General features: G+C 40.9%; 5 protein-coding genes across 9 annotated transcripts; 1 reads left to right on the top strand and 4 right to left on the bottom strand.

Annotated features, from left to right (window-relative positions):
- Nucleotides 1-1,674: 1,674 nt before the first annotated feature.
- On the bottom strand, nucleotides 1,675-3,145 carry coxfa4l3 (cytochrome c oxidase associated subunit FA4L3). Its single transcript, XM_006793903.3, has 4 exons — nucleotides 2,886-3,145; nucleotides 2,694-2,782; nucleotides 2,482-2,542; nucleotides 1,675-2,175 (listed from the first exon to the last, which is right to left on the bottom strand). The coding sequence occupies exons 1-4, from the start codon at nucleotides 2,922-2,924 to the stop codon at nucleotides 2,107-2,109; spliced, it is 258 nt and encodes an 85-aa protein (XP_006793966.1). The 5' UTR covers nucleotides 2,925-3,145; the 3' UTR covers nucleotides 1,675-2,106.
- A 203-nt stretch (nucleotides 3,146-3,348) lies between these two features.
- Nucleotides 3,349-8,075, bottom strand: afg2b (AAA ATPase AFG2B). The gene is made up of 11 exons (XM_006793904.3): nucleotides 7,948-8,075; nucleotides 7,159-7,759; nucleotides 6,866-7,051; nucleotides 6,461-6,745; nucleotides 6,036-6,221; nucleotides 5,610-5,768; nucleotides 5,298-5,507; nucleotides 4,972-5,199; nucleotides 3,971-4,105; nucleotides 3,692-3,817; nucleotides 3,349-3,568 (listed from the first exon to the last, which is right to left on the bottom strand). The coding sequence occupies exons 2-11, from the start codon at nucleotides 7,750-7,752 to the stop codon at nucleotides 3,431-3,433; spliced, it is 2,247 nt and encodes a 748-aa protein (XP_006793967.2). The 5' UTR covers nucleotides 7,753-7,759; nucleotides 7,948-8,075; the 3' UTR covers nucleotides 3,349-3,430.
- A 1,367-nt stretch (nucleotides 8,076-9,442) lies between these two features.
- On the top strand, nucleotides 9,443-26,718 carry nnt2 (nicotinamide nucleotide transhydrogenase 2). Of its 2 annotated transcripts, none has more exons than XM_087840346.1 (22): nucleotides 9,443-9,565; nucleotides 10,237-10,400; nucleotides 11,140-11,369; nucleotides 12,123-12,322; nucleotides 12,405-12,492; nucleotides 12,635-12,723; nucleotides 12,810-12,997; nucleotides 13,555-13,688; nucleotides 13,809-14,000; nucleotides 14,511-14,661; nucleotides 16,622-16,783; nucleotides 16,875-16,985; nucleotides 17,095-17,240; nucleotides 19,632-19,827; nucleotides 20,580-20,813; nucleotides 21,337-21,497; nucleotides 21,688-21,867; nucleotides 21,946-22,105; nucleotides 25,528-25,609; nucleotides 25,721-25,839; nucleotides 26,175-26,290; nucleotides 26,391-26,718. In XM_087840346.1, exons 2-22 carry the CDS (start codon nucleotides 10,271-10,273, stop codon nucleotides 26,535-26,537), a joined length of 3,216 nt encoding a protein of 1,071 aa, XP_087696472.1. In that variant the 5' UTR covers nucleotides 9,443-9,565; nucleotides 10,237-10,270; the 3' UTR covers nucleotides 26,538-26,718. The 2 variants fall into 2 exon arrangements, with proteins under 2 accessions (XP_087696472.1, XP_087696469.1); XM_087840343.1 differs by lacking the exon at nucleotides 9,443-9,565 and adding an exon at nucleotides 9,779-10,136.
- On the bottom strand, nucleotides 26,638-32,318 carry dtwd1 (DTW motif tRNA-uridine aminocarboxypropyltransferase 1). 4 transcript variants are annotated; one of them, XM_006793907.3, is made up of 5 exons: nucleotides 32,164-32,318; nucleotides 29,362-29,663; nucleotides 29,045-29,182; nucleotides 27,241-27,517; nucleotides 26,638-27,118 (listed from the first exon to the last, which is right to left on the bottom strand). In XM_006793907.3, the coding sequence occupies exons 2-5, from the start codon at nucleotides 29,659-29,661 to the stop codon at nucleotides 26,889-26,891; spliced, it is 945 nt and encodes a 314-aa protein (XP_006793970.1). In that variant the 5' UTR covers nucleotides 29,662-29,663; nucleotides 32,164-32,318; the 3' UTR covers nucleotides 26,638-26,888. The 4 variants fall into 4 exon arrangements, with proteins under 4 accessions (XP_006793970.1, XP_006793969.1, XP_006793972.1 ...); XM_006793906.3 differs by having other exon boundaries at nucleotides 32,084-32,316; XM_006793909.3 differs by lacking the exon at nucleotides 32,164-32,318 and adding an exon at nucleotides 31,534-32,064.
- Nucleotides 32,319-37,975: 5,657 nt separating this feature from the next.
- fgf7 (fibroblast growth factor 7) lies at nucleotides 37,976-43,950 on the bottom strand. The gene is made up of 4 exons (XM_006793910.3): nucleotides 43,742-43,950; nucleotides 42,849-43,449; nucleotides 39,554-39,660; nucleotides 37,976-39,426 (listed from the first exon to the last, which is right to left on the bottom strand). The coding sequence occupies exons 2-4, from the start codon at nucleotides 43,132-43,134 to the stop codon at nucleotides 39,217-39,219; spliced, it is 603 nt and encodes a 200-aa protein (XP_006793973.1). The 5' UTR covers nucleotides 43,135-43,449; nucleotides 43,742-43,950; the 3' UTR covers nucleotides 37,976-39,216.
- Nucleotides 43,951-60,948: the final 16,998 nt, after the last annotated feature.

The following is a 60,948-nucleotide window of genomic DNA, read 5'->3' as shown; positions in this document are numbered from 1 at the left end:
GTATTGATGGAAACATGCAGTAGTTTAGTATTGGTTAAAATACTTATAAAGAAAGGTAGATTTCCAGTCATGATTTAACTGTTTTAATAAAAAGCAACTGTGCGAAAGAGGTGGAAAATCAACACCATAGCTCAACAGTGTTTCAATATCAGAATCTGACATTGTTTCAATGTCAGGTTTCAACATTGATTCAACATCAAAACCTGACGTTGTTTCAACATTAAAAGAGGGTGCAAGAGTGACGTTAGGTCAACGTCACACTTCAACGTTGGTTCAATGACGTCGCCTGATATTGACTCAACGTTGTTTCAATGTTTCCTTGCTATCTGGGGAAGCACCCCCAAAAATGGGCTAAAATCGCCCCTGAATACAGACATGTCTTCCTGCTCCGTGCTCACAAAGCACTACCATAGGGGCTTGTTTGCTTGAACAACAGCTGCTAAAAGAATGGTACCATGATGCTGGACACCTCTACATGCTCCAGCAGCATATGCAGTATAATATTATATTTATTTATTATAATATTATATTATACTATAATATATATATATATATATATATATGTGTGTGTGTATATATATATATATATATACACATATATATATATATATCGTTGTTTATTTGTTATTTCTTATTATTTTTTATAGATATGGAGATTATTAGCCTCTATCTCTATTTACTTTTCTGCTTGAGCATTGTTGGATTTTGTCTATAATGGTCATGTGACACCTGGGAAGCATTGGAATGGAGCTGCAAGGTTAAAGGTGAGGATGGAATGGGAAGGGGGGAGGATGGAAAATTGCATACATCTCCATTGGGACTCTGTTGCCATCCTTTTTTTCTGTTCTTAATTCATTACACACAGGCCTAAGAGGAGCTTTAAACCCCCCAAAATGAATGTTCCTTATATAACCAGTGTGCTGGAAAAAGATAACCAGCTTACGTGAAAGAGGCTGTGTGTAACAGTGATTCGTAGTATCTTAGTAAAGCTTTTAAAAATTCAACAGTGGATTTTGTGATCCAGCCTGGCTGTCCGGCTAATTTCTTGCTGCCTGTGCAGATCTGCTCCCGTGACCCATTTGCTTGCATCTCTAATTTTATAAATTACCTAATAGTTTTATTTTTTAAAACTCGAGCAGTGTGTTTATTTTGGAAAATGTCCCTCATCAGTTAAGAGGGAACTTCCTTTATTTTGATTGCCCTAAATTTCCTATGTTCACTTGAAAAAGTGTAAAGGTGAATTTTGAACCGTTTTTGGTGTTCTGCCTTTTTAATGAGATCTTTTACAGGACGTGTCACAGATAGCATGTGGACATCAGGTGCAAACACATTAGAATAATGAGACTGAATTCCATTCAGCCGCCTTTTAGCCCCGGGGTTCTCGTATTGCTGGTTAAGCTTATTAGTAACACCTGCACCCTCCCTGTTTTGATGAGTTGGCATGTTTGGTGTGAAAAACAGCAGTGTTGATGTCATGAAGCTGCTGTTAATAAGAAAAATGCACAAGAGCTTAAAACTAACCATGTGTGGCATCTCTTTTGGCTACATTTAACTTCATAATGGATTTCTAGGTCAAACATACTCTCAGAATTAAATGATGCTTATAGTTTTATAGCAGACAGCACATTTAAATACGTTAGTTTGAATAAAGCACAAAAGCAGCACTGGGACAGCAACATTTTAAAATAATTTATTATCACTGTACAGTACATTACAAAATAAATCAACATTCTGTGTCTTTTCCATTAAAACACTATCGTACATTCACATCTACAGCAAGAACACGTGGACCACCAACCTTGGCAAAATAAATTCAATGATATATACTTCTGTAATAATATATACTGACAGAGACCCAGAGAAAGATAACATTATCATCCTCGGACTCAAAGGCTGCACGGTCGTCAGTTACCATATTAGCCTATTGTGATGTGATGTGATGGATGTCCTTGAGAAAGGTCAGTACAGAGCAGGGTGAACCCCACCAGTTGAGCAGAAGCATTTCCGCACACTGAGTGTCAAAGCGTCCTAGTTTGTGCAGAAACGATTCTGTTAGACTAATGGGGGGGTGGGAGCGGAGGCGTGTCGGGAGAAACCCGGGCTCTTTCACTTTGTGAGGCTCTTCACGATCTCCAGCTCCTCCACGGGCTTCCACTGCTGATTGATGGTGATGAGCTGCAATGAAATGCCAGAAATTTAAAAGAAAAAACATAACGAGGCTTCGTCTGACCTATTTATAAGTGTTACACTGAACAGACTTAATGATGTGGCCGCACCGGGGCTGTGCCATTAGTTGTGGTAACTTATTTTCTCTCGATGACATTAATGACTGGCGTTAATGATAAAATTCTTTCCTCAATGACTCAGCAGATTGAAGCTGCAGGAGGAGAGTCTGCTTATATTTTGGTGCTGATAAGAACCGGAAGGCTTATTAGCCAGAATATAAACATTATTAAGTGCTCTGCAATGCAATTACATTACCTTCTGGGGCTTTGACGGGTCCAGCCTCTCCCATGGCTCTGGGTTGCTGGTCTTATTCAAACTATAAACAGTAAATTTAAATGCATTTTTAAGTATTTGTACACAACAGAGTTTAAGCAGGTGTGAAAGTAAGATAGAAGTGCAAATGAATCTAAAAAACACAAGACAAATGCATTATTTTAATAAAGGAGAAAGAGCTTTGTAACACTCACATAACGTCAGGTTTAGTAAGCAGAAAGTAGATCGATGCAGAGGTGGCTCCTGTTGCAGCAAAAGCCATAAACCCTATCAGAGGGATGAGCTACAGCACAAAAAACAATCCAACAAATTAAAACACACAATGCCCCACACACAGGATATAACTCAATGCAACAGAGTAATAATAATAATGATGATGATCTCACCTCCTTCCTTTTTCTCAACATTTGGAAAAATCCAGACATCTTTCTGATTGGTTTTAAGCACTCAAAGAGGAATTAAGTGTATTTCCACTCAACTGTGGTTATTCTAAGGCTTCAAGCATCCACTTGCCAAACTGAAGAGGAGCAGTCTCACACGCAGCTATGTTGTGACAGTTTACCTGCTGCTGGGAACTCCTTTTAAGTGCGACACGGTGTGAGCTCATGAGATGGAGGCGGGATGGGAGGTTGTACGAGGTGATAAGCACGTACACAGAGAGAATTTCCTGTACTGAAATGCACCACTGGAGGTTAACGCATCTATAGATGATGATCAATATATTTTCTAAGTCTGCAGCGCCCTCCCATGGCCATGTTGTAAAAGTGAATGTCAGTAACTGGTGGTTGGGTTTCGAGCCGATCTCAAAAAGGATGTTATTTGAAATGACTAAAAGAGAGAGAGAGTGTGTCAAATTTTAGAATTTATTTTTTATTTTAAAACAACATTTGAGTAATAATACAATTTTAAGATCAGTCAAATATTATGTGTGTCATCGGGGAGGAGTTTCATATTTGTGGATCTGCTGTGCAGTCAGAGAGGAGCTCATTTTGCTGAGGGATCGCAGGAAATGCGTGTGTTTGATGTCTGAGGCTTCCATGTTCCCGTCCAGCAATGCCAAAAGAGCAGCCTGAGGAAACAAAACCAAAAGCAAAACAAACAGATATTTTCAGTTATTTCAAATCCATCCGCCAAAAAAGGATTTTACATTTTACAAGTCTAAGAACTCCATTGTTTCATATGTTTATGTCACCTCTTTGCAAAGATTTTCCAGGTCAGCTCCAGAGAAAAGCTCGGTCTTTACTGCGAGATCCTCCAGCCGCACATCGGCACCCACAGGCATACACTTTGTGCACACCTTCAGGACAGCAAGTCGAGCCTAAATATTAGAAAGTGAGGGTCATTAAACAGAGATACGCTGACAGGAGAGGTGGTTACTTTATTTTAAATGACCTCTTCGTGTTGTAAGTCTTTCTTACAACATTGCTGGTAAATGTAATATATTTTTGTCCTGTTTTGAGAAGTCCTTTACCTCATGGTCTGGTGGTGGGACATAAATGATGTGATCAAGTCTGCCGGGCCTGAGGAGGGCGCTGTCTAAACAGTCAGGTCTGTTTGTGGCGGCTACAACCATTACATCTTTGTTGCACACTTCCTGGCAGTCCAACTGTCAAACAGTTAAAGCACATAAAGTGTTGATTAAATTATGAACAGATGGATGGTGTGTCACAATGAACTGCAGGATGGTATTATGTCCTCTTTCATAAAGGATGCTCCAGTGTGTCCTCCGCTAAAAGCTGTAATAAAGGAGCTTTTAGCGTATCTTTGTTACTTCCTTTAGTATCTGGAGAATTCAATAAGCTCTTATTATGGTAAATGGTAAATGGACTGGTTCTTATATAGCGCTTTTCTACTCATCTGAGCACTCAAAGCGCTTTACACAACTTGTGCATTCACCCATTCACACCCATTCGCACAAGCACATCTTCCTAAGTGCTTCATAGCTAACATTCACAGACATTCACACTCCGATGGATGCATCGGAGAGCAATTTGGGGTTAGTATCTTGCCCAAGGATATTTGGCATGTAGACTAGGGGAAGCCAGGAATCGAACCACCAACCTTCCGATCAGTGGATGACCTGCTCTACCACCTGAGCTACACCCACCCATTATGACTGCCACACATCTACCTCACTCATTAAGAAACCGACTGATAGTGTTGACTGATCTTCAGGGCAGTTACTTTGGAAAGCTGTAACAGCAAAAACCATTTATACAGAATCAGCTTTACGACTTTGCCCCAAAATAGGGTTAAAAAAACCCTTTTAAAAATTCAGCTGTTACAAGTAAATGTGGAAATTTTGGGGCCGATAGGAATAGGGTAAAGCCAAAGATCAATAGATGTCAACCCCAAACATCTGAAGTCTACCCCTGAAAAAATCTGTGCTATTTTTACATTCACCTGTGTGCCACGAAAACAAAATGAAACAAAACAAATTGGAAATTTAAGAGAAGAAACATAGAAGCTGACCTGCTCAGGTGTGTGACTCTCCTCGACTCCCTCTGCCTGGAGGATCTTCTCCGTCCCTCTCCTCTCATGAGTCTTCAGGCCGATCCCATCCATCTCGTTGAGGAGCACAGAGAGAAGACGAGTCTGTACGCTGTTTGGTGTTTGACTGTGTGACCGCGAGCCAATCAGTGAGTCAATCTCATCGAGGAACAGGATGCTTGGAGCGCAGGCCCGGGCCTGATGAAACAGCTGCATGTGGACAGACAGACGCAGGGCTTAGTGGACGAAACACAAGGGAGGACACAATCATTAATGCTCATCTGTTCGAGATTATAAAGAGGAAGAACCTGAGCTAAAGCCTTCTCTGAATCTCCGACGTAGGGAGAGTAGAGGTCAGCGCCACTGACAGACAGGAAGGCGCAGTTGGAGGAAGTAGCGGCAGCCTTGACGAGCGTCGTCTTTGCGCATCCCGGAGGCCCGTACAGCAGCACACCTCGAGGTCGACACAGACCCAGACGAACGAAGGCCTCAGGGTGCGCCATCGGCCACTCGATGCTCTTTGACGTGGAGACAATGAGGGAAAATAAACCTCCAGTAATAAGGTTTTTTCTCCGAATACATAAATGTGCATTTTTGAGCAAAGCCACTCAATTAGCTACCTGTCTTAGTTTGAGTTTGACGTCATCCAGGCCTCCAATTTGCTCCCAGGTCACCGGAGAGAGCTCCGTCCTGCCCATGCTGCTCCTAAGGCAGGAGGGACGCACCGACTTCAAAGCCTCATGGAAGTGCTTCATACTCACCAGCTGCTCCCCTGAACACTGCAGACAGTGTGACAGAAACAGCAACAGGTTTTTACAGCTGTCATCCACTCAGTCTCCCTATTATTTCCTATGTAATCTTTCACACAAGAACACATTCTCTGTGAACCTTTTGAGATGAATTTCTAAATGTGATTCTTATTCAGGCTTCAACTTTGACTTTACAATTACAACACAGCTGCACAATTTGCAATAAAGTGTGTCGTTCCTGTGGCAAAAAAGCAAAAACTAGTGTTTTGTTTCGCTGCGACAGGTCGCTGTGGTTACTTTGGAGTCTTCCCGTATAGCGTGCATGGCGGCCTCCCGGCACAGGGCACTGAGGTCTGCTCCCACGTAGCCTGTAGTTGTTTGTGCAAGCGCTGTCTGGTTCACACTGGGACACACAGGCATCCTCTCACACAGGACAGACAAGATGGCCTTTCTCTGCTGCAAGGTTGGAGCTCCGATTATAATCTGTGGGAAAGACGAACACTCAGAGACTAACGACTCACATACACGTGCCTGCACCAACTCACCGACCTGGACAGATATTTTATATAAAAGTAAAAAAGGTACATCTTGCCTTATAATCAGAAAAAACAAAAAACAAACAAACAACTGAAACCAATTGAAGCATTACAAACGTCATCAAATGTCATCTTTCTCAAGAAAAATTAAAAACACTGGATCCGTGACCGTGAGCGGACACGCACCTCTCTGTCAAATCTTCCTGGCCGGCGCAGTGCTGGGTCTAAGCTGTCGGGCCGGTTGGTGGCTCCGACGATGAGGAAGCGGTCAGACCGATTCATCCCGTCCATGAGTGTGAGAAGCTGAGCAACCAGCCGGTTCTCCGGTGCCGATGAGCTGGTTCTCCTTGGACACAGAGAGTCCAGCTCGTCTAAGAACAGCACACAGGGACCCTCATCTGCTGCAGATCGAGCACGCTCGAACACGGCCCGCAGCGTCTCCTCGCTCTCACCCGGCCGAGCCCCCACCACCTGAAATTATTGTTCAGAATTACTGGTAATGCATTTACACGCAAAATGCTTCGTGTATTACGAGGAACATTAGACGGCATCAACATTATGATGACGTGTGTTTAGTATCGTCTTTTTTACCTCTGGCCCTCTGACCACCACCAAGCTGGCTCCCACCTCACCCACCACTTGGCGGACCAGCAAGGTTTTGCCTACACCTGGAGGCCCCACCAGAAGCACCCCTCTGGGACAGGATACACCGAGAGAGCTCAGTGTGCTTGGATAGAGAAGTGGCAGCTTCAGCATCTCTCTAAGCGATGCAGACACCTAAAATGTTGTAAAAAACAAACAAACCAAACAAACAAAAAGGCCACACACATTAGGTGTTGCACAGTGGGAAAAAACTCTGTTAGGGGTCATTTAAATGAATTCACCTCCTCCAGCCCCCCCAGCTGCACCGTGTGCCGGTCCTGCAGTTGACTCCTGTAATGTCGGAGTGTCTGGATGCCAGCAATCTCAACAGCAGTCTTCGAGGTGATGAATCCAGCACTATCCGACTCTGGACTTATGCTTTCAATAACAACATATTTGATCTCTGTGTCGAAATCCTCCAGGTTTATTAAAAACCCATCATGGACACAAACACCTTTAAGCATGTCTTTTACAAGCTCATGAACAAGGCGATGCGGTGTGCGTTTCCTGAAATCGACACTCTGGACTATCACGGTTATCCTGACGCCTTTCAGTTTGGAGCAGATCACAGGTGTGAGCTGAGCGGGGTCCAGGCTCAGGTGCGAGGGGAGCTCAGAGAGAAGACTGGGGGAGAAACATTTCAGGTCCATCTGCAGGAAGCCCTCTGCCAAGTCAGCCCGGGGCCAGGCAGTGCACAGGCAGCTTCCTCCGGAGACAGACACCAGCAGAGGGGAGCCCAGGTGCACACCCAGCGCCGACATCATGCCCGGACCAAGCCTGCATCTCTGAGAGCCCCGGTCTGACGGATCCACGGAAAGCAGCCTCAGAGGTTTCATACTCCACCTGATGGGGAAATAGAGACAGACACGCACGTAACGTTAGTGAAGCAGAGAGACGAAGCAGAAACTCAGAGGCAGCATAAAACTTCACCGAGGCTACATGCTACATGCTAGCCGGTAGAGCTTCTTTTAGCGGCGCTAAATGGATAAAACTCTGACTAAGATGGGTCTAAGCCAAAGAGGTTTACGTACCGGAAACGGCTGAAACCAGCCGACAGCAGCCAAACAATCAGAAATAAAATGGGTGATAATACCAACAATATACTACACAGAACATATCAACTCCTACTTGACTGTTTACAAAATCCATGTGGCATTAAAACAACATGGCCAACCAAAACAGCCTCCTGCGTGAGGTGACGCTAATCTTCCGAAATACAGTATATAAGACATAAAGAGAGTTTTTACAATTTTAGTGAACATAAAAGTCAATATTTGGAATGTTTAAGAATATTTATTCTTCAACACAGTCTGAACTCTCTTAGTCAGGTTTTCTTGTAATTTCTTTACGTAGTCTTCAGGAATAGTTCCCCAGGCTTCTAGACAGACATTCAAAGCTCTTCTTTGAATGTTGGCTGCCTTTTGTTCTGTCCTCTGTCAAAGTGATCCCACACTGCTTCAGTAATTTTGAGGTCACATGAAACTCTCACGTCCTGTGTGAGGCCTTTACTGTTTTCCCCCCGTTTCTTAAGGACATTGTTTTTTAGATAGAATTTGTCTGCTGCATTTTTTTTTTGTCACTTCTTCTGTTGTTCTCCACTTGTCGATCCAATTTTATGCCTGTCAAACTTGTTATCTTTGGCTTTAATTCATAAATTCAACCGAACAAATGAGAACAAATGATGTGTTTTGTGACAGGCTGCTGGTCTAAAGTGTCTAAAAAAAAGATTTGAAATTGGTTTTTTGCTAAATTGTCTGTAATGTGTAGACACAACGCTGGTTCATCTCTTGAGTAAGGTGCCTTTTTATGCTTGAATGATTCATAAGTCAGAGTTAGGTTAGCTTAACAAAAAACACTCCACTGAAAATGGTCAGGTTTAAGGATTGGAATGAAAATAAGTGAAAAAGAATTTGCCATAAACAACAATCATTAGAAAACTATGGATAAGATACTTAAAAAAAAACCTACCTGCTAAAAAAGACCTATTATTGCGTGAATAAATGTTTGTTTCAATATTCGTCGTCTTTGGCTGCATGTTTTGTACTGAGGTTATTCCGCAAATATCAAGTAAACATTAAAAAGGTGACACGTGACAGGGACTAACAAAGAGAGGGAGCAGTAATAGTTTTTGCCGTCCAACCATTTACAGGTGGGACCGCGTTCTCTGACTCTCTGGCGTCACCTTGTGTGCAGAAACGAAAATGCTCACTGGCCGAATTGACAACACCGACACCAGGTTGTCCCCAATTATTTGTGCCCAAGATAGACTTAAAGTGTTTGTTCTTACTGATACTGTTTTAACAGCTACTTTATTGCACAGTAAGGACCATAGCCGGTCGGTTCATCCGCTTTAAAATAAAATGACCAGCCAGTGTCTTCCTTCCCGGGCGTCTTAATCCAGCCCTTAATTCTGTGGGAGTGAGGCAGTGTATCAGCCTGCGCAGGGCCTGAAGGAGTTTAGCTGCTTCAGAGGTGGTGATGACTGAAGTCACGTGGGCTTACTATTTATACTCAAATAGTCCGGCAGTGATAAGGAAACTGTGGAAGGTCGTCTGTCTCTCCTTGCAAGCAGACGGGAAGGATTTTGGAGGTATAGGAATCTCGCAGGTGACACTGCTGTTAAACCCGCTCTTTAAGGAAACCTGAAAGGCAAGTGTGAGAACAAGCAAGTCCATCAGCCGGTCTTTGAGTGTGTGACTAGATTACTGGAGAATGAGGAGCAGTGATTTGACTGTGATTCAGTAAAATGAATGAATGAATGAATGAATGGGAGGGAAGGTAAACAACAAAACGTTGTTGTGACTCAGAAATCAAAACATCAACCAATGTATGACAAGTTTCCACAGTCATGTGTTTTGTTTTGTCTTTCTGGTTGTGGCATTGTTTGTCTTTATATAGGACAGACCAACATTTGTAAACACCACATTTTTTCCAGTCTTGACTGTATCTGAGCTGTCCCCCCCTCCAGACCCCCCTTTGTTATCTGCACACTGGTTGCTCTTCTCCGGCTCACAACAACCAGGCCACACTTGGCACACTTTCCCCCCTGTGCCGTCATAATTCCAGTTCTCGCGAAGAGAAGCCTGGAGTGTGTAATCAACCCCGTGCTCTGCGTGTGTGTGTGCGGCTGAAATGTCACTCTGCTGTTTGTAGGCCTCGCAGCACACACAGTCTGAGTGTGTGACTTGGGGAAAGGGGGGGCCCGGGACTTGCTTTGAGGGTATTTTTAAAAAATTATGTTCTTTTTTATTTGACAGCAGATGTAGTAGTGTCGCCTTATCGCCAACCTCTCCTTCTCCTTGTTTGTGTTCGTAATCAAGAGCTTAGGAGCCTCAGGGCGGACGCTCAGCAGCCATGTCGACCCTTCTCCGCTGCATCTGTAGCTCCTCTGTCATTCTGTCCCAGCGAGGGGTCAATCTGAAGTTCCCTGGAAGGAGGCATTTCAGGACTTTCCCTGTGTTAAGGGACCAAAAGGCCTCCAGAGGTAGGAAATTTACAAATCTCTCTGCTTCACTTTACAGTGTTCTCACAGAGGACAGGCTGGGCTTGCGTGCTTTCTCTTGTCTGACTTGAGGAATGAGAGCGTAACGGTTCACTCAAGGACAAGCTCCGGCCGGCCAAAGGAGTGGAAAACTTCCACTGCAGATCACAAACTGTTTGCAGCAGGTTGCTAGAGATGTTCTCAAAATAGGGAAAGCTGCTATAAAGCAGACGGCGGCTTTGCTCGTGAGAGCTGCTAACATGTGAGAGCGGACGAGAGGTCAGTTAAAGGTGACATGTAAAAACTTGACAGCAGTGCGGCTGATTCTGATGACAGCCTGTACGGAGCCGGTGCTGTGTGCGAGGCACACGGCACAGTGTTCGTCAAAGTTTTGAGTTGCTGAAATCTTTTAAGTTTGGCTTTGGAGTGTGTCTGCATAGGACTGCAGGGCCTCTGTGTGTGTGTGCTGGCCTGGTGCCAATCACCTGCTAAAATGTCTCCATGGTGGCGAGGTCACCACACCATGTAGGGAGAGAAATGTGTAACCTGACACTGTTTCCAGCAACGCAAATCTCAGCTGTACGCGCATGCCTGCTGCGTTGTTGCGTAAACGAAGATAAACGTATGTCTTGTTGTGTATATTTTTTTTTGTGTGACAAGTTCCAAGTTCTTCACTCTCGGCTGCATTGTTTTATTTCCCCCTTTTCTTTTTTTTCTTTTTGTTTTGTTTTTTTGTCCTCAGGTGTGCTCTACAAGGACCTGGTGGTTGGAGTTCCTAAGGAGACGTTACAGAATGAGCGTCGCGTGGCGCTGTCTCCGGCTGGGGTGCAGGCGCTGGTCAAACAGGGCTTCAGGGTGCAGGTGGAAAGCGGCGCCGGGGACGAATCAAAGTTCTCTGATCAGCAGTACAGAGATGCTGGAGCCACCATTACTGATGTTAAGGGAGCCCTCGGCTCAGACTTGGTCCTTAAGGTTCGTAACCGGCACGCTTTGGTCCGCAGATCAGACTCTTCTTTGCAGCTTCACAGCTCAGAATCACCACCAATCTTCTTAAGGCCTCATATTATAGACTCATCTCAGTGCAGCATCTGACACCAATGATCACTTTGAGCTTCCTGATATGTTCCAGTCAAAGTAACCACTCTCCTCTGGTTTGAGTAACACTTGGCTAATGAGTCTTCCTCACAGACAAAAGTTCATTATACAGTTCCACAGGAAGCCTGTGCTTTTCACCTTATACATGCCACTGTCAGTGTTAAGTGTTATTATGAAACAAATTAGCCTTTCTGTGCAGTCAAAGCTCAGCTGTATTTATTTATGAAGCCAGATGACACACATTAGCTGGTTAAAAGAGACTTATAATACTTATTTCAAATTCAAAGCTATTCCACTACAGCAGCTTTTCAGGACTCGTAGTTCAAAATATTCCTTCATTATCTTAAACTGTGTCTTATTGTCGCTCCTCAGTTTAGCTTCCGTCTTTCTTCAGAGTGGCTGGAATAAGAAAGTTTAATCCATTTACAGGTGGGGCTCACAGCCAGGGGTCTTGTGTATTAAAAGTATTTGCTCTTGAGGACATCGTATACAGCTTAGGGAGGGTGGGTGGGAACTTTGTGAACATGAACACTGATGTTTTGATTTGCTGCTACATAAACAAACTAGATCCACATATCTGTCAGTTATATTTAATCGTGAGTGGAAAAAGAAATTTTTTTTTCTTTTTAGGTTCGAGCCCCCAGTTTGAGTGAGGTAGATCTCCTGAAACCCAAATCCACCCTGGTGAGCTTCATCTATCCAGCACAGAACCAGGAGCTGATGAATAAGCTGTCACAGAGGCAGAGCACTGTGCTGGCCATGGATCAGGTGCCCAGAGTTACCATTGCACAAGGCTACGATGCACTCAGTTCCATGGCTAACATTGCTGGGTAAACAAAAATGTATTTTTAAGTCCAGATTTCATCTGTTTGTTTAGTTAATGTAAATGTGACTTGAGTTTTTGTTATGTAGGTACAAGGCTGTGGTTCTGGCTGCCAACCACTTTGGCAGGTTCTTTACTGGTCAGATTACAGCTGCAGGAAAAGTGCCTCCAGCTAAGGTAATAATCTATGTTTTACTCAGCCAAGCATGATCTATTTTGACAGTCAGTACAGCATTTTATTTCCTTTCAGTATACTTAAAATAAAAAATGAAGTGTGAAGTGAAACCTTAGTACATTTGGGTGTTTCTGTTGTAAACAGGTTCTGGTTATTGGAGGTGGAGTGGCTGGTTTGGCAGCAGCCGGGGCAGCTAAGTCAATGGGAGCCATAGTCAGAGGGTTTGATACCAGGTATAAGGTTGGCAACGCCTCAAACTGCAGGCTTATTAATGATGGACAGAATTTTGCTGATAGGCTGGCTGCTTCTTGACTTTCAGGCCAGCTGCTCTGGAGCAGTTCAAGTCGTTTGGGGCTGAGCCTTTAGAAGTAGACCTCAAAGAGTCTGGCGAGGGTGTTGGCGGTTATGCCAAGGAGATGTCAAAGGAGTTCATCGAGGCTGAGATGGCTCTTTTTGCCAAGCAGTGTAAAGAGGTCGACATTGTTGTCAGCACTGCCCTGATTCCCGGTGAGTCACATCGGTACTTTAAGCCACTTTTGCCTTTATCGTTTGGCATCAAAAGTTTCATCACTGTTTGCTTTTATTTCATCTTTTCCACAGCAACACTGAACGTCAATTAGAGATAAACATATGAAATATTGCTCTGCAAGTGTGCTGAGAATTTCACTCGCTGTTGGCTTATTTTATTTAATCTAGCAGCTAAGGACTCAGTAGGCTTGGTGGGAGTTGGTCCTAAACATAAGCAACGTATAATTTTATCTGCTGACACTGAGTAAATTGTCTGCTAGTCTGCGCCTCACTCATCACTTTCAAAAGAGGTGGCGATGGTGAAAAGCCTCCGCTTTGGACTTTGCAACTAGATCTAACTAACCAACGTATGATGGCACAGTGGCCTCACCCAATTTTTCTATACTGTCTATGGCTTAAGCCCCATCAACCCCATAATGTTGCTTTCATGAGGGTCACTACATCTTTAATATGGATTGACTATCCTCTTTGTTAGACAGCATGATGCTGTTTGATGCATCTCATTCCTTTCTACCTGTGGTCCTATGCTCACTCAGGGAAGCGTGCACCCATACTGATCAAAAAGGAGTTTGTAGAGTCTATGAAGGATGGCTCTGTAGTGGTGGATCTAGCTGCAGAGGCAGGGGGCAACATCGAGACCACAAAGCCCGGACAGCTTCATGTTTACAGGGTACGTTTTGGCCTAGTTTGGATAAACTGGATAATTTTAAGGAATGCAAAAGATGTATTTCTGATTTGGGATATATATGATTTATTTATGTATGAATAATGTACTTTTTTTGTTAACTAGGGAGTAACACACATCGGCTACTCAGACCTGCCCAGCCGCATGGCGACCCAAGCCAGCAGTCTATATTCAAACAACATACTGAAGCTTCTGAAGGCCATTAGTCCAGACAAGGAATACTTCCACTATGAGCCCAAAGAAGAATTTGATTATGGAACAATTGACCACGTCATCCGTGGGACTCTTGTTATGAAGGTGGAGTTTTGTTTTTTTTTCGTGTGACTGTCTCCTGTCAGCTTCCATCCCCACTGGCATCCCTCCTTCCCTCTCAGCATGCGCTGTCAGATCCTGTCATGCTTGGCTAGAGCGCCAATTGAGTACCAAAACAGAGTCCCAGCTGGGAATAGCTCAAGTTGGATCCCAGCAAGAATGTTATGAACGTTTCAAAATACACTTTTCCAGGAATTTAGCTTTGACACATTGTTTATGGCAGTATAAGCACGCAACCTCAATAGGACATATCAGCTTACCTCTTGTTACACTAAGCATTATTCAGCCCCTTAAAGGAGAATTTATCTTTCAAAACCACTGCTAACTGGTTCGTGATTGCTTTTTTGTTTAGCGTAATCCCCTGTGCCGTCAACGAGTTCGTGTTCGAGAGCTCTCCCACTGTGCGAAAGTCTTGATGTCTGTTTCTCACGCAAATCTTTTGTGGACTCCTCTGTCTTCACTCTGGTCTTCTTGTGTGTTTTCTGGTGTATTCAGGAAGGCAAGAACATGTTCCCATCACCCCTTCCAAAAACAGTCCCGCCATCTCCGGTGAAACAGAAAACGGTCGCAGAGTTGGAGGCCGAGAAAGTGGCGTCCGTTTCGCCCTTCAACCGCACCATGACCTCTGCTGGTGTCTACACTGCAGGTTAAACACAAACGCAGAAGTATTCAGACTTCTGGGACATTTAGCACTGCTTTATTTGAGAGGATTTGTTCTGTGTAAAAAATTAATTTGTGCTGAAATTAAAGCATGCAAATAATCCAATTAAAGTAAAATGTCAATTTTCACTATCTTTTGGTTTAAATCAGGGGTGTCCAACTCCAGTCCTCGAGAGCTACTGTCCTGCAGCTTTTAGGCGCATCCTTGTTCCAACACACCTGAATCAAATACTGGCTTGTTATCAGGCCTTTGCCAAACTGGATGGCATGCTGAAAAGAGGTAATCCAACCATCTGATTCAGCTGTGTTAGACTAGGGATGCATCTAAAAGCTGCAGGACAGTAGCTCTCGAGGACTCAAGTTGGACACCCCTAGTTTAAATGGTTTGTGTTAGTGTGACATTAATATTAGACAAAGATAACTTAAGTAAATGCAGAAGTTTTTAAATGATTATTTCATTTATTAAGGAAAAAAGCTACCCAAACCTACCTGGCCTTCCAGGTAAAGGTTAAAACTATCTTTGGAAGATCTGAGTCCAGTTACATCTGGCATACACAGCCTTTCATGAAAAGAACATCATACCAGCAATCAAACATGGTGGTGGTGATGTAATGGTCAGGGGTTGCTTTGCTGTTTCAAGACCTGTACAACTCGCCATAACTGATGGAACAATGAATTCTGCTTTCTACCAGAAAATCCTGAAGGAGAATGTCTGGCCATGAGTTTATAGCCCAAAGCTCAAGCACACTTGGGTTATGCAGAAGGACAGTGATCTGAAAACACACCAGAAAGTCCATCTCTTTATGTCTTAAAAAAACAAAATGAAGGTTTTGGAGTTGTCTAATCAAATTGTGGACTTGAATCAGATTTAGATGCTTGATCTTAACCTCCTAGGACCTGGCATCCATATATGTGGACATCACATTTTGGGTTGTCTAGACCAAAATACTAAATTTTGCTCTACAAGGGCTTGATATCCACTTACGAGGACATCATGCCGCCACTGTTCAATCGAAATTTAATGTGAATGTCCTCATATGTGGCTCTCATTTTTCTCAGAAACAAAAATCCGTAAAAAAAAAAAAAAGCATAATTCTTTGGGAGCTGATGAATGTAACAACAATCTCCCAAGAGAAATTAAAAATGCATACCATGAAAGAGTTTGGGTTTTAGGAGGTTAAACAGGTTATTCGTGCTCAAATCCTCCAATGTGGCTAAATTACAATTCTGCAAAGAAGAGTGGGCCAAAATCCCTCCAGAGTCACGAGAGACCCATTTCCAGTTTTTGCACATGCTTGATTGCAGTTCTTGCTGCCAAAGATGTTTCAACCAGTTATTACATTTAGGGGGGAGGTGGTTTTTCACATAGACGTTTCAGGTAGGTTGGGATGGCCTTTTCCCCCCTTCAAAACCTGTTTACTCAGGTTATCCAATATTAAAATCTGTTTGATCTGAAACATTTGGGTATGCCAAAAACTAAGAAATGTAAAGTGGGACTACTTTTCTACATAATGGATATGTGCTGGAAACCTTTTGTATGTGGACAAGAAAAGCAATTTGCAATTTAAGCATGTCTCTTTGGGATTTCATTGTAAGATTCATGAGGGGAAAAATCCTTTACTTTCCAGTCTGACTTTGTAATTTTTCCATTTTTAAAACAAGTCATTGTAACAGATCTTACTGTGACCTTTGGAAGCCCCTCTGTAACCGAGCACAGCGATGAATATATTTTTCAGTAAATTCAAACATTTCGCTTCACTTCTTTCAGAGAAACTATGAATCATAATAGCTGGTAATAAAATGACATGTTTATTTGTCTTATTCAGTTATTCCATTCCTTTAATGGTTAAAAAGGGACTGGAAACCAAACTTGAAACTACAGCAGCAGGGAAAGCACAAACATAGCAACAGCAACACTGCCTTGCTCTGTCTCTCTCTCTCTCTAGGCCTGTCTACCTGTCTGGCTCTGGGTATCATCTCGCCCAATGCTGCTTTCACTCAGATGGTCACCACCTTTGGTTTGGGTGGGATAGTGGGATACCACACTGTGTGGGGTGTGACCCCCGCTCTGCACTCACCTCTCATGTCCGTCACCAATGCCATCTCAGGTCAGAACTCATTAAAGTCATAAAAATCTGTATAGATGTGGTGATATTTGAGTGATTCCTTTTTATTTGTTAACAAATTCTTTTCTGTCAGGTCTGACTGCGGTGGGAGGCCTGGTGCTGATGGGTGGAGGTCTCACACCTTCTTCCCTGCCCGAGAGTCTTGCTCTGGCTGCTGCCTTCGTTTCCTCCATCAACATTGCTGGTGTGACATTCAACACTGGACACAAAAATGGCTTCAGTGAACATAAATAATTTCCCACCCAAACAAATGAAAACGGCTAATTCATTAATTTATTTCTGCACCTGTGCAGGTGGTTTTCTGATCACCCAGAGGATGCTGGACATGTTTAAACGCCCCACCGACCCCCCTGAGTACAATTACCTGTATTTGCTGCCTGGGGCTACATTTGTTGGAGGATATGGAGCCTCTGTGGCTGCTGGGTACAGCATCGAGCAGGTGAGACGATGCACATCATGTCATCTCACTCAGATTTGTTTCCACTGACAATCCCCTACTTAATGTAATGTGCATTAAGTAGCTTGACAGTGAAATTAATTGGTTGTAGAGCAGCGGTCCCCAACCTTTTTTGTGCCACAGACCAGTTTATGTCTGACAATATTTTCACGGACCGGCTTTTAAGATGTCTTGGATTAGTACAACAAAATAAAACCTGTACCGGTAGCAAAAAAGTTTTATTTATAAGACACGGGAAAAGACTCAGGGAAACCGAGTTAATGATAAAAACCCTGAAAACCATAAATTTCACACCCGAGCCATAACTCTCGCGGACCTGTACCCAACAACTCGTGGACCGGTACCAGTCTGTGGCCCGGGGATTGGGGACCGCTGTTGTAGAGTATATGGTACTCTGTCTGGTACTTTAGTGTGGTGACCTCTGCTTGCTAGAAAGTGCGTTTAATTTCATGTATAAATCTGTATCTTTCAAAATGAGGATACCATGAAATTAATGCATAATTTAATTTCTATATTTATTAGACTGAAACTGAAATATTATGTTAACTTTAAATATGGTTTACCATTTATGAACATAAATGCAGTTATGTCAGTTTAATAGAAAAGTTAAGCGCGATCAAAAAAGGATTTCAAATACAGAAATGTCCAACTTCTGAAGAGTGTGTTCGTTCTTGCTCTCAGTACTTGATTGTTGCTCCTTTGCATGAATTACTGCATCAGGTTGCCATGGAGGCAATCCGCTTGTGGATCTGTTGAGTTGTTTCGGAAACCCATGCTACTTTGTTAGCTTGTCTGTATTGGATCAGGTGTTTCTCATCAGGTCAAGTTGTCTGGCCCGTCTTGCACAGTAATAACATGGTCAGCAGGCCATTTGGTACGAGTTTTGGCACTGTGTGAAGGTGACGTGTCCTGCTGGGAAAAGAAAATCAACATCTTCATAAAGCTTGTCAGCAGATGGAAACTTGAAGCTCTCCAAAGCCTCCTTGCAGACAGCTGCACTGACTCTGGAGTTGATAAAACACAGTGGACCAACTATCAGCAACACCGGCAGATGATGTGGCATCTCAAACCATCAGACTGCAGGAAATTCACTCTGGATTTCAAACACCTCGGCTTGTGTGCCTCTTTGCGCTCCCCCCAGACTCTTGGACCTTGATTTAGAAATAAAAAGCGAAATTTACTTTCATCTGAAAAGAGAGGCTTCGGACCACTGCACAATAGTCCAGTCATTTTTCAGATTGACCCAGGTAAGATGCTTTTTGACTTTGTCTCTGATCTTTGTTTGATCTTAGGAAGATCAAACCCCAGCCTCAGTCCACTCGTTCTCCAAAGCTCTTGAATCAACTTCTTTTTTAACAAACCTCTCAAGGCTGCAGGCGTCCCTATTACCTGTGGACATTTTTCTTGTTACTACCACACTTTTCCATTTCAGCCAACTTTCCATTAACGTGTTTTGATGTGCTATATTAATGACTTTCTATGAAAAAAGTCAATGATCCTGCTTGAGAAGAGACTCAGTGATAATCATCTATACAAGTGTCCAGTCAGCAGTCTTCTCCGTGATTGTGGTTGTGTGTATTAAGTAGGCTGAATCATTTACAGGTATTTATACTGTTCTTCTAGTGACATATTTCTTTGAGTCTACAATATGTAAATTTTTCACTTGTTGTAACTAACTGATGGGAAATACTGAACTTCTTTTAAATATTTGAATTTTCTGAGATGCATCTGGTTAGAGACCTCCAAGGTGAAGTGTTTGGGCATGCTGTACTGGGAGGATCTCTCAGCTGGTTTTGGAACGATGTGCCCTGGAGAACCTATTAAGCTTTTTATATTTTTTTCTCTCTCACATAGATTCTGTTACTGCAGTAGTGGATGTGTTTTAAACATGTGTTGTTGTTGTTGTTGTTGTTGTTGTTGTTTTTGTCCTTTCTACTCTTGGCTCTGCATGATGTCAGTGAGATGGGGAAACTCTCATTATGGTCATGTCAGGTACACAGTTCTGGCTTGAGCACAGAAACCAACCCACCTGCTATTCATATCTTTTCTTTAAGGGAGTTCACTGTGGGGCTGCATCAAGGCCTGGTAGAGGCTATATAGGGATTTTCTTTAAGTGTGAGCCATGCAAAGATATTAAGTAGAATGTAAGACTATTTAAAAAAACAACAACAAAAAAAACAAACTCTGTAGATTAACAGACTGGGTCCACTTTGATGTCAGGTCTAGATCAGAAGCTTTCATTTGGAATTACCTCTCATCTTTAAACTAATTTTCATCCTGCTTCTCGATTCTTTGATGACCTAAAGATGACTTATTGATCCATTCTCAACACGTAGCTATGATAAAATGCTGATTCTCACTTTTTCTCCTCAGATGATGTACTTGGGCTCAGGTTTGTGCTGTGTCGGGGCGCTGGCCGGCCTGTCTACCCAGAGCAGCAGTCGTTTGGGGAACGCCCTCGGCATGATGGGAGTGGCAGGGGGCCTTGCTGCCACCCTCGGTGCCCTCAAACCCTCACCGGAGCTGCTGTCTCAGATGTCTCTGGCTATGGCCGGTGGGGGAACCCTGGGTAGGTGGCTCCATGCAACTAAAATGGATATCATGATATTGTGTTCACTGATGTTTCTTTACTTAAACTGCCCCCCCCAAAAAAACTCTTGTGCTGCAAAATGCCCACTGTAGCTTCACAGCGCTTCTAATTTGGTCTTGGAACAACTCAAGTGGTATGCCCTGCTGTTTCATTGGGTCATGTGAAGGAGACTTGCAAATAACGTAGCACCTCAAGGTTTCAGTTTTCAATAAAAAATAAATTGATAAAGTTTCAGCATGACTCCTCTGAAGTCTAGCGGTTGTTTCGTTATTAGCTTTGCATGCAGCTCCTCCAGTATTGCTAATTCATAACATGCATCAATCACTCTGTTGTACATGTTAATTGTAATTTAAGAAGCAGGAAGATGAATGGCAGTGTAATCATCCTAAGAATGAGCACATACACACAGCATTAAGTGCTGCTTAGTTTTCAAGAAAACTCAATAAATCCTCAACTTTGAACTCCTAGGATTACCTTTTGAAGAACAGGCCCCATAACTAGAAGCAGGTGTCTGCCTTTTAACCATTTTTTCCCCTTTTTTCTTTCTTTCTTTCTTCTCCTTTTCTTTTAATTTCATGTTGTTTTTTTGTTTGTTTGTTTTTCAATGCCCTAAATGTTTCTAGCAGTCAGACTCTGCCAATGTGCATGCGAAGTGTAGTTCTGGTGTTTGACTTTTTTGGCTGCTTTTTTAAAAAAAATGTTTTTTTACTTTCTTCATATCTCAACTACAGGTCTGACCATTGCCAAGCGTATTGAAATCTCAGACTTGCCCCAGCTTGTGGCAGCTTTCCACAGCCTTGTGGGCCTGGCGGCTGTTCTCACATGCATTGCCGAGTATATGATTGAGTACCCTCACCTGGATACTCACCCAGCTGCAGGTGTGCTCAAGACTGTGGCTTACCTGGGTACTTACATCGGAGGCGTCACATTCAGTGGATCACTGGTGGCCTATGGCAAGCTTCAAGGTAATCAATCTGACACTAATCTCTCATTTGCACATTGTTAGTCCAGATCTGACAAGGTCAGTCCCTGTGAGATCTGACCATAGCTCTTCTTATTACACACAAATCTCTATGAAAACACATCAGGTTGTCTGGCCGGCTGCTGATTGTTCCTTTCATCTACTGAAAGCCAAAGATCCCCTCTTAAATCCAGGAGTTTCTTTGTAAGTGTCAGCACTCTCTAATTTGCGCTTTAGGCCAACCAATCAAGAGGAACACATGAGAAGCTCTCTGGTAATTTGTTATGGGAAGGGCAGGCCAGTGACTGGATGGCTGTGGTTGGTAGAGGGTTGCTGGCTGATTTGTGGATGAGACAGATGCTCAGACAGCTGATTAGAGGCTTTCGCAGATAAGTCTGAGGGTTCAAAGACACCTGACACTGGTTAAAGAGAAGCACGCTCACTTTTTTTGTCTTGTTCCTTTTAACCCCTACAAAAGTGTGAGAACACTCTCTTCCCTCTCTGAAAAATGTGTTTTTTGGTTGTAGGTCTTTTGAACTCTGCCCCCCTGCTGCTACCTGGACGGCACATGCTGAATGCCAGTCTGATGGCAGCATCTGTTGGAGGCATGGTGCCCTTTATGCTTAGTTCCAGTTATGGTACTGGCATGGGGTGCCTGCTGGGAGTGTCTGGGCTTTCCACTGTCATGGTGAGTTTGTGACCATTATTAAAGCTGCAAACAGGCGGGGGAGGGGGGGGGGGGGAATTGGCAACATCTCTTTCAGTGAATTTACATTTCAGCAGTTGATTTTTAATGTAAGTATTGTTTTATCTAACTTGGAATATGTTAAAATATTTGTTTGTTTTTTGTTTTGTTTTCCTGATTCAACCTGTCATAGGGTGTAACGCTAACAGCAGCCATCGGAGGCGCTGACATGCCTGTGGTCATTACTGTGCTAAACAGCTACTCAGGATGGGCACTATGTGCCGAAGGCTTCTTGCTTGACAACAATCTCATGACAATTGTTGGAGCGCTGATTGGCTCCTCTGGTGCAATCCTCTCCTACATCATGTGTGTGGTGAGTAGATGCACATTTCCAGCATTGTGCATGAAGTAAAAGGATACAAACATGTCACTGGGCTGCTTCTTCCTCAAGGCTATGAACCGCTCCCTGCCAAACGTGATCCTGGGCGGGTACGGCACCACCTCAACACTGGGTGGTAAGCCCATGGAGATTGTTGGCACTCACACTGAGGTCAATGTGGACCAAACCATTGACATAATCAAAGAAGCCAACAACATCATCATTACCCCAGGTACACACTGTTTTACAGATGTCTCGAAGCACTGTTGAGGAATGTAATTTTCAGCTTTGTCATTGGTTGGTTAGAAAAAGTTACCAATCTGTGAAACTGATCTTTTATCAGTTTGTTTCATTTAATGTAGGTACCTATATTACCACAATAGTACCGCACTTGTAAGTGACTGTATTTAGTTATTAGGTTGCACTATCTAGTTTGATTAGCAGTGTATCCGACCATCCAAAAGCAATGGACAGTGCACAAGAGAGGTGAAGAAAAGAGTTCAGGCAGGGTGGAGATTTAGGATAGTGGAAAGAATGAGATGATTTTTGACAGAAAGATAGAAGGAGGGGTGAAAGGAAAGGTTTACAAGATGGTAGAGGGACCTGCTGTAATGTATGGTTTGGAGACTAGAAAATAGGAAGCGTAAATGGAGTTGGCAGAGCTGAAGATGCTAAGATTTTCATTGGGTCCATCAGAGGAACAGAGCAGGTTGAGCAGTTTGGAAACAAAGTTGGAGATGCAAAGCTGATATAGTTCGGAGATGGGCAAAAGAGGAATTGTGGATATATTGGAGAAAGGATGTTGAAGATGGAGCTACCGGGCAAGAGGAAAAGAGAAAGACCACAGAGAAGATTCATGGATGTAGTGAAGAAGGACATGCAGAGGGTGGGTGTGACAGACGAGGATGCTGGGGAGGGGTGAGATAGAGGCAGATGAATTGCTGTGGCGACCACTACAGGGAGCAGCCGAAAGGAGAAGAGAGAGAAAGGAGGATCCTGTGTCGTCATGTAGGATCAAGTGAATGAAGACCTTACTCGTAAAAGCCTAGAGGTTTTAGCGTTTGGGCGATCGTGGCTCAAGAGTTGGGAGTTCGCCTTGTAATTGGAAGGTTGCCGGTTCGAGCCCCGGCTTGGACAGTCTGGGTCGTTGTGTCCTTGGGCAAGACACTTCACCTGTTGCCTACTGGTGGTGGTCAGAGGGCCCGGTGGCGCCAGTGTCCGGCAGCCTCGCCTCTGTCAGTGCGCCCCAGGGTGGCTGTGGTTACATTGTAGCTTACCATCACCAGTGTGTGAATGTGTGCGTGAATGGGTGGATGACTGGATATGTAAAGCGCTTTGGGGTCCTTAGGGACTAGTAAAGCGCTATATAAATACAGGCCATTTACAGGCCATTTAGACAGTGACTTTCTGGCAACTACAGGCTGATAGGGAAAATGTGCTGTTTTATTTTTGTTTGTTTTCCCCCAACCTGCTGGTGATAACCTTGCGCTGCTCTTATAGTTAATGGTGGCAAAATATGGTTGACCACAGCAATCTAGTGACCAAAGCTATTCTAAGGAGGTTTTTGGTGTAACACCCTGTTTGATTGGGGAGGGATTCCAGGTTGCAGTGAATGAAGATACTTAATTTTTTATTTTTTATTTTTTTAAATGACGAGTCATTGGGCCATGTCCAATATGGCGAACAACTTGAGCATAATGCACTAAGAAAATGCATAATAAACGTCTACTGTGTATACTATGTAACATGCAGGTAAAATAATGCAATCTTACTCACTGAACTGGATCTTTGATTTTATTATTATTTTTTAAATTGGCTGTGTCAGAGCGTGCCATATTATTTATCAGATAAGCATTACAAATGTCCTGCAGGGCTAAAGGAAGGATGTCAAACTCATTTTACATTGTGCCATGTACAGCCTACTTTGAGCTTAAGTGGGCTGGACTGGTCAAAATCCCAGCCCACTTAAGCTGGTGGGCTGGGATTATCAGTCTCTTGTTTATTTAAGAGACTGATAATGTCCTTAAAAAAAAAAAGGGGAAGTTTCTGTGGCCATTTAAGAAATTGTTTTTGGCACTCCAACAATGGTTTCAGGTGTGTTGTGTTATCAGTGGTTAATTAAGTCTTAAGCAGACATGAAGAGCAGGTAGCAAGTTAGATAAAATGGTGCTTCACCCAAAGTTTCCTCAATTTTGAAGTCCTTAGCTATAAGTTGTTTCATCTGGGGAAAAAAAACATTTTTAGTGCTGCACAAAATATTATGTAAACTGATATAAACTGTTAAAATTTGGGCTAAAGCCAGCTTGCAATCAGTGCATTGGAAGAATGCTCCACCATGATTTATATTTTTCTTCAAAGATCAGCTACTTTTGTGATTTTGCTACTTTGTCTGTAAGCAAATTTTGGTGGAAGCTTTAAATCTTCTACATAAGAAGTAGAAAAACTTTTTCCCCCCAGGGTGGGGAGACGGTGCTGGAAACAGATGGAGCCCTTTAGAGACAGGTGCAGAAAGAAACTTGGACTAACATAAGAGATTTATATTGGTGCTCCTGTCAGTAGATGGCGTGGAGTCCAAATGTCATTTTTCAGATCATTAGATGATATACTAATGTACTAAACTATCTCCCACATAACTGCTTTCACTCGACCAAAAAAAGTTGCTCTGTGAGATCAAAAACTGCTCTGGGAAAGCCCAAATGTTTTGCAGAGTACTTGGAAATGGTCGGGCATCTGATGGTAGCGTTTTCATTAAACTCAGAATGCTGAACTGTAGTGACCACAAGAGGGAGTAGTTTGTTCACAAACTGTCCACAGGGCCTAAATAATGGTGGTTTGGATTTCAGAGTGTGAGATAATGCCCACATCATGATTTATTAAGCAGAAAAAGCCAGACTTGTCTGACAAATGAGTAGCTGTTGAACGGCCTGTGCGAGAGGAACCACTCCGTGTAGCTTGGATACCAGGATTGCTGTTTTTTTTCCAATGGCTCCAAATCGGTGCAGAGACAGCTGTGTGGTCGAACATGCTGGTTTGATTAGAGAAACAGTGAAAAATCATAAGGGCTATTCGGTCCAGACTCTCCATGTGCTGTCAACAACAAAGCACAGCAGTGAGGAAACAGAAGGCTCCGGCTGTCTGGGGAATTACAGAAGATACAGGATACAAGTCACTGGCTTGGAAAAACTCGATTAGGGGTAATGCTGAACTCTAGAAGGTACCTGACCACCAGGGTTAAGCAGGGGTTATGCAGACAGACGGTAACTAGCTCTTTGCACGCAGGGGACCCCAATGCACACCACACATGCAAAAGTTTTCCTTAGAAAAATGTCTTTCAGACTTTTGACTGCTATGATTTAACACACAGAGGAGTCTTGTGGTGGTGGAGGACAAAAGAAGGAATGAAGGGTGATGAATATGTGGCTTTACTGTTGTCCTGCAGGACTGATGTGCCTGTCATTTAAAAATGAACAATAGCTGTGAAATGCTTATCTATGACCAGGCACCCATCCGATAAAAGAAAAGCTGTTTGACAGGAGACTCAAGCAACCTAAAGAGATTACGGAGTATCTAGATAGGATATAACCATTATATTCCTACTAAGTTCAACAGGCCAATTTGCTCAGCTATTGCAAGTTTCTATATTTATGTTGTTAGGTTGGGGTCTGTGTGCAGCCAAAGCCCAGTATCCTATTGCAGATATGGTGAAGATGCTGAAGGAACAAGGCAAGACTGTGAGGTTAGTTTGTACACACGTATACACACACACACAAGGCAGGACATTCTTTTATCAGTGTGTGTGACAGGTTTTCAGTGAAAAATCAGTGATGTGCTGTAACATCTCCAACAGGTTTGGCATCCACCCAGTGGCCGGTCGTATGCCCGGCCAGCTGAACGTACTCTTGGCCGAGGCTGGCGTTCCCTATGACGTGGTCCTGGAGATGGATGAGATCAATGACGACTTCCCAGGCAAGCTCCGTTTTTAAAAATAAATTCTAGAAAGATCTGTTATATTTACCGTTACACGGCTGTCACTTTGGCAGGGAGGTGTTGGATTAAATTACTTGATTGGTGACTTGTAATAAACGCATCCGTTCCTTTTCTTCTGCGTTTGAAGTGGCCACATGTTATGTCTGGATACTTGGATGTGCCAAGTTATTAGGACAACACTCATTGTTTTCTTAGCAACCAGGCACGCAGGCTGACACACATGGTTCTGTTTATGGTGGAGGGAGATTAGTGCAGCGCTGGAGTTTGAGTTCATCCGCCTTGTGCGTAAACGTGTAAATGTTTATGACCCATAGAGACCGACTTGACATTGGTCATCGGTGCCAATGACACGGTGAATTCGGCGGCGCAAGAAGATCCCAACTCTATAATTGCTGGCATGCCGGTCCTGGAGGTGTGGAAGTCCAAACAGGTTGGTCTGCCATTATTAGATGAAATGTGTTTGAGGATATGGTACCAAAATAAGAAAAATCGAATCATATACCACCTTCTTTTCTTACTATTACCACCAGGTGATAGTGATGAAGCGTACTTTGGGTGTGGGCTACGCTGCAGTAGATAACCCCATTTTCTACAAGCCCAACACATCTATGTTGCTGGGAGACGCCAAGAAGACTTGTGACAGTCTGCAAGCAAAGATCCGAGAGACCTTCTACTAATTACAACTCATTACTGCCGTGTACAATTGTTAAGAACTTAAAAGTTATTAAAATATTTGGCATGTGAGATACTTATTTTACAAAAACAAGTTTATTGGGTCTGCAACAAATGTGATTACAGCAGAACACAAACGTCATCGTGCACTCATTTGTAAATTAAAATGTTTAAATGTATCAGAAATTCCTTTCTTTGTACTACTACATACACACTGTTGTCCATTCATGCATAAGAAGATGTCATTCGAGTTCAAAATCGAAAAATTATTTTTCTGCATAATCAGAATCTATTAACATAAAAAAACGCTTCAGCTACAGTGTTTGATGTGTTTTAATCTGTCCTCACAGGAAGCTTCAGCATTTTCCAGCAGAGGTTTTGGCTTTGTTAACAATTGAGTGCAGGTAGGAGTAGAAGAAGAGAAGGTTGTCGTATTCTCCGCTGTACTCCTCGTCGAGGCAATGCTCGTGGAAGTCCATGAGAAAATAATATATGGCTTCGATAGTAGCTAGATAAGTGTCTGGCTTGCCCTTTTGATGACGCCAGAAACACGTTTTTCTCATCTTCAACTCTACCTGGAGCAAATCTGGGGGAGAAACACATCAGTCACAACATCGTGAGATCATGGTAAATTCAATTGTGAGTGAATAATCACCAGCAGTCAAGAGTTCTTTGGAAACCCACTCAAATGCAATCTTTCATGATTACCTTGCAGTCTCTCGTCTGTGCTGATCTTATTGGTCTGGTTCCATGTGCTGTCAATGAAGACCACCCTCTGTAGGGGATCCACCTTTGACACCGAGCTTTTTGCTTCATCTGGCGTCCCCGACTCTGAGCTCTCGGAGGTGCGTGTGGAACCTTGAACTTGCTCAGTTTTTAACCTCTTTCTGCATGGTTCATCAGCGGAGTCGTGTGACCTGTCATGTAAACACTTCATCATGTCTTGAACTGAGACGGCCCTCGGACCAGGGAATACCAACACCACCTGGAGCGAGCGAAGACGGAGAGGAACGCCATCATGCGAACTGTGCTAGGGCACAAAATGTGTCTCGAACACGTGTTTTTACAGTGGGGTGATTTATAAAAGGCTAAATTTAGGAAGCAGAGAACAGGATGTAAACTGTTTGACAGGTGAGGGATAAAGTTGAAGAAGTGAAAACACTAAATCAATTGATTTAAATAAATGAGAAGACAAGAAGAAAAACAATACAAATGTATGGCTTGCGGACTAAACTCATTCAGCTGAAATAACAATCTGATTGCATAAGTGCTGTGAGCTTTGAACTGAAGAATGAAGCTGCAGCAAATAAATCTAAATCTTTTAGAAATGTTTCACCGGACATTGTTTGCAGACTGGGTAAAAATCTAAGATTTTTATGCTGAGAATAAACAACAGTACAAAATGCAAAAGATAAACATTTACAATTTGACTTTAGTGGAGAGCAACAGTTTCAGAACATACGCTTAAATTAGATTTCTGAATTAAAATAGAAATGAATACAGTTTATTCAACACAGCATCGAGAATTATTGTAAGCAACAATATAAAGAAAAAGACTAATAGATGCCAAAGAAAATGCTAAGTCAGTGATATCAGACAATGGTTCAAAACTAGCAAAAGCCGCTGCATAATAAATACTCTCAACTACTTCCATTTGTTTTAGTGTAAAGTAAATTCTGAAAGGGAACCATCAGTTTACAAAAGGGGAGTGGCTTAACAAACCAAAAAAAAAAACATTCCTCTTAAAACGGTCAGGTATAAAGACTGGACTAAAAACAATGAGTGAAAAAGCAGCCAAAATCCAAAGACAAACTTTGAAAGACCTTCAGAAAGCCTGAAGAACTATTGCTCAATAACAAAAGAATTGCTTTCGTCTTGGAAAGTGAAACACACGGGCACAGATCCTTTGCGCAATCACCTTTCCTCAGTTTGCTATGGTGGGCTTGTGTAATGTTTTTGTCACTGAGAAAGTTTTTAAACTTACAATGATTCCGACCTCTGGATCAGATAAAAATAACAGTTCGCACAATCCCTTTTAGTTCTCAAAGCTTTTAAGTCTTTTTGGTACTAAATACACAGAAAAGTCCAAAAACTACATATGCCGCCCCGCTCTTTATATTATACACTCCAACAAGCCATCCAGCAGGCCTGATGGGATCTTTTGAAGCGCTGTTCTGGCCTGTAGGCCATATGTTTGACACTCATGGATTAGTAGATGAGAGAAAATCACTTTTGATGATCAATTTAACCTCTGTTTCCAAACAAAACATGCCACATGCTTTTCTGTGTTGTGTCATAGAAAACTGAATATGTTATTTGACTGAGTAGTGAAAACAAGACAAGTGAAGATACAAAGAAGTTTTCTGGGAAGTAATTTCCAGATGAATCAATCATAAACGTAATTGTTAGCTGAAGCCACATAAGGTACAAGGCAGACAGCATGTTTTACAGTTAAATGAACTCCATTCTTTTAGGATAAAAAACACAACTACAAGGATAAAAAAGAACTAACCTTGTCTTTTTCGTACTCAGGTATGCAGGGGTAAGTATATATTGTGACATCACTGGGTGCGAGAATCTTGGCGTGGATGGCAGTGCTCTTGCCATCTGTCTCGTTGGGATGCTTGATGATGTCTATCTTCACAGGAAGCTGAGTGTAACACACAGTGTGTAAAGTCAGGTCGAGGGGAGAGTTGGATTTCAGCAACATCATGTCAAAATATTTAACGTTAAATAATTTTTTAAAAAAAGGCATTTTGCAACCAATTAAGACAATGGTGAAGGCCTCTGTTAAAAGACAAAGCAGGTGAGTCCTAACCTCCTACAAACCTTCACTGTGGGGACATCTTGCAGGCTCATGCCCACTAAGGAGCAGCATGTGTAGCAGAAGAACATCCTCGAGCCTCCACATTTAGAGCACTTTAACCTGCCCCTTTGCTGTGCTTCCTCTAGCACTGCATGTGATGCCAATTTGAGCCCTTGGAGCTGCTGACTGGGAAGCTCACGGGAGTCGGATGAATCAGAGGCCAGTGTTTTTTCCCGGCAACTGGGATGATGACGCTGGTCCTGATCCAAGCTGCTCATTTTTACTCTGGTGACAGACTTGTCTTGGAGCACAAGTACACTCATAGCTGATGAAGAATAACAGAGCAAATAATGCCAATATTAGCAGACATAAATAATCTAACATTTACAAAGACTTAAACTCAAAGGACACAATAACATGGAAAAAGCTAGTTATGGAGCTAAGAGTTCATTAAAATTGTAAGTGGCTGGTAATGATTAGATTAGAAAATTTGTTGCTGTGATAGTACGGTGCAGCTTGAATGCTTTTCATCTAAAAAATGTCATAAAACAGCTACAGCGACACACACCCTACACCATTATGTACCTTAACTCTCATGTGAGTTGCCCAGTGAAGCAAGTCTTTCGTTGAATACTCGCTTTAGTAAAAAGAATGTCATAATCTTGACTGCATCTTTAGAGCATTGTAACTCTTGGAATGAGTAAATCTTTTAAAAATAATGTTTCATTTCACTATTTTATTGTAGCGTCTTATGATTTTACATAGGCCAGATTAGAAGCTGGTATATATGAATACGAGTGGCAAGATCATCGTGTTAGTTCTGCAGTTCTGGTAACTGAATAAGATCACATTATATGACATTACCCATTTCTGGTTCAAATATGAACGCGTCAAATTCCCAAACGTCACATTGTGAGCAGAGTCACTGAGATAGAAGTTTTTAGAAAACAGAAAACCATAAATCTTGTTAATGGAAATATCTAATTAGTCAATCACATAGCAGTAACGTAATCCATTTAGGATAGTAGACATGGTTCCAGATGACATGAAGAGAAGATGAGATGAAGTTCAAACCAAGCATCAGAAAGAAGGAGAAACCCATAAAAATGATCGCTAAGCTATATCAGAGCCTAAGACAACTAACCAAGTGGGATACTAACTACATTAAAAATAAATGGGAAGAAGAACTGAATACAGAAATTTCGCAAGAGGGTTGGCACTCAATGCTGAAAGCACAGCACACCCCGAGGAGCTCCAAAAATTGGAGAATATTTGGCTGGAAATGCTTAGTTCATTTTTTCATCACACCAAAAATAAGGAGCACATTCTGAGAATCATTGGAGCTCTGCTGGATGCAGTGTGGGAACCTGTGTGCCAATCACACCCATAACTTTTAGACATGTAATAAAATAAAGCTATTTTGGGATCAGATTTACATGGAATTGTCTCAATTATTGGATATAAATAGCCCAAAGTGTGAAAAAACTTCCCCTGAATAAATGGGAAAAAATTGACTTCCTATCTTTAAGGGTCTGGGGATACTGAGGATAAGAATTACTTATGATATGTACTGTACAAATCATGACACGAACTGGTGAGCCCCATGGTTTTGTTTGCTGTTCTGGATTGTCTGTTGTTATAATGAAAATGATACATAGAAAGTTTAAATAAATAAATAAATAAATGTGATTTAAGTGTCTGTGAACAAGGCATGGCTGTTGATGCCAGATGGGCTGCTCTGAGCTACTGGGGTTTAAAGACAATAGGAAGAAAAGTGTCAGTTCTGTAGGTGAAAATGTCTTGTTGCTGCCAGAGGAGAATGGCCAGATTGCATCAATCTGATCGCAAGGCAAGAGTAATTCATTAACCACTCGTTACAACCAAGGAATGCAGAGAGCATCTGTGAAGAAACATGTTGATGACTACAGTAGCAAAGGACCACATCAGGTGCTGCTCCTGTCTGCTAAGAACAGGAGACTGAGGCAACAACTGGTAAAATTGAAGACTGGAAAAATGTTGCATGGTCTGAGTCTCAATTTTCAAATGGTAGGATCACAATTTGGCAAAAACAGCATGAGAGCATGGATCCATCATGCATTGTATTAACAGTACTGGTATTGGTGTAATGGTGTGGGGAATATATTCTTGGCAAACTGGCCAATCTGTAGAGACTGTGAATCAAAAGTTTACATCACCTTGATGAATCGATGACACGTAGAATTAAGGCACCTCTGAAGATTAAACTAGCAGGGTGTGCCTAATCAAGGGGCCAGTGATTGTATGTACATACTGTTGAATTTCTGATAAACATGGGGGATAGTAAGCATCAGCTAATGAGGAAACGCTGGTGTCCGAGTGTAGCGCGTTTGCTAAATACAGATTAGTAATTAGCACATGGATAAACAACATGAAACGTTGCTCTCTTTAACTTCTCTCTAGCGCAGTGAGATGTGATAGAGCAGAAACCGTACATCTGCAGCTTGCAGTTACTTTTCTTTGAAACCACAGACAGTATAAAAGAGTCAGTATTTTACACTGCCCATGCTTCAACATAGTGGAGCTAGCTTCTGTTAGCAAGCGTCACGTTTCCTCAGCCCCCGTTGCTAGCGTTCCCAGACACAAGCCAAAAAGTCTAGTTAAGAGGAGCGAAGATCAAATGAAGACGGATGCACTGTTGTGCACTGTTAGCTCAACTGGGTTCACTAGCTTAGCTACATAAAGGAGTCCCATTATAAAAGTGCCTACCAATGAAGTGCACAACGGCATGAGCGTCTTCTTCTACGCCGGAAGCACAGCTCCGTGTGAAGGAAATGCTGGGTAGTTACCTGTCGGCGCTAAGCAGCGAATGTGCTACTCGGTGCTACCTCGTAGGCAGTAGACACACTCCTCAAAGATGCCCTTTGGGGGTGTTATGGCAGCCGATTTATAACCCATAGATGGTTAATTTTCAAAATGTATCAAAGTAAAGTGAATAAAAGAGTGTGCTTTAGTCCAGTAAAATAAAATTACGAAGTTAGGGTTAACTCGAAGTAGTTACTCATACTAGCAGCCAATGAACGTCAACTCTCGCTCTTATGTATTTCGGTAAACGTTAGAAAGAAAAAAGATTTTTGTTTTCTTAAAATAAAACACAGTTTATGATCATGTAATCCTCTAGATTTTAAATGTACAAGTTAAATTACAAGTTTAATATTAAACACACACAGTGTATTGTGATGCTTTTTGTTGCATTTAAAAATACAACATTTTAGGCAATTTAAAAAGAGTTGTGCATAGTTCTCAAAAATATTTAAAATAATATTTTAAAATAACCTTAAAGAAAAATTCTTAGAGACTCTGCTTATTCATATGAATCTGGTCCGTGGCAATAATTACAAATTCCAGAAAGCACACATTTTGCTTGGAGCAAAAAATAATTTGCTACCAGGAAATATTCAAAGTATGTTTTCTGTAGAGAACATAGTTGTAATTTAAGGGGTTTTAGCAACTTCAAAACTATTAATGTGTGTACTACCAGAAAATTCTTTAGTGTTTACGAGTCAAAATCTGGAACAGGTTGAGTGTGGAGATGAAGCAGTGTCCAAACATGAAGCAATTCAAAAACAGAAATGAAGATAGGGATTTTCCTGATATAGAAGAAGATATTTGGCTTTTAGTATATATCTGTATATCTCTGTTTGTGTAGGTGTCATTGTAAGTGCTTGGGTTTGATCTGTGGATGTAAGGATTTGGAGTTGTAAACACACAATAATATGGTAATATTTTGGTAAATGGATTGGATCTTTGTAGCACTTTTCAGCTCTATCTGAGCACTGAAAGGACTTTATCCAGCTTGCCTCATTCACCCTTTTATACAAGTACTTTTTGTATACATATGTGGTTTCTATCTAATATTTACACGTGCTCATACTGAGATTATTTCATCAGACATGAACTTGGAGTTAGTATCTCACCCAAGGGTATTTGGCATGCAAACTGGAGAAGCCAGGAATTGAACCACCAACCTTCTGATAATTAGATGACCTGCCTGACATCCTGAACTACAACTACAGCCGCCTGACCCTTGCATAGTGTACATATTCTGTGTAACAAAAATAGTAACAACAATAAACAATAATTTATTATAGTTGCTGATCTTAACACAGAAGCTTAATAAATACCTGATGAATTATGATATAAGGAATTGCACAAGTTTTACCCCTTTAAAACCAAATAATCAAGCTGTGATTGTGGAGGCTGCCAGCTTCAGTTCAAGGGGTTTGACTAAAACTTTTGTATTAACTGTAAAAATTACAGACTTTTTATACACCACCTACCCTCCATTTTTACAGTCTCAAAAGTTTGGACAGCAGAATGATAAGCTGTTTAGAAGCCTCATCCCTCCTCCTTTCATGGCAGTTTGGGATTGAGTCCAAGTGTTGAAGTTGCTTTTAGTAGCTTTTAACTGGAACTCTCAATATGACGTCAAATTAATGTTTATGAAAGTGATGGTGGCTAAATATCAAAAATATTTGATATTTAGAAATATTAAGAAAAACTCTGTCACAACATCTAACTGAATGAAGACTACTTGGAGAGCTAGGTGTTTCTAGGTGCATAGGCCTACAGACAAGACAGGTTTTCATTAATGTAAATACAGATGATTTACAACTAGGTGCAAACCACTAATTAACCTCAAGGACATGAAGGCCAGATTAGATTTTGCAAGAAGACTGTCATGGTCCTGAGTCTTTGACCCAGGTTTTTGAGTTTGTTTAGGCTTGCTGTTCTTTCTTTGGGAATATTGAGATTTTAATATTCAGTTTTGATAGTCTCTGAGTTTTGTTACTTGTGTCTCTAGTTTTTGGTTCTTGTTTAATTTCATTCTCTTTCGTGTCTGTCTTAGTCTCACCTCTGTGTGTCCTTCCCAGTGTCCCCAGTGTGTAGTCGATGAAGTCTGTTTATGAATGTCGAGTTCGATCTCTGTCCCTCGCTCTCTCTTTGTCTTTCGCTCTGTCTCGCTCCCTCTACTATGACCGCAACATCTAAAAGAGCCGGCGCAGTTCTGGGAAAAATCTTTGGACAGATGAAACCAAGATGAACTTTTATTAGTTATCATCATGATGGGATGAAAAAAGAATGGAGAGGGAGGGAAACAGCTCATGATCCAAAGCATACCACATCATCTGTCTTTCCTAGATAGATCAACTGAAAGATTTATAGACAGAATTACCTTCATGCTTATGATAAGTGGATGCAAACTTATGACTGCATATTTACTTAGGGGATTAATTAGAAATATTTCCCAGCACAGTGATGATTTTTGCATTTTAGTAGTTTGTTTTGTTTGGTGGTGTTGGTGTAGTGCACCATAGTTTGAAAGCCAGTGGCGCTTTTTACTTCAGTTACATGGTACTAACAGTGAATTACTCCTTGGTATGTCAAATACTAATTTATATTGTAATCACTGCGTGGTCTCATTTGGCACTGATTTAATTTGCTTCTCAGTAAAAGTGTGATGCTGCAGCGAGTTGCTGGAGGTCCTGATCTTGTTTCACAATAATCTGGTGGTCTGGGGATTCCGTGCAAAGAGCTGCAAATACAGAATTCCCCAGGTTGCATAACAACAGATTTCCTCCAGGGAAACAAAGTTTTACAGCCCTGAGATGTATCAAGTTCAACTGAGTGTTCCCTCTCCCCCTCCTTCAGGGCCTCCCCTTTCTCCCGCAGCCCCAAGTCCACTGCTTCACTTTGTACGAGACTCTGTAATGTCTCTCCCTGTTACTCTTCACTCAAATTAGTAACTTTCCCCCTATTCTTCTTTTCCCTATTGCACTGTTCAAAGCGAGTGTCAGACACTGCAATTGTCTGCATATGGTGCTTGTAATGTGGTGCACATGTGGCTTTCTGTGCATTCACTTTCACAAAAATGCTGCTGACTTGAGTTAGTCATAGTTATAGTCATAGTCTATAGTCATAGTCATTAGTTAATCATCCCAGGAACTACCTTTTTTAGAAAAAAACCCATCAACAACAATGAAGAATGTAAAAAAGTAGATAACAACAGGAATTACAGCTAGTTATTTACCTGTTCTCTGTTTCAGAACTACTGTTATTATCTGGTAATATAGAACTTTGAGTTCAGATTTAAGTTTTTAATTTGACTGTAAGTTATCATGACTGGGGATGATTGAACAATATTGATGGACAACATATTCGTCTGAATGTCAATTTATTTGCACACATGATATTTATATTTGTATTAATAGTGATGGTAATAATATTACAGGGCACTGTTTTTTTAAATGGGAAGTGACTTTGTCCTTATGTTCCTTACTGGCAAGAGTTTTGCAATCAGGATTTCAGTGATTTTTGATTTCAGAAAGAAAGAGTCTTGGAACACTGTGTAAGCTGTAAGAATCTATGTCCGATGTGCCTGTGTTGCATCTTTTTTTCTTGGACGTCTGCAGCTTCACGTCTGTGACAATCTTCTCTCTTTCCCGTTGGCTTTGGCTTCCCCTCATCCTGCTGGGAATACGCAGCCTTGAGTCTGAAATGTGTTTACATTTTGAGTATGTTACAAATTATCTGCTAAGACTAACTTTGCGTGACTTGGCAGAAGCCTTCACCTTGCTCAGATGTTGTTTGGGTCAAACGTTTTTTTTACAGGATTGCACTCTCATTTTGACTGTCTTTATCTGACAAGGGTTTTCCAAGCCAGATGTGAACCCAGGAGAAAGTTAAAACTCACTATGCTGATGTCTGTATGTGGGCCTGCACACATGTGCTCATATGAGTGTATGCATGAACGTGTGGTGTAGGCACCTTGCCAATATGTCTGCAATATTTTTCTCAACTGGGAAGACTCCACCTTTTCATAATACAGCAGAAAACCAGAGGCAATTACCTAAAAAAATCTGACAACATTAATGTATTTTTAAAAAAATCTGCTATTGTAAATTAATAGTTCTGTTATATCTTAACCTCCCTTATCAGGTTAACTGATGCGATATTGTGTATCAAGGATTGTCCAAGGACATTCAAAATGTTCCCAGTGTGTTTGTATTTGATCTACTTAAAGATATCAACATATTTTATTATGCTACTTAATACCCCCAGGGTACTATAGAAATATTAGAGTCTGAAACTGAGTGCTTCTTGTGCAATGTGTCCTTTCAGGATTGTGCTGTTTACAGTAAGAACAGACTAGAACAATCCCCAAAGACATTTAAGCTCAAACTCACAGCAAAATGCATTTTCTACAGTTTTATCAGTAATTAAAAATAGGCCAAGTCCTGCATGAGTAACACATATTTAAGAGTTGTGCCTGAAAGCATATATATGTGCTTTTTGACTCATTTTCAGTCCAGTTCTCATTTCTTTCTTTTAAGTCACTTAATATTTCCCTGAGAATCATTCAAGCTTAAAAATGCATGTAATACATGTAACCCAAAGGTAAATCCAGTATTATGTCAACATTTATTAGAAAACTTAGTAAAGAACCTGTTTTAATCTTTATCTTTTATATCTTTAGGTTCTTTGTTATGAGCAGTCTGTCATACATGAAACATAATTTTTTTGTAGTAACAATGTAACAATGTGGTTCCCAAAGAGCTATTAGTTGAGAACATGCCATATCTTGGTATGGTGTGCCTTAGATGGTTAATTTTCAAAATGTATCAAAGTAAAGTGAATAAAAGAGTGAGGGTTAGTCCAGTAAAATAAAATGGTAAAGTTAGGGTTAACTCGAATAAATTTAAGAAAAAAGGTGTTGGACAAAATACAAGGAAGGGAAACAGGGAGAAAAGGCTGAGTTTTGCCAAATTACACAAGAACTGGACACAAAGTCAGTGGCATCAGGTCTGATAGAGTGATCATTAATATGTCTACAGCCATCTGTAAAACACTCTGTCATGGTGTTGGGGGTCTTGTCGCAACTAATGAAACTACAAATGCAGAAAAATGCTGTCAGATTTTGACCCACCATGTAAAACCACCTGGACAGTGCTTGATTGTCATTATTTTTCATCATGACAGTGATCAATAACACATTGCCGTTGCAGTAAAAGCACCTGGATAGAAAAAGACACAGTGGAGCACTATCAGTCATGGATTGACCTCCCCAGAGCCCGAACCTCAACATTATTGAAGCAATGTGGGATCATCAAAGAAGAGCTTTCTATTCCTAACTATTACTGAAGACTACTTAAAGAAAGGACAGAAAAGTAGACCCAAGAGAGTTCAGGGTGTGTTGAAGAATACAGGTGGTCATACCAAATATTGACATTCATGCTCCGTAGAATTGTACAAACCTTTTTCACCTTATATACTGTTTATATATATGTTTGCATGCGCGTCAATAAATCCCTGAACCTGTTTCCAATTTTCCTAGCAGAATATAAAGAAATGAGGGTATGTCGAGACTTTTGCACAGGAGTATAAATAGATAGATATGACATGTAAAGAAGGTGTGCTGACAAAAGAAGGAATATTAGGCAAGATAACTTTCTGTAAAGTATCTCTGTTTCTGTTCTGAATATGTAAGTAGGTCATTGCTTTTTTTTTTCTCCAAAGTTTACTTCGTGAATTTATTTAACCGTTTATACCACCTGGTGGACAAAAACAAAACAAAACAAACAAAACATGAATACAGTGTGCAATACTTTATTTCCACAGTTGCACAGTAAAAGATCCAAGTGGGTTACATTGAAAGAAAACGGGACACCTTAACATACAACATATGTTTTACGTAAAGAAAACAAATAACTTACACCCATAAATAACAAGGTACTGTAGTGATATAGTTAGTACTGAGATATTGCAGTGATATCATGAAGAGAGAGCTGGCCTAAAAGTTAAAAGTTACGACTATTTGATGAGTGTGGTGAAAATAAATACATCTCCTGGTGTATTTCTGTCTTTTTCATGCTTAGTAAAATGGGAATGATCCGTAACCTAAAGATAACATCTGTAAAAATAAATATCATAACCTTTTAGTGTACAGGATTATTCACTCTGAAAGAAAGAGATTACATAACATATGCATTTATTATGGTGTTCACTTTGTGTTTTCATTTGGGTATTTTTTAGCAGCATCAGCAGCAGAATATTTGAGCATTTCAAAGTCACACCCTAAGGCAGAGGGAGTGGGCGAGCATCTACAGTGCATACGGTTGGAACCTGCCAGCCAGTAGCAGCCTTTTTGTGTGGACTTTGCATGTGTTGGATTGGTTTTCGTCCGACATTCCCAAGAAAAAAACAAAAAAACAAACTAAACAGGAACAAGTGTAAGGTTAATAGGTGACTCTAAATTGGCTTTAGGTGTGAGTATGAATATGTATGCCTCCCGCTCGCTTTACAGGATGGTTGATAAATGGATGCCCTGTGTGGTCTGAGCACCATGAGGGGAAAAGAAAGAAAGAAAGAAAAACAAGTCCTGCTTGCTTCAGCACATCATGGTCAAGCTTATTGTGGACTATTCTGGCGATCATACGATTGTCCTCACCTGGCTGAATGTAGCTCATCGCTGAACAAGATACAACACAGGACTGTACTGCATCGTATAATTTGTATTTGTATCGTATTGTATAGTTTTACTGTATTATATAGAAACACTTTTATAAAGAAGTATTGTTATTCAATTCAAAACACCAATAATATAGAATAGCTTTCATGATATTTCCAGAATTCCTGTTTCAACTTCTAATTTTTAAGATGAGTAAAACCGTTTTGGTGCTCAAATTGAACTTTTTGTTTTCTGTTTTAAAAACGACAACATTTTGTAAAACAGGTCCTGGCTCATCTGCAACTGGAGTGAAAGTGGAGTGTATTCAAGTGTCTGTTAGCACGTATAGCATGACTGAATCCATAGATATTTTGCAGATAAGTTCTTTGATTTTTCAGTCTACTCTCCTCTCCTCCGCCTTGCATTTCATAGGGATGAAATGAGATGCAATGTGCTCCCTCCTGGTCTTCTTCCCTCTCATGGGCTTTCCCTTTTGTGACAGGGCTATGAACATTTCTTTTTTTGTCCACTTGGCCGAGGAGTAAGCATTGAAGTAGTTTTCTAGGAAAACCTCCTTAAAGTTGCAGTTGTCGTTGTAGATCCTCTGTAATGGAAACACATCAAGCCATTAATATGATTAAGTAAACGCTCTGAACTTTTTGTTTTATTTCTGCATGATTTAAATTAGTTGACAACAGCATATGACTTTCCTCCCTGTGGAAAAATATTACCTTTCCTTGCAGCTGTCCAGCTTTGTTCATAGAAATATAATACTGGCTTTTTACGCCTTTTATAGCCAGTATGCCTCCCTCGGACACTGTCCTGATTTCTAGGATACCTGCCAGACAGTCAGAAAAAGGAGGCATGTTACAGGAGAGATAAGGCGCTGTCATCATCCAGCCTTTACTCTGGCTCCAGCTCCACATACATCTTCATTAGCAAACGAGGTGGAGGTTCCTGTGATTAATCGGTCTGTGGTCTCTCTGACTTTATCCAAGCTTTGTTAAGTGGCCTGGGTGGCTTTTACACAAACCACAACCTATGCCATAGCACATATGGGAAACAGATTAGGGCTCTCTTCCCCAGGGACTTAGAAAACTACCTTCTTGCGTGTGCTTTAGACCTGGCATTTAAAGCCTGCTTTTCAAATCTGTGGGAGGGTAAACACATTTATTCTTCCCAATGTGCCATGTTGAAAGGATGGAATTTTTAAAGTATTTAAACACAGAAAATCAAATGATGTAAACAGCAAATTTCTTTGCCCAGAGTCCAAAAAACAGGAGATCTTTCGTGAATATTTGAAATGATTACATTATTGGGTTAAGTGAAGTAGGTGTTTAGTTATCTTGTAGGACTTTAGCTGAAAATGTAACTTAAAAAAAAAATTCATGTTATGTCAACAGGCTGGACTAATTATCAGTTCATAAATCAAATATCCATAACATTGACCTTTGGTAAAAACATTGCCATCATATGTATGAAAAATCTTTTGCATGCTGTAAACATATGATGTTTCTGTTTAAAAATAGTGAATGGTGAGATGTGGCAGTGGCAGCAGAACTAAAATAAATAGAGAAATGTGCTTTTTACAGACTGGCAATCTGGTTCAGAGCTCGTGTTTTTAGGCAATTCAAAACCTTGTTGATTTTTTACATACTCTAGAAATTCTTTCATTTGATAGGCAGAGGGGAAAGTAGGGGGAAGAGGTCTATTAAAGCTCTTTAGGCTGACACTGAGCATGCCACATTTGAGTGTTTGCTAGATCACAAACAGATGGGATCTCCCAGTCTTGGAATGTTGTTTGTGCTTTTCTTGCTCTTGATATCTGACTTAATACTACTGACCTTTAACTGTTTACTCATATTTATTTAACCCCGCTTTTAGGTCCCCCCCCCCTCCGGCTTGTACTTATTTCAGAGGCAATCTCGAAAGTTCAGTTTAACACTATAAAAGCTACAACCTCATTTGTAAACCTGCTTACAGACTCAGAGTCAGCCAAACGTTTGTTTAATCCACATATATTGGTGGGATTTATCGATGTAACTGCATGCTTGTCGTCTGAGAGCATCATCCCCGTAATGTAACGTGTAACAGCTCCAGTCGTTTGGTGTACTGTGGAAAGATGGATCACATTTTTACACGCATATTGTAAACATTTTGGCTCTGATGCAAAAAGCCTCACAAGCTGTCCTCAGTTGAAACAGATTTGCCATCACTCGCTGCCACTGGCTAAGTAAACTACTTTGTGGATAATCCCTAAGTCTACTTTCTGAGCACTGTTGGACCTCAGTGTTTACATTCATTGCGAAATGTGCTCCAGACATAACTTTCACGGAATATTGTTAAATGTGGAGTTAGCTTCAGACTAAACACCTTGTAGTTTCACAGAGCTGCAAGTTTAGCAAATTGATTCCGTTTAGCTTTTGTTTTTGCTGCAAAATACTGCAGGATTTAATCAGGTAATATGTATTTTACTTCGACATTCATCCAATTCGATTTAGAAATGCTTTATTTATCCCCAAAATTGAGCCTTTTCTTCTCGTGAGTTTACTGACCTAAGGTATTTGTCATGTTTTGGCTGCGGTAACACAGTGATTTTCCATCTTTTGGGAAGAAAGCATTTCTAATTCTAATTCTAAATTGCAATGAATTTAGTTGGGTGGCCGTAGAGTATGGTGCAGCCAGTCTACTATGCTACGATTGCTCTGACTCAGCAGAGAACTGTGCCAAAACATATGTCTTTACTTTTATTAGGTTATTTTCCTAGAAGTCCCTGTTTTCCACCTGCTGTTTAGAAATTATTTATTTCCAGCTTGTTGTTTGTCTGACTTTCTGTGAGGGTTAACATACCTTTTATCAGTATGGCCTCATTTTGCTTGAACCACACAAAAAAAAGCAATGAGACCAACTGACCAACTGCCCTGGATGTAACAGAAAACAAAACACTACAATGTAATATAATAAATCATAAAAACAAAGATAAATTCAGTAAAAGTGACCTGATATTTGTGTTAGAGGTACAAAGCAAACGTTTCTCATTTTGGTCTCCTATTTTTCCTTTCTGTCTTTGTAATAAAATACTTTTTGCAATCAGCTTTTAAGGACTTCTTGTTCGCTGCAATCAAAAACATAAATCGCGGATTTATTCCATGTACATCTGCACCATGCTGCTTTCATCAAAGAACTTTGTGTGCTTTTAGCGTGCGACTGTCAGCCGCATATGGGCGTATCAGTTTTTCAGTCTTTCATTGCCAGTTGTTGCACAAGCATCTTTTCCATGAGGCATCTCTCTTTCAAGCCAACATTCCAGCCACGGAGGCACTGTCAGATAGGAGGAAATGATAACTACTTAAAACATCCTCACCATGACACAGAGACTCCTCGTACTATCTGACAACCTTTGAGAAAATGTTGGCCCCTGAGCAACAATTCAAACAAGTAGGTGTGTCAAAAAGCACTTATCACGATTAGCAATTAAAATGTGTCATTAAGTAGTTAGATGGTAATCATTATTTTAAAATATTTGGCTTTTAATTTTAGAAAAGAATACGTTTGGGCTGGACACAGTGTGCTTGCTGTCTCTGTGTTTGATCTCAGCAGCCAACCACAGATCCATTAATAAGTAAAATTGGATTTTTCCATTGCTAATATTCTCTCCCACTCTTTCCCCTGATAACTCATGCTGGCACTCTGAGTACTGAGAGTAAATCAGGCAGAACAAATGTGAATCTGTGTGAGTCTCAGGTCATAAGTCTCCAAGATCCTTCAGTTTACTTCATTACAGCCTGTGCTGTAATTTAACCCATCAAATCTCCCACCTGCTCCATTTTACCTGTCACTTTGGCTGCTCTAACAGAGACACATGACTTATTAACAGAGTAATTATGCTGGGGCTAAAACTGTATAATAACATGTCCCACGTGCACAGCAGTCAGATTCACATACATTTTGGCAAATGGCTGTAATTCAGATATATAGTGGGACCTATAATAAACTTTCGGTCTACACAAAAAGAGCGATGCTTACTGTAGCAGTTGGTAGAGTCTTGAGTACCATTGATATTGCCGGAGTCATCAATAGTTAGGAACCACTGCGTGCCACTGAACAGTTGTCGTATGCGCACATCTCCTCCCTCCATATAGTCATAATTCCTGGTGTGGCGCTCGTGTTTGGAACAGTTCATGATGGCAGCAAGTTGTTCTGGGGTGCAGTCACTGTAGACTACACACACACTGCCAAACAGAAAGATTGCATGCAGGTACAGTCCCGGGAACAGATTTTGAAGGTTCCATGTCAGCATCCATTTGCGCATTATAATACAATGCAGTGGGGATCAGTGAACAACATACTGAAATACAAGATAGAGATCTGCGCGTCGTTCCTCAGCTCAGGGATCTCCTGACCCCTCACTTGTGACCTGCTGGTTTTTGTTACTGCAGCACTGCTTCCTGGCGGGGAGGTGAGACAGAGTGGCTGTAGAGGAAGCAGGTTGGCAGAAGTTGGCTGATTGTATCACGAGATTATGCCCCTCTTTTAAACTTCAGCGACGGCGCACATCTACTGCTCCATCTTCTTGTCCCTCAAGCGGCATTGTAGTCCAGTTCAGGAAGTATTATGCAGAATATCACTGTAATAAAGAAACAATGCATTTTAATACTTAAATACAAAATTACATTTTCAATCAACTTTTAAAATAGCTTCTGGTTTTCTGTGTTCACACAAGTATGTTTTGTACATTTCCAAGCAGTAAATCAAAAATTTGGGTGATGCAGATATATATCTCCCTCTCATGGATCCAGAGCATGAAATATTGCATCACTGGTGCGGTCTATAATTCCTGTACATACATACATCATTTGAAACAAGCAAAATATATAGCTTTAATTTGTAACAAACAAATCTGTATTGTAATGACTTACATGTGCTCTGAGTGGTGACAGGAGTTGGCAGAGGTGCGCTCCCTTTCAGCAAGAGTTTTAATTTGAAGGCTCTTTAGATCTAAAGCTGCAGTCTCAGTGGTAAACCAGACCCAGTGATGCAGTAAAGTTAAGCACGAACTGGGAGCTTCTGTGAATTCCCATGGATGTTTCTCGGATTCTGGCAGACCGACTCTGTGCATCGTCCACTGTCGTTGTGCACTCTGCTTAGATAAATGCCTCCTGCTGACCTCACTTGAGAGCAATTAAATCCCAACCAGTCAGCTGTCCCTGGCTGATATGCAATGAAGAAACACCCTCTGCCTGCCTCTCACTGTCACTCAACCACCAGACATGAGAGGGAGCTATAAACTCTTGGAAGACTGAAATCACAAGTACTTTAAGAACATTTGCATGCTTACTCACTCTTGCAGACTCACTCTTGTTACAACCCTTCTGTCTTGTTCAAGAAACATCTTGTGCTTAAATAGACTTGCACTGTGCGTGCCACAGATCTCAGACTGACTCACATTTATTTTATTGACGGTTACAATATTCGCTGTAATGACAAACCTCAAAAGAATTTCTTTCCTATTCAATTTAAATGTCATAATTAATTTGCGGTTTTACTCGGCTGCATTGGATCACTGGTAAGGGGTTTACTGATTGAAGTTAAAAAAAAAAAAACTTCAAAGAAGTCCTTTAGTTTTCTTTCTTTTTGATTCTTAAAGTGGCTAAGGTTATGACTGGCAGGTATCCGTCCAAGCGAGAAAAACAGAAGACGTAACAACTCAGAAGTAGTCGTCTCAGTATCAAGGGTCATACACTCTTTCACTTTTTATGTTTGTATTTAAAGCCATAAACTGTTGCCTTACATGCCTGGTGTTTTCCAGGACGCACAACTTCAAAAGTTTATATGGGCCCTAATGATGCGCTCCCCTGGGGAGCTCAGGCCTGCAGCTTGAGAGAGTGGGACCTCTGGTCGCAGCAGGTTTCCTTCTTATCTGTAAACTGGCAGTTGTAAAGACCTCATTCTTTCCTGTTCGTCTGTCCCCTCTATCACCTCAGAGACAATTTGAGTTGTGTTTTTTTTTTCAGTACATGAGCCAAGAAATTATTACTTAATCTGTTACAAACACCAGAAAAACAGACATTAAAATAAATGCTAAATGCCCAATCTATATAAATCAACATGAACAGACATATAATTCCATATATGTTTTCAGGTCATCTGAAGACTGTGAAGTTTACAGGATCCGTGTCTATAAAATCCCAAGGTTCTCATGGTGGGTGGATCTGTGTTGTCTGGGCAGGTAGCACCTAGTACATCCCCCTGAGGCAGAGTGTGTCCGTGAGAGGAACCAGACAAGGTGTTCCCAAGACTGAAAAAAATCCCTTCAAAAGAGAGAAATGACCTTACCTGGAATTTTTAACACAAAGGTTAGAGATGTAGTTGGTGAGCCACAAAATACCAAACAGATCAATTGTACAGTTAATTCTGCCCCAAGTGAAGATACTGACATGCTCTTTCTTTAGGCCCTGTTCATATCAGGCTGACCGAGCTCTCGACTTACTGGTGTACAGTCTCACCCTACTAACCTACAAGTATTCATCAGCTTCAGCTGAAATGCAAGCAGATCACAACGATGCATATATTAATAGCATGGACCTAACTTACCCAAAGGAGCTCAGATTTTAGTTGTTTTGCTTTCATTTCCAAAAGGAGCCAGTTGAAGCGAGTGAGCCATCGGATTAGTATGTCTCCCTGTGGAGGCATTATTGGTGTGTCCAATTTAGCACAGACCCTGTTTCATATCCAGAACATCCTTCAAGGATAACTTATCCAATCAGACTTGGAAAGACATGAGAATCTCTTAAGAAGAGCTTCACATGGCTCAAGAAAAGGACATTTGACATCTAATATTGAATTGCATGCACTGGAAAATGGAAGGAATAATGGAACGCTCTGCTACCAAGTATTCATACATTTTGCTATTTCACCTTTTGGACAATGATTTCTTCCACTATCCTTCAACCACCGTTTTACCATTTCATAATATTTGGTAGGAAGAACAGGAAGATGTTGCAAGAATAGACACTATTTCTAGATTATCATTTGCTTAATGAGTGAAGCCTTTTCTCACTTTTGGCGGTATGAGTGGTTTCACAGAGGTGATGCCTCTGGGACTACAAGTGTAAAAGTTTGTGTAAATCTTCAAATGCTCCTGGAACACCTCATTTACAGTTCATAGCACCATTTAAATGTACTCCACTGTAGAGTTTTTCAAAAGTCCAAATTCACAGGTCAACTGCAGCATCGCTGACCTTATGTGATGTGTTAAGGGGGAGATGAGGAAGTTAATGTCTTGGCACACAGTAACTAACATGTTGTTTTTTTATGCACTTTATTTTTCAGCACTTATGTGGGGGTTTCCATTTAATCTTTGTCATAAATATATATTAGTTTTTAGAAACTGTTTTTCTGAATTATCACTGCCCAAATGCTGTAATTATTTCAGTGATTTCAATGACTGAGGTGCTCTGTCTTCCCTGTTGTTGCCTAAAGACTCACTATTATTTAAAGCATATTTGGAGACATCGTTCTCTTATTTTTTTTCTTGATTTTTTTTTGTCTCCTCCAATTTTAAAAGTGATTATTATTCAAAGTTTATTTAGTAGCATGAGTAAGCTATTAATTTGTGTAACAATCAAATAAAAGTTGGAGCTCTAACCATATAAGTAGTGGGAGTATAACTACTGTTATGGATGTTAATGTAAAAATGCTTTAATAGGTTATTATGGGTTGTTATGGTGATACTGCAAGCTATGTTTTAGTTGACATGATATATTCTACTGTAATCATAAAGGACATGTACTTAAATCTTGTGTCAATGTGTGCAGACATCTGTGCACTTGGATACAGTGTGTGTTTGCAGGTAGTTTGGCTTTATAGACTGAATTGCTGCCTCAAGGATTGAAGGCACTGTTTGAGGTTTACAGTAGCATATGAAGTACAGTATCTGTAAAGCAGACAAACAAGCAGCCTTCATTCCCGTATGTCTGCCTCAATACTTTATTTCACTCTTTTTCTGAGTTACACGCTGTTGTGACGAATAGAGGTCTGTGTTTAGGAATCTTACTAGTCCTTTTAATTGATTCCCTTTGCTATGTTGAATGCTATTGAAATCAGCAGGGACTCTGCAAGGATTTAGATGATTGCAGCGTAACACGCAATCATGCAAGCTCACCATGAACCCAAATCCCATTCCAAATCCAGACCAACCACCAGCTCCAGTTTCAAGACCCCAATGTGTGTCATGCTAGGCACTCCAGCATGAACTCACAACGACACTATTGTCAGTTGGTCTCATTGCTTTTAGAGAAATCAGACCAACTTTATACTTTCACCTACACCTTTGCACCATTTAACTAGCAGATGCAAAGATAATTAAAGAAAATACTCTTGCTTTGGCAGATTTGTCTTGTTTAGCTTTAAAAAAAAAAATCTGTCCTAAGGTACAGTGCATTATTTATTTATGCATTATTTTGAGCCAACTCTAGGAAGTATTGATCAAAATTCCACCAGATAAAATGACTTAGTGGCTCCAATGAGTTTTTTTTCCACTCCCTGAGACAGGAATATTACTCTCTAATTTATCCCTGTTTGGTTCTTAAGAACCTCTTGGAGTGTTAGCACATGAAGTTAGGTTCATAATTTATGATAGTTTCCACTATTATTACAGAGACATCTGCCTTCACACACGATCTGCTCTCAACACTCTAAAAGCATTCCTCAAGACAGAAGAGCCCATCTCTGTCGCTCTCTCTGTGCTCTTTCCCCTATCTTCCAATGATACAACTACATTTATGTTGGAAGACTGGATGATCTCTAAGGTCACTCTATTCTTAGCGCTGTTTTGGACTGTTTGGTTTAGCTTTTGCTTTCTAAATTCCATGGTAATTGGGGGATCTCTTGGGATGGAGCCTCACAACATTAGCTCTGACTATAAATAACTGTAACTTAGAAACACACAGTGTACACTTGTACACGGACACAATTTTATCCAAATAAGAGATGTTTTACAGTAGATATATTGGTAATAGTATATTTATCAAACCAAATGTGTGCAATTTTGCTAACAATTTAAGGTGTGAGAAAAGTAAGCTCAGCATGCATATACAGTGTCACACATTGCACTGTTGCTATTGTGCACATTTGATTATGTTATTAATCTGAAAGAGTATAGATTTAATAACAGTACATAATGGCTGCATGCTGAGGTGGTAAAGATGTGGTAAAATACAAAAAGTGCATATTTGTTTTGCATATAAAATACTTTGGTTTGGAGGCAGTTACAATGCATTAGTGGTGGTGTAATCAGCCTTGTTGCAGAATGTGAACTGGCGTTGTGCTTCGCTGTCGGGGGAATACTCTGATCCTAGCTAATGCAGGAACAGCTGTTAGGGATCACAGTCTTAACTACTCACCATATCTGCTCATGTATCAGAAAAAGCAGAGCTTTGCTTATAAAAACATGCCCTATCTTAGTAGCTTTGTAGGAGAAAGAGGTTTAAAATGAGCAGGTTTTAGTTCCTGAGTCAAAACAGTGGACAGTTTACATAACCTATAATTAAGTTCACATTTATAATTTGAAGCATAAATGCATGAAGAAAAGATACCAGCTGTTTTTAGTGTTATAAATATGTCAGTTTTGGACCTTGTAATTTTTTTCAGTAGGTGTTGACCAATTTCCATGTATTTTACGAGAACATGAGCCCTGTTATCGCTCATGCAATGTCATACTCTCTTCTCCTGCTTTGCTACTAGTGGCAAAGAGCACTCTCAAGCCACATTTTCCAATATTTAAGCTGAGATCTGCAAAAACCATAGTAGATGATTCATATAATTTAATTACTGTTCAGTGACCTCTTGTTCCCTAAAGATGGTGACATCGCCATTTTCCTTTAATGTACAGGGTGGGCCATTTATATGGATACACCGTAATAAAATGGGAATGGTTGGTCATATTAAAGTCCTGTTTGTGGCACATTAGTATATGTGAGGGGGCAAACTCCTCAAGAAGGGTGATGACCACGGTGGCCATTTAGAAGTCGGCCATCTTGGATACAACTTTTGTTTTTTCAATAGGAAGAGGGCCATGTGACACATCAAACTTATTGGTAATGTCACAAGAAAAACAATGGTGTGCTTGATTTCATCGTAACTTTATTCTTTCATGAGTTATTTACAAGTTTCTCTTTGTTCACAGCCATTGACATGTCGAAGATAACACGTGAGGAGCGGATCGAAATTGTGTTGATATCTGGTGAACGCAGTAACCGGGTCATTGCAGCAGATTTCAATGCAAGACACCCTACGAGACCACTCATCTCCCATGCTACAGTTAGCAAACTGCTTGCTAAGTTTCGTGAAACTGGTTCAGTGTTGGATTTGCCAAAATGTGGACGCAACTGTCACTAATGAAGAAACATCAGTGGCTGTCCTAGCTTCATTCAGCACGAGCCCACAGCGTAGCACTCACCGCATGTCACTGGAGAGTGGCATTAGTCGAACATCCCTTCAGCGGATATTAGCTACTCACAAATGGCACCCTTACAAACTCCAGCTACTGCAGCATCTCAACGAGGATGACCCAGATCGGCGCACAGAATTTGCAGAATGGGCAAAACAAAAATTGGAACAGGACCCTCAGTTCAGTGAGGGTCCTGTTCCAAGATTTTGTTCAGTGATGAGGCAAACTTTTATGTGAATGGGGAAGTTAACAAACAAAACCACCGCTATTGGTCTGACACTAACCCACATTGGATGGATCCCTCTAAGACTGTTGGACCAACAAAAGTGATGGTTTGGTGTGGTATATGGGGTACAACTATAGTGGGTCCATTCTTCATCAATGGAAACCTGAAGGCCACTGGATATTTGAAATTGCTACAAGATGATGTGTTTCAATCTTTATGCACTGAAGCTGGCACGTTCCCTGAGTTTTTCCAGCAAGATGGTGCACCACCACATTAAGGGTGCCAGGTCCGAGCATTCCTAGATGAACAGTTTTCTGGAAAGTGGATTGGTCATCGTGGGCCAGTTGAATGGCCCCCAAGGTCTCCCGATCTGACCCCCTTAGACTTTTATCTTTGGGGTCATCTGAAGGCAATGGTGTGAAGATACGAGATGTGCAGCACCTGAAACTATGGATACTGGATGCCTGTGCTGGCATTTCTCCTGCGGTGTTGCTATCAGTGTGTGAAGAGTGAGAGAAGAGGGTTGCATTGACAATCCAACACAATGGGCAGCACATTGAACACATTTTATAAGTGGTGAGAAACTTGTAAATAACTCATGAAAGAATAAAGTTACGTTGAAACCAAGCACACCATTGTTTTTCCTATTTTCCTATTGAAAAAACAAAAGTTGTATCCAAGATGGCCAACTTCTAAATGGCCACCATGGTCACCACCCATCTTGAGGAGTTTGCCCCCTCACATATACTAATGTGCCACAAACAGGACTTTAATATCACCAACCACTCCCATGTTATTACGGTGTATCCATATAAATGGCCCACCCTGTAGACTTTTTTTTTTAAATTATAGGATAAAACTTGCAGTCTCTGATGGGACAAGTGCACCAAAATGTCTCTCAAAGCATAACAAAGTGACTGTTATTGTATCATATTGATGAAACGTTTCACAGTATACACAGTAGGTTTCTCTGACAACACAATGGGTGGTAAAAGGTAATTTAACAATACTTTGATCATGTGTTTTTTCTTTTTGATGCTTTTTTTTCTCACCACAGCCAATTTGTGGTAGGTAAAATAGCTGTGTGGTCATGAAGTAACATTGCTTGTAACATTCACGGTACAGTTGTTGCTTAAGTAAATTGTTTATGGGGAAAAAATGCTGAGAAAAAACAACAAACTCTAAAATGCTTAATGGTAAATTCCATGCCATTTTCAAAGAACAAGTCAAAGTCTGACCACTAGATTGTTTTCAGCTTTCAATATCCCTCTCTTGTGACTTGCTTTGATTCCTTTTCTTTTGATTCCTTTTCTTTTCCCCCTACTTGTTGATATATATTTTAAAAAAATATTTTTATGACTAGGAATGAACTTAGAAAATCTACCTGCATTATGTTGTTCTCTCTTTGGCTACCTAGGCCAATGTAGTTAGGTAATGTCAAGTGGGTAATGTTGGTCATTTTTGTCTCACAGTGTGACAAACTTGAAACTGACTATGCTAACTTAATCTTGGTTAACTAACCTGACCCAAAAAGTGGACGTTTTGGGAGTCTGCTCATCTGGAGCATTCGGTTATATAAAATCCCATAATCATTCCAGGAGTGGACGTCCCACAAAATTCACAGCAAGGTAAAGGACCGTGCAATGCAAGAGCTGCACATCAGAGTTTACAGGCCTAAATTAGCGTTGTAAAATTTTAAAGTTCATTAAATTAGAAAAAGACACAGGACCTGAGCACCTTGTAGTCACTGAGTCAACCATATATACCAGAATACAAGTATTCTAGAGTTGAGCAGATAAAGCTTGGCCTAAACTGGGTCTGCACAACAGGACAATGAAGGGAGCAGCACATCTAAAACAGAATAACTGAAAAAGAAAAGAATCAAGGTGTTACAATGACCCAGTCAAAGTACACATATCAGCCTAATTAAAATGTTGTGTTGGGGCCCTGAGAGAGCTTTGCATGAATAAATGCATGCAAACCTCAATGAACTAAAGTAACATTATACTGAAGCGTGCACCAAAATTCCTCCACAAGGATGTTGGAGACTAATTTAGCCATACAGAATACTATTACTTTAAGTTATTGCTGTTAGAAGTGGTTCAGCTAAAAGCTAAAACCCATTAAATCATGGGGTGTACTCGTTTTTTCACAGGACTGTATAGTAAACTTAACTAGAAAATTTAAACCTTTATATAAAGAGATTTGATTTTTTTTAAACAGTTTTAATGAGAAAAATTGACTAACAATCACTGTTAGTAAAACTGTTTTTTTTAAACACTTCTTTTATATCTTCATGCTCTTGAGATGTGATTATATATTTAATTTATATAACTTTAACACAATATAAGAACCATATAAGCCATTGCTGTGTCTTAGTTTGTAGATTTATTTCAGAGATATCATGACTTGATGGAAACTTTAGCATTAGAATGAGACTGTCCAAATAAATTATGATGATAATTACTACCAGCAGTCATGTGTTATCAGTGGAGCACCCTATTTAAATAATTATCTGAATTAAGATGTCAGATAACTGTGTGTACTCTAGAAAATTGCTGTCACGACCATTTTAAGAACTACAGTTGCTTTCCTCTTTGACACAAAATGCTTCCACATGATGTTTCATTATTAATCAACCTCTGCTTTACTCTAGCTGTCCTCTTTTCCTCACCTCATGGCCATTACCATGTTTCTTTACCATGCATCTGGATGGTTGTGTAGGTTGCTTTACAATAATAATAAAGTGCTAATACCCTTACACAGCCTGCTTTTAAAACAAGATAAATGTGATAATAAAATGCCACGGCTGATTTAGGTAAAGGGCTTTATATGTTAGCCTCATTGTAAAATGTATGTGAGGGGTTTCAAACAGCAGGGTGCAGTGATAATAACACGTGAGGTCAAATACACCACGCATATTAACTTTATGAAAACAATCACATGCTTCCCTTAAACAGTGCACTTAATAGACCTGGCAAGAATCAGGGTTGGTGTACTGGTGCCTTGGTGGGATGGACCTCTTACAGTGTTCTTTTTATAGGGCTCGTTCACCAGGGTTTGCCCGACTCTTATCTGTAACCTATACAGTGTTGTGTGTTTCCCCTCTTGGTTGACTGGAATTAGGTGGGCTGATAACTGTTTTTAACATTTAACTTGCAATACAGGGCAAAGTTATTTGGATAGTGTGTTCCTGAGACTTGGCCCATAGACAGTGTCATATAATCACGCAATACTGGTCTTGTCATTAATCTTTACCTGTATATTAATCAGTATTTTTACTGGACAGTTATACAAAAGACTTGAGCCAGCCCTCATTTCCATACATTTTGCTGTAAAATGGGAAACATGTGCAAGGGATTTATTGAAACATGTATAAACACGTATAGAAATATAGCATAAAAAGGCAAAAACCGAGCTTGTGAAATTCATACCCACAATCCTGAGAGACAAGTTGGAGTACACAGGTGTTGGCAATCACCTCACCACATGGATCCTAGACTATCTTACCAACTGGATGATAATCCAGAGCTGGGTCATCTGCAGTACAGGCCCCACATAGGGAACAGACCTGGCTCCATTTCTATTCACCATAAACACCACAGATTTCCCCTGTAAATCTGCTAACTGCTTCCAAAGTTCTCTGACAACTCAGCAATTGTTGGCCTCATCGCCAATGGGGATGCCAGGGTTAGGGTTAGTCAGAGAACTGACTGAGGACTTCGTCGGGTGGTGCCTGCAGAACCACCTCCAGATCAACAGTGGGAAAACCAAGGAGCTGGTGGTGGACTTTGAAACATCCTCCACCTATACCAGTGAACATCCAGGGAATGGACATTGAGATAGTGGACTCATTTAAGTACCTGGGTGTTCACCTGATCAATAAACTGGACTGGACTAACAATACAAAACAGTATCTGCACTGGGGACAGGAAGAAACTGAACAGGCTGATCAAGAAGGCCAGCTCTGTTCTGGGACGCCCGCTTAACAAAGTGGAGTTAGTCAGTGTCAAGAAAATGATGGATAAGCTGTCATCACTGTTAGATAACACCTTCCACCCCATGCAGGTCACCCTACAGCACTGTGCAGCTCCTTTAGTGACAGGCTGCTGCACCCAAAATGTAAGAAGGAGCGATTTCAGCTGCTGTCAGACTCAACAATGTACAACAGCAGTAATGTACACATGTGAAAACACACCACATGTGTGCACACTGGGGTCTGTACATAGTTTAGGTTGCAATATTTAATACCTGCTGCTCTTAACATCCAACCACTGCACTGTGAAATATTCCATTCTGCTGGTACTAACATTCTGTACTATTGTATCATATATACACACACACATGCTTACACATATATGTAGATATAATTATATCTAAATTATCTAGATGATATTTCTTCTATTTTGTATAGTGTATACTATTTTTTGCATATTATTGTTTTTCTTAGGTATACTGGATCTATTTCTTTATTCCTTAGTTCTTCTTTTTTCCTGCCCTGTCTACTTTGCTTTATCTTATCTTATCTTATCTTATCTTATCTTATCTTATCTTATCTTATCTTATCTTATCTTATCTTATCTTATCTTATTCTAATGAGCTTGAAATGACTTGGATCAACTCTCAGGTCCTCTGTCAGATGTTGGCATGATTGTTGACCAAATTTCGGGGGTTCATCTTCTTTAAATATATTTTAAAGTGCAGTTTTTCCTTTCACTGTAATTTTATTGCTTAAGTAAATTCTTCATTGAAAAAAAAAAAACTAAAACAAGCAAACAAACAAATTCTAAAATGTTCAAGGGCAAATTCCATGACATATTCAAAGACCAAGTCATAGCCTGCCCATGGGGCTTTTTTAATTTTTTTAATAACCCTCTCTGATGACTTGTTGTGATATCTTTTCTTTCACCCTACTTACTGAGCATAATAAAAATATTTCTGTTTATGACTAGGGGTGAAATTTAAAAAAATACTTATGTTATGTTGTTCTCACACCATGCTGAAACATGCCAGGTTTCTTTGGACTGGACTGAAAAGGAGTGAAAAAGAGCCAAAGAAGAGAGACCTATAGAGAGCATGGATGGCAAGTAGTAATAGTAAAAAGTTTAGGACAGGACAGAGAAGACAGATGGTTTGAAAGAGAAGTGAAAGAAGCCATCTATGATGCCATCTATAATCAAGTTTTCAAACACCTCGCAGACACCTTAATGCCCACTCACATCCTGGGCCATTTGACCTCAGTAAATCACATGATAGGTGGGGCTAGGTTTCACATTAGCTTCACCTGAAACCTTGGCTGACTGTAACCTGCACCCATTTTCACACCTTGGCTTGTGTGATTAGGTAGAGGATCAATAGGGGGCCCATGACCCTCTTGGGGACACTCCCATAGGGACTCTCCACCAGTAGCTCTTAAAACTGAAGAAGCTTCTCGGATGAGAGGTGAAATGTCTTAAAGAAGTCCAGACGGTTTTCTTTCCAAGCTCCTTAGACCACAATGACCTGGATGACTGAAAACCTTCACAGACAATAGTAAATGTTGTTTCAAGACCTTGAAAATAACTCGAATGGACTTTTTTAAGTGTTTGAAGATGTTTTAATTCTCATCAAAGAAGCTTCTTCAGTTCTAGCAGAAGTTCTAGGAGAAGAAATGAAAGACGCACTTTGACCTGGATGAGTGAGAACCTACACAGACAGTAGTTGTAGTTGCTAAAATGATACTGTTGTATGTAATGGATTATATGCCAAACAAAACTACAGAATGACTGTTGTTAGCTCATTACCACAAGTAGGGTATAAATATTTGATTGTAGCTACAGTATCATTAAAACCCATCTTTACTGCAGATTTGCTTTACTGCAGAGCATTAACTATACTCTACAGTAAATTAAATATATTTACTGCAGAGTTGTTACTGTAAAATGTGACATAAATTGGTTCATCTTCTGCCAATGCAGTGTTCACTGTTTTTTAATTAAAATACTAAACACTGTAAGTGTGTGCAATCATTAAAAAAAGAGAAAAGTCAAATCCTCTAAATAAAAAATAAGAATGGTAAGTGAATCACATGTGTGGAGCACATGAGTTATAGTTTGATTTGGAGACAGCTGGAGAGGCCAGCAAGGGAGGCAGTAAAATGAGGACACCTTCAGCTGCCCACAAGACTCACAGGCACCAATCAAGACTCACAGGCACCAATCAAGGCTCACGGGCACTAATTAACTCTCTGTCACTTTTGTATTAGCCTTGGTAATTAGTGAAAATAATAAGCAGACAAAAAGGGCTTATGATCAGAATTAGTCTCCCTTGAGTGAAAGGCCAAATCAAATTCCTTCTGTAGCAGAGCTTGTTTTGGATCCATCTGAAGTCCTCCTTAATCTTCTCATAGCTACCGGCTTTAGTGGAGCCATAACCAAAACACTGAGTCACTCAACATTTCATTGGCTTCTGAGAGGAATGTCTGTGTCATGTGTTATGACAGAAGTTAATGAGAGTCAGTATTTTGTATTTTATTTTCATAACCCTCATTACAAAAGGCTCACAAGTTCATGGATCCACGAATGCTTGCACACATGCGCATTTACAAACACACAACTAGGAGTTTACATGCAAGAATTTCTCAAAACACGGAGGGAAACAAATACGTTTTTATCAAGTTTACATCTATTGCTTTCAGCACTAAACACAACCTCTGTGGTATCGACACGTTTGTTTGCAAGCTAGTCATCCCTCATGGATATTTGTCTAACCAGACCATCTGTTCAGAGTGATGCAAGTGAACCTGTGTGTGCATGTCTGTGCGTGTGAGGCTTGTCTATTTTCATGTGACGTATCCATGTGGTTTCATTTTTGACAAGTAAAGCACTGCTGTCTGTGGGTTTATGATAACAGTGCCTCTTCCATTCCCTCTTTGTCTGAGGATGGATGTCTTTTTAATGTTGGAGGTGTGAGAAGCACAGCAGAGCTGGAGAACAGGAGCTGATATTGGATGTAGAACAAACACATTGCCCTATGAATTCCTGATGGAGTGAACTTGCCAGGAAGTTCAAAGTTTCTCTGTCTGCCTCAAGCCTGACGTGCCTTGGGTTTGCTACGTGTTTAGGTGATAAACCATTTTATGGCACTGAACTGGCTTTTCCTCTATTCCTGTTATTTATATTCACATCTACTTGTTTTTATTTTTTTACTTTGACCTTGCAATGAATGCTAACGGTTATTGCCTGAACTTTTTCTAGCAAGGTTAGAGGTCAGTGTTTCTTAGAGTTTCATTTAAGTCCACCATTACCTGAGAAGTTGAGACTTGCCATGAGGGGAGGAGCGCTGGATCAACATGAGTTATTCGTGTGGAAAGCAGGTGTTGTCTAGGAGAAGAAAGCCTGGTGCGTGTTGTGTTTGTAGATGTGTGTTTGTGTACCCTACAAAGACCCATGTGAGGTTGCACGCATGCAAAAGGCCAGGCAATCGGCCAGAGGAAATAACTTTTGTGAACAGTTATGTTCTGAAGTAGCCTGGTGTATAACCAAAGGTGTGTTGCTGTTGTCTGTGTGAACAAAACAAAACTGAGAAACCTACAAGGGTGACATATGTTTCTGTTTGCTTGTGAGATCTGTTGTAGGAAATCAGTCATAAAAAACGCAGGTGAAACATTTTCTAAGCTGCCATTCTGCTTAGTAACAAAGCATCCATACTAAAAACAATTGTTTTTTTAGCAAAACTTAAAAAAAATATAAAGCAAATGAACTTTTCAGATGCTGATTTCTTCCAATTTTTTCATACAAACTGCACCTAATACTCAGATAAAGTCAAGTTTTTTAAAGTATTTATTTATGCATGTTTCAATTTTTTTTTACGCATTCACAAACAGCGGGACAGAGGAACACAGACAATAAAGACAACAAAAACAAAGTCAAAACCAAAAAGCAGGAAAAAACAAACAAACAAACATCTTGATGCATTCTCAATCATCCAGGAAAGTAAATCTCCAAAAGTTGATTCTGTTCATCTGGACGTAGCATTTTGTGGGAGAAACATTTTGTCACTCATCCAAGTGACTTCTTCAGTCTCAGCTGACTGCAGTTTTCCCCAATTTTATAAACAGTACATTTGCATAATGACTGAAACCAGCCCACTGAAGGAACAATGGGCGGGGAGGTCAGTTCCTTAATCTTAATTATGCAAATTCTCATGACCATTGATCAACAACCACTGACCAAAACCCACTGATCAAAGCCCACTGATCAATGGCCATGAGTACCATTCACAGAGAGTTGGGGAATGGCTGCAATCACAGCATTGTAAGATGGCGAAAGATGTACCCTTAGGCCCCCTCCTCGATTTAGAGATGGTCTTTCCCTTTTCACATAAATGGCCTCCTTGACTCTGCGCTCAAACCAGCGTTCCTCGCTGTCCAGGATGTGTACATCCTCATCCTTGAAAGAGTGTCCACTGGCCTGTAGGTGTAAATACAGGCCAGAGTTCACTATGTTATTCAATAATGAATAACATAGTGAACTCTGATTAGTGTTTTATATTGTTTTCACTACTGTTTTAATCTATTTATGAACCTGTCTTCTTAAGTGTATTTATTAAACTAGATCTCTTTCAAATAAATGTTTTTCTTAACATATTTCTACAGCATTCACTCTTCATGAACTAAAAATAAAGCAATTTACATTTTCTCATAGTGTGCAAAATATATATCTTGTGGCTTTAACCCAAAAATACCTGCAGTCTACAGTCTAACACTTGGATCGGCACAGGCTAACAACTGGACCAACTTGGAAATTAGCTCTCTAGCTTAACATTCGGCACAACAAGACATTTATCATTAATCGCCTCTGCTGTCTGTCACGTTTAGAACCCCTGTTTTATATTATCAACCACCCAGCTTACCTGTAAAAACAGAAAAAAATAACAATCAGTTCTCTTCGGCGCGCAGGCTGTAGGCTGCCTCTTCATCGCTGACACTGCTTCTTCTAGTGTAGCATCAGCTACCGATTTGTATGAGACTGAGTGCCCTCTGTAAACTGACATTGCAGTGGCCTTACTAAAAGAAAATGTCTCTGAGTATAAAATAAAATGGGGGGCTACTATTTTCATGTCTCTGTCTTTAACATAGTGCCACACTCTCCCCCACAAAATTAAATGTCTCCTGACATTTCTGTGTGCATCATCCATTCAACCATAGCTTTAACACACTCCCACAGCCCATTGTCTCCAGAAGCCATTACAGTCAATAACTTGAGCAGTAGTCACTGTACAGTTTCTCTGAACCAAAGTTGGCTGACCTAAAGTGTCATAGCTCAGTACAGTTGGTTTTTATCTCTGCCTTGGCCATTTTCAGGTTGGATCAGATACACTGGACTGTCATCTGCTTTCCTCTCCTTCACTTTGTAGACTTGGTTGTCCCAAAAGGACTGGATCTTTGTGGGTCCACCTCGAGGAGTGAGATTTCGGAGGAGCACTCTATCCCCAGGCTGAAGATCTCTCCCTTTAACTTTCTTGTCATAGTATGCTTTGCCTCGAGCAGCTTCCTTGGTAGCAGTTTGAGAAGCCACTGTGTACCCCTCCTGCATTCTCTTTTTCTAGCAGCTAACATATTATCATAGTCCACATGAGCTTCATCCCTTTTCAGGTCAAAGAGCAAGTTGATGAGCAGGCGTGGGGAACGTCCGAAGATGAGGTAATATGGGGCGTAGCCTCATTCTTCGTACAGTTGTACGCGTGGACGACTTTAGCTAGCGACTCTTTCCAATCATCCTTCTCCTTATCCTCCAGGGTCCGCAACATGGACAGCAGGGTGCGGTTGAATCTCTCCACCTGTCCGTTACCCTGCGGGTGGTAGGGTGTCATGTGGGAGCCCTGGATACCAGAGAGTTTGTTTTCAAACTCCTTGCCCATGTCTTGGTGTAGTCTGGTCGGGAAGCCTGAACTTGAGTGCAAAGTCATTGAAGAGCTTGCCAGCGACTGTTTTAGCTGCTTTGTTCTTCGTTGCATATGCTTGGGCAAACCTCGTGAAGTGATCCATGATAACAAGTATATACTCGTAGCCCTGCTTACACTTTTCCAGGTGAAGGAAGTCTATGGACACCAGCTGGAATGGATAAGTGGACTGGATCGGGGACAGAGGTGCACGGGTCTGCTTACTCGGTTTCTTCTTCTTAAGACACTCACATTCTTCTGTAACAAAGTGTTCAACCTCTTTTGCCATCTGCAGCCTAGTAGAACCTGTCTCGAACCAGGTCGAGCGTCCTTTCCACCCCTAACTGGCCCATGTCTTGGTGGAGTTCTTTAAAAACCAGGGGACGATAGGCTTTAGGGACCAGTAGCTGCTCCCGGCGTGATGTTTGGCGACGCAAGGCACCATTTTGGTCGACATGAAGCTTCAACCACTGCTTGAGTAGTGCAGCTACTGCAGGATGCTCTGACTTCACCTCAGTTCTACTCGGTCTTCTACCCAGTGACTTATACCAGAGCACCCTTGCCAGAACTTCATCTGCTTCCTGGGCTCTGCGAATCTGGTCTGGTGTAAAAGACAGAGTAGTGTCAGAATCTTTGATTAACTTCAGAGCACTCACCTGGATAACTCCAATGCCTCGGCAAGGGTCTCTCTCCTCGACCGTTACAGACTCCATTGATGGGCTTATGGCTTCCTGTCCAACTTCAGCTGTACAGCTCTTCATGTAGCTGTCAGTGTCCAGCGGCATTCACAACAGCCCATCAGCATGTGCGTTGGTCTTGCCTGGATGGTAGCGGATGGTGAAGTTGTAGTTGGCCAGCTCTGCGACCCATCTGTGACCTGTGGCATTAAGCTTTGCAGTAGTGAGCACATATGTTAGTGGGTTATTATCAGTGTACACCACGAACGATGGGGCATGGTACAGATAATCCCGTAAACATTCACAAATCGCCCACTTCATAGCCAAAAACTCTAATTTGCCAGAGTGCAGGTGGTACTTTTTCTCTGCTGGACTCAGGTTGCGGGAGCCATATGTTATGACTCTCATTTTGCCTTGCTGCCGCTGATACAAAACAGCACCTAGCCCAACCTGTGATGCATCACAATGTAACACAAAAGGCTCTGTGAAGTCGGGGTACTCGAGAATGGGGGGTCTTTTAAGTGCATCTACAAGCTGGTTCAATGTCTCTTGGTGGGAGGTTGTCCACTGAATGGGCACCTGTGATGGTATGTGCCCTTTACTTTTCTTCACCTCCTTTTTGGACTTGTCAGCTGAGACTGGAGCAGAGTTCTCACAAGATGGAGGGCTGAGCAGGTTGTAGAGTGGATGGGCTACACGGGAGAAGTTGGGGATGAACGGCCTGTAATAAGAGAGGAAACCAAGCATTTGACGTACCTCTCCGACGGTTGCAGGTGTCTTTTCCTTTAAAGCCATCACCGGGGCCAACTCTGCCGGGTCCATTGTGTAGTGTTCATCTGTTACCAGCTTTCC

The sequence above is a fragment of the Neolamprologus brichardi genome, chromosome 1, assembly GCF_056152115.1.
Source record: "Neolamprologus brichardi isolate AB-2024 chromosome 1, ASM5615211v1, whole genome shotgun sequence".
Classification (NCBI taxonomy): domain Eukaryota; kingdom Metazoa; phylum Chordata; class Actinopteri; order Cichliformes; family Cichlidae; genus Neolamprologus; species Neolamprologus brichardi.
This window is presented reverse-complemented; position numbering and strand designations above follow the sequence as displayed.

Coding starts and splice junctions, on each gene's coding strand:
- coxfa4l3 (XM_006793903.3), bottom strand. CDS start 2,924: ATGTCTGGATTTTTCCAAATGTTGAGAAAAAGGAAGGAG. Junction 2,783..2,885: donor TGTTGAGAAAAAGGAAGGAG/GTGAGATCATCA, acceptor TTTGTGCTGTAG/CTCATCCCTCTGATAGGGTT. Junction 2,543..2,693: donor CTTACTAAACCTGACGTTAT/GTGAGTGTTACA, acceptor TACTGTTTATAG/TTTGAATAAGACCAGCAACC.
- afg2b (XM_006793904.3), bottom strand. CDS start 7,752: ATGAAACCTCTGAGGCTGCTTTCCGTGGATCCGTCAGACCGGGGCTCT. Junction 5,769..6,035: donor CTATACGGGAAGACTCCAAA/GTAACCACAGCG, acceptor CACTGTCTGCAG/TGTTCAGGGGAGCAGCTGGT. Junction 5,200..5,297: donor CAGAGAAGGCTTTAGCTCAG/GTTCTTCCTCTT, acceptor GTCCACATGCAG/CTGTTTCATCAGGCCCGGGC.
- nnt2 (XM_087840346.1), top strand. CDS start 10,271: ATGTCGACCCTTCTCCGCTGCATCTGTAGCTCCTCTGTCATTCTGTCC. Junction 12,323..12,404: donor TCCATGGCTAACATTGCTGG/GTAAACAAAAAT, acceptor TTTGTTATGTAG/GTACAAGGCTGTGGTTCTGG. Junction 16,784..16,874: donor CGTCACCAATGCCATCTCAG/GTCAGAACTCAT, acceptor CTTTTCTGTCAG/GTCTGACTGCGGTGGGAGGC.
- dtwd1 (XM_006793907.3), bottom strand. CDS start 29,661: ATGAGTGTACTTGTGCTCCAAGACAAGTCTGTCACCAGAGTAAAAATG. Junction 27,518..29,044: donor CTGAGTACGAAAAAGACAAG/GTTAGTTCTTTT, acceptor CGCTCGCTCCAG/GTGGTGTTGGTATTCCCTGG. Junction 27,119..27,240: donor CACAGACGAGAGACTGCAAG/GTAATCATGAAA, acceptor TTTCTCCCCCAG/ATTTGCTCCAGGTAGAGTTG.
- fgf7 (XM_006793910.3), bottom strand. CDS start 43,134: ATGCGCAAATGGATGCTGACATGGAACCTTCAAAATCTGTTCCCGGGA. Junction 39,661..42,848: donor AGACTCTACCAACTGCTACA/GTAAGCATCGCT, acceptor ACTGTCTGGCAG/GTATCCTAGAAATCAGGACA. Junction 39,427..39,553: donor CTGGACAGCTGCAAGGAAAG/GTAATATTTTTC, acceptor TTTCCATTACAG/AGGATCTACAACGACAACTG.